This window comes from Oncorhynchus nerka, linkage group LG1, assembly GCF_034236695.1.
Source record: "Oncorhynchus nerka isolate Pitt River linkage group LG1, Oner_Uvic_2.0, whole genome shotgun sequence".
Lineage (NCBI taxonomy): Eukaryota > Metazoa > Chordata > Actinopteri > Salmoniformes > Salmonidae > Oncorhynchus > Oncorhynchus nerka.
This window is the reverse complement of record NC_088396.1, coordinates 36626808-36683881: the sequence shown is the minus strand read 5'-3', so window position 1 is coordinate 36683881 and position 57074 is coordinate 36626808. Positions and strand designations below refer to the sequence as shown.

At 43.1% G+C, this 57074-nt stretch overlaps 1 protein-coding gene across 1 annotated transcript; it reads right to left on the bottom strand.

The window, feature by feature from the left end:
* Positions 1–6734: 6734 nt before the first annotated feature.
* On the bottom strand, positions 6735–37683 carry LOC115131248 (von Willebrand factor C domain-containing protein 2-like). Its single transcript, XM_065021170.1, has 4 exons — positions 37231–37683; positions 25767–25880; positions 16875–17004; positions 6735–7734 (listed from the first exon to the last, which is right to left on the bottom strand). The coding sequence occupies exons 1-4, from the start codon at positions 37681–37683 to the stop codon at positions 7583–7585; spliced, it is 849 nt and encodes a 282-aa protein (XP_064877242.1). The 3' UTR covers positions 6735–7582.
* Positions 37684–57074: the final 19391 nt, after the last annotated feature.

Genomic DNA, 57074 nt, shown 5'->3' with positions numbered 1-57074 from the left:
TCTGGGATATGATTATTCCTGATCAATCAGGAAGTCCCACTTCTTTGACATTTATATCTTCTATCTGTACATCATTAAAGTTGACCTACCCCTGAAACCAGTATCCTCCCTTTCCTGGTTTTCTATAGTGGTAGGCTATGGCCCAGGCACTATTCCCAAAATAGTTATTTTTCTGATCTCTGCATGGTTTGTTTGACTGGTGTTCTCGCTCCCAGCTACACCGGGATGGGAAGAAGCATGATGCTTCAGGTGTAAGTCATATGAAATACTGTTGGTGTCAATGGTGAAGAATTGGAAGTAAAATGTTAACATACCACCATATTTATCTCATTTGTGGTGCAGTGAATTACAAGTTTCATGCAGAGGTTATATTGTGAATAAGGAGTGACCTTTCCTACAATAAAGTGGTGAAGAGTTGCACGCATGTAGGATTGTGTTTCTGCCTGGACAATAGAAGTGGAAATGAAATAAATTGACACACACACCCTTGCTGTATAATAACACTTATTTTTCACTCTATTTAACAAAATAGTTTGTCTCCATAAATAATAACTCTGATTTTCAGAATACACATACGTTTTGAAGGGATTTACAACTTACTATACACCATAATTGGCACCAAGGGTGTTATTTCAATTGGAACAAAAATCGGGAGTGTTTGGTTAGACGTATGTACCCACTATGTGTTATAAGCTATGTATGGTCTCTAGACTCTAGAGGTCAGTGTGTCTTGGTATTTCCAACCAAACCATCTCTTTGTTTTTATTATGAACATTTCTGGCTCTAATTCAATATAACATTAATTGATAACAGAAGGAGTTAATATTAATAGAATCTTTAGGAGTAAACCCCCCTGAGCCTGTATAATAATGCAATTTGATTGTTTTAAGTGTTTTTCTCTCAATACTAGATAGTACTCTTGTTTTTTCAGGCACACTTTATGTAACAGGTTTTTTTTTGTAAAAAAAAAGAAAGAAAAAGAAGCAATAGAACAATCTTTCATAGCTTCCAGCTACAGTAAGTCGGTGCAAATAGACATTGAATGGTATATCTTTACAGCAAATGAGCAGTGTCAAGTTGAATGGGTTGGAGAGTGCTTTGTGAGTAGTAGGCTAGACTTTCATGGCCAGACACACAAAAGACCAGACTATTTCACGAGCAGAAAATTAACAGGGATATCGACTGCTCCCTCAGACTATCTTTTGATACATTTTGAAACTCTATTACTCAGTCAATAATTCTTCACTGCAGCTGGGGTCTCACAGTTGGATTCAAAATCTACTGCAAATTCACTGAACAGTTTGAGTACATTGAAAGCTCCCTGCAGTAACCCATGTTCAGGATGCTAGGCGGTAGCTGGTGGTGAAAACAATTATGACTGCCTTCTTAACCTTTTGTACTTGAATCATTTCCCTCTGTATTATTCAAATAAGACTTTCCGTCCTTTCATTGTACAACTGTTCATGAAACAAATACCTGGAATATGATTGTCAATAAAGAGAGGGGTTAGCAATATTAATGGGAGAGGGGTTATTTCAATATTATGCTCCCTACATAGAATTAGGAATTACAATACTAGAATGGAGTAGAACCTTCTTATTATGGGATAAAGGTGAGCCATTTTGGTCAGGGAGTTGGTCAACCATTGTTTGCCATTGCTGTGATAAGATATTGTGTAAAATAATGAATTTTAATAATTGATCTGCACTGTACGCTTGTTAGCTAGCTGTCCAGACAGTTTTAGAGGAATGATTCCATAAATATTTCTAACTGCCAATAGGCCAACATTCCATTCAAACAATGCAGTCAATACACTGGCTGAAATCAGTTGATGATAGGACTTACACAAGTTGTAAATGCAACAAGTGCTGATATTGTCTCATATAATAGCACTCACAGCTTTCCAAGAAAACAAATGTGTTGATATTTATGGTCTTTGCATATATTGTAGAGGCTATTTTACAGAAAATTGGTATAAAACCTTTTTAAGTTGTGTTGAAGATATTACCACATCTTGCTTTTTTCCCCCTGCATGATTAAATGCCTCTATTGCCATTAATTCCAATTAGACTGGTTTGGGTGTCTCCCTGACCAACATGACTGCTATTTTCACCCTATTCTGGAACATTGAGGGTTTATGACATAGCCCCTCTATTTTATTTTTATTTAACTAGGCAAGTCAGTTAAGAACAAATTCTTATTTTCAATGACGGCCTAGGAACAGTGGGTTAACTGCCTGTTCAGGGGCAGAACGACAGATATGTACCTTGTCAGCTCGGGGATTTGAACTTGCAACCTTCCGGTTACTAGGCCAACGCTCTAACCATTACATTTACATTTACATTTAAGTCATTTAGCAGACGCTCTTATCCAGAGCGACTTACAAATTGGTGCGTTCACCTTAAGACATCCAGTGGAACAGCCACTTTACAATAGTGCATCTAAATCTTTTAAGGGGGGTGAGAAGGATTACTTTATCCTATCCTAGGTATTCCTGAAAGAGGTGGGGTTTCAGGTGTCTCCGGAAGGTGGTGATTGACTCCGCTGTCCTGGCGTCGTGAGGGAGTTTGTTCCACCATTGGGGGCCAGAGCAGCGAACAGTTTTGACTGGGCTGCGCGGGAACTGTACTTCCTCAGTGGTAGGGAGGCGAGCAGGCCAGAGGTGGATGAACGCAGTGCCCTTGTTTGGGTGTAGGGCCTGATCAGAGCCTGGAGGTACTGAGGTGCCGTTCCCCTCACAGCTCCGTAGGCAAGCACCATGGTCTTGTAGCGGATGCGAGCTTCAACTGGAAGCCAGTGGAGAGAGCGGAGGAGCGGGGTGACGTGAGAGAACTTGGGAAGGTTGAACACCAGACGGGCTGCGGCGTTCTGGATGAGTTGTAGGGGTTTAATGGCACAGGCAGGGAGCCCAGCCAACAGCGAGTTGCAGTAATCCAGACGGGAGATGACAAGTGCCTGGATTAGGACCTGCGCTGCTTCCTGTGTGAGGCAGGGTCGTACTCTGCGGATGTTGTAGAGCATGAACCTACAAGAACGGGCCACCGCCTTGATGTTAGTTGAGAACGACAGGGTGTTGTCCAGGATCACGCCAAGGTTCTTAGCGCTCTGGGAGGAGGACACAATGGAGTTGTCAACCGTGATGGCGAGATCATGGAACTAACCACTAGGCTACCCTAATCTCTATGGCTCTCTACTTGTCAGTGTTCTAAATGGGACATTATTTAGCCTTTTTACCTCAACATGCAAACACCACCAGAAAAATTCATAGCAAGCAGTGCACTGGAATGAAATTCACTTTCATGGGATGGGTGGCCAAAAACAACTAACTGAAAGCCACATCCCAACAAAGCCATGAATATGACTGCATTGATGGATATGTCACTGTGCTTCTATGGCTATATGCACCATGCCACTGCCTACATCATTTGTTCGTTCTTCAAGCAAGACAGCTCATAATCCAGTTCCTTTATCACAGTCAACACACCTATATTTGAGCTTGAATTACTTGAGCTTGAATTACAGCAACATTTTCTCTCTGCACCATGGCAAAATGTGTAGAATTGCAGGAAGTTAGCAATTCCCGAGGGAGAGGTTAACCACCTATCCAGAACAGGTTAGTCTGAGTTCAGCTGTACTGCTACCCACACAATCCCTGGAGGACCCCTTCCCTATCCCCAGCGCTATATACTGTATATGCACTGTTATACATTATATATGGCTCTTCCTTATCCCACTGTACACTGAACCCAGCTGGCCACTGGTCACAGAGGAGCTATGCAGGTTCGAGGTGACTCCACTAGCTCTTGGCTGTGCTGTATGTATGGGGAGCTACATATCCACTACCTCTTGGCTATGCATGTAGAGTATGTTTAACTAAATTGAGGCAGATAATGGATATACATAGCACTTGAGGAGGTCTCAGCTGGTTGGTTTGCAGCTGCGGACCATGGACGGTTCCTATAAGGGTTCCAGAGCAACTTCTGTCTTGTTCATCTGGAATACTGTCTTTTTCTGTCTCCCTCTCTCTCCACCTCTCTTTCTGTCTCTCGATTATTACCATGGTAGCAAGAGATAATCTATATCCAGTACTAAAAATCTATAACACACTAAAGAGAAAATCTCAGATATCAGGACTATGATAGACCTAATTAAAAGAGATGAGTGATAAAGGTGTCATGGAGTCTCATACAATGTATGGACCTGTAGAGTGATGTATATCTTAGGGTGCATGTGCCTTCATGCATCTTAATATGTGTCGTTTTTTAATTATATGTCTGTCGTTATGTGTCCTTGTGAGTTATTGATGATGTATGCTGTGATAAAACAACTTCCCAAGTTGAGATTAATAAAGTAAAACTCTACTCTCTTCTCTAGGTACTGTACGAGTAAGTATTCTGGCTTGACAAATTGCGTCTCTCTTCTCATTACAAATGACTAATTCATCACGAGACAAGGTAATGATAAAAATGACCTGAGCAACTTTGACCATAATGATGCACCCAGGTTTGAAGTCCCCTTACCTCATTTGTTCATCTTCTGAATTCCTGAATCAATAATGATACAACTACAGGCAGCTGAGTATAACAGAATGAGCTAGTCTACAGTACAGTGGCTGCAGACAGACATAGATGGGTTTGGGAGGAGAGGCTTATTAGGTCATGTATATTTTTGGGAATGTCCCAAATGGGACCCTGCTCCATATATAGTGCACTACTTTTATCCAGAGCCCTTTGGGCCCTGGTCAAATGTAGTGCACTCACTACATTGTGAATAGGGGTGCCATTTGGGACACAGTCTATGTCATTTTCTATTCTTCCACCTCTTTAGTCAGGGGTCTCACTCCTGTGTTCATTTCCGTCTCATTACCAGAAGCTGGAAGCCGTTATTAAGTAGTTAATCTATCACACAGGATGAATAGCTTCTAAAAGGTGAACAGGAATGGATTCTCACTGAAACACACAAATATAAAGTATCAGTGATGAATTGCATGGGCTTAGCAGGAAATCTGCCTTTGAATTATTGAATAGTTTTTATAATTTCAAAAAGAAAAGGAGGTTGGGTGGGGTTGGTTGCTTGGAGTGTGACCCTGAAACCTATAGGAAGGAATCTATAGGCTAAGCAATGCATTAAATCAAGCTAAGTTATAACCCTGGCCATACTGTGGGGTGCTGTAGCGGAGCTATGCAGATATATGGAGGAGGCTAGAAAACAGAAAATCTATTGTGTAATCTATAGGGGAGGGGAGGGGAGGAGAGGAGATGTGTATCTCAGTGAGAGCTTTATTGGCTTAAGTGCTTCTTCTTGGGGTGCAGTGGATCAACATTTTTTAAGCTGAAAATGAATTGTGAAAGCTGTAGGTATGGGCCTTAGAGGATGAAAGGGTGTGCGTACAAGTGTGTGTGTGCCCGCACATGCTTGTGTGTAGGCACATGCATACGTGTTCACCTGTGTGTTTGTTTGCTTATGCAGATATCCCATTTGTCTCTCTCTGAGTTCTTGCCGAGTGTACTTGGTGCTTGGCTGATGCTTGCAGACGGCAGCCAGGTGGCGTAGTGTTGAGCGCAGAGAGGCCCGGCCAGATGATTTATCACAGAATACCCTTTGCTTAATGGAAATTAAAGCAGGCCACTGCTTGGCTCGCTAATTTCTTAGATAACAAGTTCAAGCTGTTCACACTGAGGCCAATTTTTGTTGGTTTGCGCTATGGGGAAAAACAACAAAGGGAATTAAGCCAAGAGGAATGGCCCCGGTAGTGTATGAATGCTGGAGCATATTTATTTTTTACCCCTTCTGTTATGGGTTACATGGCTTCTAACTTAAGTAGTTGTTTCAACTACTAAAATAAGTAAAGTTGGTTCCTTTTTCTACTGTTTCCAGTAACTTATCACTTACTAATGTATCGGTTGGCTATACAGTACCAGAGTCAAAGGTTTTCTACATTGTAGAATAATAGTGAAGACATCAAAACTATGAAAAAACACGTGGAATCATGCTTTAACCAAAAAAGTGTTAAACAAATCAAAACATATTTTATACTTGAGATTATTCAAAGTAGCCTCCCTTGGCGTCGATGACAACTTTGCACACTCTTGGTATTCTCTCAACCAGCTTCATGAGGTAGTTACCTGGAATGCATTTCAATTAACAGGTGTGCCTTGTTAAAAGTCCATTTGTGGAATTAATTTCCTAGACCAGGTCCTTATTATGGCCAGAATATTGTAGCTCAAATAAGCAAAGACAAATGACAGTCCGTCATTACTTTAAGACATGAAGGCCAGTCAATCTGGAAAATTTCAAGAACTTTAAAAGTTTCTTCAAGTGCCGTCGCAAAAACCATCAAGCGCTATGATGAAACTGCCTGTCATGAGGACTGCGAAAGGAAAGGAAGACCCAGTTACCTCTGCAGGCTTTGTAAGGGCTATTTGACCAAGAAGGAGAGTGCGAGAGTGCTGCATCAGATGACCTGGCCTCCACCCAATTGAGATGGTTGGGGATGAGTTGGACTGCAGAGTGAAGGAAAAGCAATAAACAAGTGCTCAGCATATATGGGAACTTCTTCAAGAAAATCATTCCAGGTGAAGCTGGTTGAGAGAATGCCAAAAGTGTGTAAAGATGTCATAAAGGCAAAGGGTGTCTACTTTGAATAATCTCAAATCTAAAATAAATTTAGATTAGTTTAACACTTTTTAAATTACTACATGAGTCCATGTGTTATTTCATAGTTTTTTTACAATGTAGAAAATAATCCAAATAAAGAAAAACCCTTGAATGAGTAGATGTGTCCAAACTTTTGACAGGTACTGTATATTAGATAAAACTGGCCTCCAATCTCTCCATGCAGAGAAGAGCACCTCGAACACAGTCTCATCAAACATATTGTGTGTAGTAAAAACAGTAACTGAGGGGGATCTGTTTGTGGCCATGCATCTTTTGTCAGTCCAGATGAGTGTAACTAACAGCACATCAGAATGCTGAAATTTTATGTCAATAAATAATTTCATTGACCCCAACACCAGAAGTGAACTCTTGCTATTGACTCATAGAAGGATTGTGCATTTAGTGGGAAGCCAACAGCGGTGAGTGATATGTTTTTGTGACCATTGTAATTCCCATAGCGAAGCGGTGAGGTGAAGACATCTCAGAGAGAGAGAGAGCTACAGTAAGCAGATGACAGAACACATCTGACCATGTTTAACAGTGCTAATGGTTAGGTGGAAATGACTTCATGAAATATATAAACATGTTTATAAGCAGCATAAGCAGTAAGTAGTTATCAGAAAATATAAATAGTCACACAGTCAAAACAGAAGACAAAAAAACAGTCTCAAGAAAAGTTCCTCCTGCTCTCTCCGCTCCTCTGTGGTTAAAGTTGTGGTAGTGGTGGTGTGTAGATACGGTGTACGAGAGCTTTTCATTTCAGCTTGTTATGCAGTCTCCTAGTCAATGTTGCCAAGGAATTGTGCTCCTCTCCTGTCCATCCTATCAATCATACAAGATGAGCGTTTTGTTTGTTTGTTTGCCTTTGCAGCAGGCAGGACCGCTCCCTGGCTGCACGTCACCGACACCGTCCCCGCCGGGGTTTCTATGACAACGTCTGGCCATTGAGGCACTCCCGGCGCAGGCACTGTGCTGGCTTCCACCAGTCCCCATTGTGACAGCGGCAAATGGTGCAGTCATCTACCTTCACTTCAATACCGGCTGGGATGATCGTCGTTCCGGCAAAGCAATTTGGACCTGCCTCATGGGAGCAGAGGAAGAGAGTGAAGAGAGAAAGACAGAAGGAAGAGAGACGGAAGGGAAGGAGGGAGGGGAGAGAAAAGGAGAAATGAGTGTGGTGGTTGTTTTCTCGGGAGGTTCTGTAAGAAGAGGATGGCAGAGTGATGCCTGCTTGGGGAGTTTCGAAGTCAGGACAGACACACAGATCCTTTCACGGGCATGCACAGATGGGCTTGTTTTTGCAACATTAAAGCGCTTTTCTTAGCCTGGCTCTCCCTCGACATAGAATGCATTGCATTTCATTGTGCCGCAAGCAGAGAGGAGGAAGGAGAGGGCTTGACAGCACAGAGAGGGCTGGAATACAAACACACGCAAATGCACACATGTACTCCTGCACACACAAAAACAAATGCACACCAACACACAGAGAGAGAGAAAGTCACTCCTTGATTCCTAGTCTGCATGGAAAGGCCTCCTCAGCCTCTGTGGAAAGTTTATTTGGTCGATCATTGCGCTAGCAATGGGCAAGATAGTGGCTTTGATTCCCATGACCAACCATATGTGAAATGCACACAGGACAGTAAGTCGCTTTGAATAATGTATTACATTATCTTCCTACAAGACTTAACAATGAATGTTTCCCAGCATGCACGTGAGATTTGGTTCTGGGTGCTGACATTAGGAAAGCCTAGTAGCCTATTTAATTTCTTTGGAAAAGATAATCATGTCCAGATTGTGTCCCTTCTCCCTGGCTGCATATGATCTTGATTCAAAAGTAATGTAAAGTAAGTAGCTAGCCTTGTCTGAACTGGAATGGCCCATAGGGCAGGAGCCTATCTCCTGTTTCTGAAGCGTGAGGTAGCTTGCTGTGCAAGTACACGTCCTGGACAGGACACAAGTCTATTGCATGGCCTAAATTATACTTCAGTAAGTAGTAAATAAAAGTAAATGCTCTACATCAAACAGGCAAAGCATCAATATAAGATCAATATTGAATCCTACTACACCGGCTCTGACGCTTGTAGGATGTGGCAGGGTTTGCAAACTATCACAAATTACAAAGGGAAAACCAGCCACGAGCTTTCCAGTGATGTAAGCCTACCAAACGAGATAAATACCTTCTATGCACCCTTCGAGTCTAGCAACATTGAACTATGCATGAGAGCATCAGCTGTTCTGGACGACTGTGTGATCACGCTCTCCATAGCCGATGTGAGTAAGACCTTTTAACTAGGTTAACATTCACAAGGCGGATTACCATAAAGCGTACTGAGAGCATACGTTGACCAGCTGGTAAGTGTCTTCACTGACATTTTCAACCTCTCCCTGACCCAGTCTGTAATACCTAAATGTTTCAAGCAGACCACCATAGTCCCTGTGCCTACAAATACCAAGGTAACCTGTCTAACTGACTACCGCCTCGTAGCACTAATATCTGTAGCCATGAAATGCTTTGAAAGGTTGATCATGGCTCACGTCAACACCATCATCAGACACCCTGGACCCACTCCAATTTGCATACCGCCCCAAAATATTCAGAGATGACGCAATCTATATTGCAATCTACTCTGCCCTTTTCCACCTAGACAAAAGGAACACCTATGTGAGAATGCTGTTCATTGACTACAGCTCAGCGTTCAACACCATTGTGCCCTCCAAGCTCATCACTAAACTAAGGACCCTGGGGTTAAACACCTCCCTCTCACTGGATCCTGGAGTTGGTGACGGTCTGTCCCCAGGTGATGAGAGTAGGCAACAACACATCTTCCATGCTGACCCTCAACATACAGTAGGGTCCCCTTAGTGGTGCGTGCTTAGTCCCCTCCTGTACTCCCTGTTCACCCACGATTGTGCGGCCATGCACGACTCCAACAAGATCATTAAGTTTGCTAATGACACAACGGTGGTAGGACTGATCACCGACGATGATTAGACAGCCTACAGCAGGGGTGTCAAACTCATTCCACGGAGGGTCTAGTGTCTGCATGTTTTTGCTTTTCTCTTTCAATTAAGCCCTCGACAACCAGCTGAGGGGAATTCCTTACTAATTAGTGACCTTAATTAATCAATTATGTACAAAAACCCGCAGACACTTGGCACTCCGTGGAACGAGTTTGACACCTGTAGCCCTCCGTGGAATGAGTTTGACACCTGCCAGGTCAGAGACCAGTGTGGTACCAAGAACACAACCCCTCCCTCAATGTCAGCAAGACAAAGGAGCTGATTGTGGATTACAGGAAACGCGGGCCGAGCACGCCCCAATCCACATCGACAGGGAACAGGTGGAGAGCTTGTCCACATCACTAAGGAACTATCATGGTTCACACACATCAGCACGTCGTGAAAAGGGCATGACAATGCCTCTTCCCCCTCAGGAGGCTGAAAAGATTTGGCATGGGCCCTCAGATCCTCAAAAGGTTCTTCAGCTGCACCATTGAGAGCATCTTGACTGACTGCATCACTGCTTGGTTATTTTTACACTTTCTAAAAATGTTCCTCTCTGAATTGTTGGGAAGGGCCTGTAAGTAAGCATTTCACTGTTAGTCTACACCTGGTGTTGGGAAGGGCCTGTAAGTAAGCATTTCACTGTTAGTCTACACCTGTTGTTTATGAAGCATGTGACAAATAACAATGGATTAATATTAAGAAAACCAGACGGCATGATTTTCTTGTTTATTTTATTTACTGACTGACAGGGTCCGACTCCAACACTCAGACATAATTTACAAACACAGCACTTGCGTTTAGTAAGTGCTTCAGATCAGAGGCATTAGGGATGACAACATGGTTGTAAGGTTCTGTATTTATTTTCTTAGTCAACCTTGTGTTCTGTTTCGTTGTGTTCTTGTACGTAGCCCTGTTTCTCTGTGTTCTTGTACGTAGCCCTGTTTCTCTGTGTTCTTGTACGTAGCCCTGTTTCTCTGTGTTCTTGAACGTAGCCCTGTCTTTCATTTATGTTCATTGATTTAACCTGTTAGTTACTCATCTGGTCTCATCTGCTCCTTATTTACTTCAGTTCATTTTGACTCTACCAAACCTTTTCCCAGCTCATTTGTGAGAACCAGTTACAGCCTTCAGTGCTAGTTTTGATTCACCTGCCTGTTTGCCTACCTGTGTATGACCACTGCCTGCCTGTGACCACGATTCCTGCCTTCTAAGAAGGTGAAATTAACACCTGCCGCGGCTCTGCGCATGAATCTACACCTTTTTCTCCCTGAGTATTCATTACAGCGGTATATTAATAGATGCTTGAATTGGACCATAATTATGTCCTGCCTGAGCATTCGAAGTGTAACTTTTTGGTGTCAGGGAAAATGTATGGGAGTAAAAGTACATATTTTCTTTAGGATTGTAGTTACAATTATATAGGGAATAGGGTGCCATTTCAGACGCATATTTAACTCACCCTTGTCTGTTTAACCCACATAGGGGAATATCATGTCAGGAATAATCATATGTAAAAACATCTCTAACTATAGTAATAATAGACCACTAGCTACACCTCATAATAATAAGACACTGCCCACATCCCCACAGCAGAATCTAAAATATGCAATCACTATCAGTTTTCTTTCTGATTTTATTGCATTAAAATAGCTTGTCTCAAAGCCTACTGTAAGCAGTCCTCAATGATCTGCAGTACTGTCTCTTACTCCTCTTCCTCAAGGTATACTACTGACTCCATCCAGGAGTTTAGTGTTTTAACAGACACCCAGGCATTTGGAAACACCCCTCAGCTGCTCTGGAACAAACTTCAGTTTCCGTATTTCTTGCTAATAGCTGAGTGAACACACTAGCAGTGTAGCAGTGCAAGACTGTTCTGAACCAAATAGATCTAATGGCATCAAGTATACCTTATAATACATCAAACACTATCTAGCCTAGCACTACCTCCTTCCGGCACCTTGGGCTACCCATACCCCTCTCTTCCGTGCCCGGGTCGATTCTCCTCTCGTAGTCTACTAAGATATGATAAAAGCCCATCAATCAACCTGTACCTCAATGGAGAAATCGTGAGTGGCCTGATGCCAAGTCCTAATTCTCATTGATCCACCACCCACCTTCAGTACAGCTTCAGTACATCTGGCACAAGTCATAGACAAACTGGGCAGAGGTTGATAAGAAAAGTGGGCATCAAGCAGCCCTGCCAAGTGTGGGTGTTTACGATGGGAAGTCACATCAGGAGAAAGGCACAATACGGGTCCCAAATGGCACCCTATTCCCTTTGCAGTGCAGTACCTTTTCTCCCCAATTTCGATCTTGTCTCATCACTGCAACTCCCCAACAGGCTCGGGAGGCGAAGGTGGAGTCATGCGTCCTCCGAAACATGACCCGCCAAACCGCACTTCTTAACACCCGCCCACTTAACCGAGACGCCAGCCACTCCAATGTGTCGGAGAAAACACCATTCAACTGACGACCGAGTCATGCGTCCTCCTGAACATGACCCGCCAAACCACACTTCTTAACACCAGCCCGCTTAACCGAGACGCCAGCCACTCCAATGTGTCGGAGAAAACACATTACATTTACATTTTACATTTAAGTCATTTAGCAGACGCTCTTATCCAGAGCGACTTACAAATTATACAGTGTTAATCAAATCAAACAATTACACCCCCCCCCCAAATTGCATCTGTTATAATAACATGTAACAATCATCAGTCCATCAAACACCATTCAACTGCCACAAGGATTCGCTAGAGCAAAGCCCTCCCTGGCCAAACTGCCACCTAACCCGCACTACGCTGGGCCAATTGTGCGACGCCCTATGGGGCTCCCGATAACGGCACTGTAAAGAGAATACGGTGCCATTTGTGATGCAGTCACATGCAAGGACACAGTATCCACTGCCTGTCACCACTGCCTGTCACTACTGCCTGTCACTGCAGAAAATGGAAAAGACAAGGCTCCGAGACCTTGGGACATTGCTCCATTCAAAGCCAGTGCTTGTCTGTTAGTACTGTCAACAGGGATACATGTTACCTGTTTCTCTGTGTTGTCACATGACTGTCTATCAGGAATACAGTGACTGACAGGTCAGATGAAAAGGAATAGATAAGACGCTGAAAAGACTAGTTCCCATGTGTATTTTCCCTGCAAAACTGTAAAATAACTTTATGTAAGCTACATTTACTTGTGAATAATTTAAATGTATCTTACATAAAGTAAATTCATATTTAAATCAAATTCATAAGTTAATTTATATCCCTTTAGGATAGAGCTAGGTTGTTACATTTGCATAGTCCTTAGGGATCCTCAGCTTAATTTGCCTAAGGAAACCTTGAAGAAAGCCGGATGAAGCCCTCTGCAAGTCAGAGTACTTTAGTCAAAGTATGTGTATCTGCTGATGCTATGTGAGTGTCCCATATGTCACCCGATGGGCCCTGCAATGTTAGCCGTTTTTGTCATTTTAGTAGTAATTTACTGTATTAATCAACAGTAGGATACTGTGTAAACTGAATATAGTAAATTACCGTAGGATGCACAGTAAAATACTGAACATTTATTTTACAGTACACCGTCATTTCAACAGTAAAACACTGAAATGCATGGTAAAATAACCTAAATGTGTTTTACTGTATTAATTATGGTGCATTTTGAGAAAATGGTGTGGGTGGGGAAAGAGTCTCTGACTCATTAACATATTTTAAGGTATGGCTTGTAAGAGACTATATTTGTTGCACCCGTGAGTGAGAATGCTGTACCTCCACAGAATACGGTAATATAAGCTACTCCAATGGTGCAACAGTCTACGGCTAAATCACCCCGGGTACATTCCTGGGCTGTGACATTGTCGGCCTTGGCCGTGAGAGATATTGAATGGTTCACAATTGGCCCAGCACCGTCTGGGTTAGGGGAGGGTTTAGCTGGTGGGGCTTTACTTGGCTCATTGTGCTTGAACGACCCCTTGTGGGCCGGGTGCCTGATGGACTGATGATTGTTACATGTTATTATAACAGATGCAATTTGGGGGTGTAATTGTTTGATTTGATTAATGTAAGCTGAATTGATTATTTATTGTTTGAATTGTTTATTATTTTTGGAATTGAACAAAATTTGTTTAGAAATTTTAGCATGTATTGAATTTTAGAATAACCATTTAAATGGACCTTTAATGGTTACGTGGCTAGCCATGTGCTTTTGATCCGTTTCTGTCAGTTTAGAAGCCTTTGTTAAGGCCTAAAGTGCAACTGATATAAAACACCTAGTATTTACATTTATGCTGTAATATGTAAATACATAGAGCCAACCTGCTTGGTCTAATCCCTTGTAATTACAGTAAAATACTGTAGAAATAATTTTCTTACAGTTTAATAGTCACTTTTACTGTGTTTAATTTCTCTGGCATCAAATTACCTTGAATATCTCAGTATTGGCACTATCCAGATATGGTCAGAGCTACACTACCATTCAAAAGTTTGGGGTCACTTAGAAATATCATTGTTTTTGAAAGAAAGGCAATTTTTTTTGCTCATTAAAATAACATCAAATTGATCAGAAATACAGTGTAGATATTGTTAATGTTGTAAATGACTATTGTAGCTGGAAACAGCAGATTTTTTTATGGAATATCTACATAGGCGTACAGAGGCCCGTTAATAGCATCCATCACTCCTGTGTTCCAATGGCACGTTTTAAGTTTATCATTTTCAAAGTCTAATTGATCATTAGAAGAAATTACGTTAGCACAGCTGAAAACTGTGGTGCTGATTAATTAAGCAATAAAACTGGCCTTCTTTAGACTAGTTGAGTATCTGGAGCATCAGCATTTGTGGCCTTGATTACAGGCTCAAAATGGCTAGAAACAAAGAATTTCCTTCTGAAACTCGTCCATCTATTCTTGTTCTGAGAAATGAAAGCTATTCCATGCGAGAAATTGCCAAGAAACTGAAGATCTCATGCAACGCTGTGTACTACTCCCTTCACAGAACAGCGCAAACTGGCCCTAACCAGAATAGAAAGAGGAGTGGCTCTAACCAGAATAGAAAGAGGGGTGGGAGGTCCCGGTGCACAACTGAGCAAGAGGACAAGTACATTAGTGTCTAGTTTGAGAAACAGACGCCTCACAAGTCCTCAACTGGCAGCTTCATTAAATAGTACCCGCAAAAACCAGTCTCAATGTCAACAGTGAAGAGGCAACTCTGGGATGCTGGCCTTCTAGGCAGTTGCAAAGAAAAAGCACACACAAAATCAAACGCACACATGCACACACACACACACACACACACACACACACACACACACACACACACACACACACACACACACACACACACACACACACACACACACACACACACACACACACACACACACACACACACACACACACACACACACACACACACACTCTCTCACTGAATCTTGCCAGAGCTGGCTTTGGTTCCCTATGGGGCTGGAGATGGCAGGCAGGCTCCCTGAAATGCCACCACCACGAGGGTGTCACTGTATCCTGTCTGTGTGGATTAGTGCTTCCTCCAGCTGCAGGCCCAACATGTGTGTGCGCGCACGCCTGCGGAAGTGTGTGTCTGTGTGTACAAGCATCTTCCTTGTACACCTTACAGCTCCAGTACCCTCTTTCACAGAGCTTAGCCTATATAGGACAAACTGCGCTACAAACGAAGATACAGTCATTTTAGTGAACATAGGAATTTGATTGAAGTCTAAATTGGGACATTTATTTATTCTTTATTCCTTATATATACTGCTATGAGCCATATCCCAAGTGGATGCTCTTGTCCTTTTCCTTAAGGATGCACTGAAATGTCCTTTCCTGTCTCTTGCATGTGAGAAGCCCTTCATTAGTTTGTTCTTCTTTGTTTACGTGGAGCTAGTTTAATCAACAGTTAGTTTAGTCCCTTTTGCATTTTCCATTGAGAGAGTTAGCCTATACAACGGCAAAATCATCATCATGACGTCTGACCTGCAAGACTATACCCGCATAGTGGCTATTTGGCCCAGGTATGGATGCCCTGAGCTACAAGGCAAATTCTTCAGTGTAAATGTTTTAATCTATTAAACACTGAAAATGTTGAGCCTGACACAGGACTTAGTAGAGTTACCACCCATGACTGTATTTGTTAGTGACAGAGACAATGTTGTTGCATTCATCCATTTTCCGTCATATGTTATAATTAAAATGTTTTATTATTTAACACAATACCATTAGTGATGGGGAAACTGAGCTTCCTGAAGCATTGATGTTGCCTAGCCAATTGCATCGAAAATAGGTTCATTACTTGACGCTTTGATCAACACAGTGTACATTGGTGGCCCCTGCTGGTCAAAATAATCTAGAGCTGCCAAATTATTATAGACGACGTCCCACACCCCATATCGCGTTTGCAGTGTAGCCTTTTTGTTTCCTACCAAAAAAATACCAAACCAATCAGATGGTTGTTTGACAAAACAAAGCTTCAGACATCATTGATCATGTGCTTCTGATAAAGTGATACAGACATAGACACACTGCTTAGCGATTTCGACACATGCCTTGGAGTTCCTGTATCAAACGTAACATCACTAAATATCATACATATTTCATTAAGCCTTGTTTTGAGGGCCTAGTTTTACACAAATACATGGGCCTGAGACTCATACACATTTGCAGTGTTAATGCTGCTTAGTGTGTTGTATTTAATTAAAGCAGTTTGTTGTGTCCTCATTAGCGCTCGGGCAACCCCCTCAAAGTAACAATTTAATATACGGTAAAACATAAAAGATGCACGTCCTCAATTAAAGAATCATGAAAATATAGACGTAGAGAAAGATAATATTTTGGTTGGTTTCGATGTGATAAAAGTGTAATTATTTTGTAGTGGGTTTGTGGGTTGAGGTTCAAACAGTTACGTTTCAAGTTTATTTGTGTAACGAATTTGTAATGACTACTTTAGAAATGTAACTCTCCAGTGTGCTCACAATAAAATCACAAGATCAGCAAGAAATATACAAACATACTAGCCTGGTTAACCAGACAAATAGCTATGTTCATCATTCTGTTTTGTGAAACAATGGTGAGCACAGCGTCAGTCTGGCTCACCAGGGTACATGTACACAACAACCAGCAATGCAATCGTAAGGTTGATATACATAAAGTATTTCAGTAAAACCTATGTGCGTGCGTGTCAGAAACACACGACAGTAAGTGCCCTTACCGTTTTTACAGACGGGACAGCACTGTTCTGGCTCGTAGACTGGGTTGACACACTCTGGGACGGCACAGTCAGAGACCACACAGTGCACCTCGTTATTTGGTTCACAGCGACACCACTCACAAGGCGAAGGCTGAAGGGAGAGAGGGGGAGGGAGAAAATGGAAAGAGAGAGAGTGAGGGAGAAAGCGAGACCGAGGGGAGGGAGGGAGAAAGAGAGACAGAGAGAGGGGGGAAGATTTTAATTGCATTTGAATACCAATCATATAACTATTGTAACAACATGGTGGCAAGATTACTGTTAATATCAAGTTATAAGCCTTGAAAAAATACAAGGGTTAATTTGACTGAACATTTAAAAGATCAACTCATGGTCACAGTAGGATGTCTGCACACAAAAAGGTTCCAAAAGAGTTCTTTGGCTGTCCCCATAGGATAATCTTTATTGGTTCCACTTAGAAACCTTTGGGGTTTGAGGTAGAATCCCATGTAGAAAGGGTTCTACATTGAATCCAAAAAGGTTATATCTGAAACCAAAGGGTTCTGCTATGGAGACAGCTGAAGAACCCTTTTAGGTTCTAGATAACACATTTTTTCTAAGTGTGTAGGGTTACTCTTTACAACACATTAGGAAATCCACTGAAACTTCACTTGTAAACTGACAACTATGATATGATTTAGCAGTGTTCCTAAGCAACAGTGCTTAGCCTACTCATCCTTGGGGGCCATGCTGGAAACAGAGTGATTGAATTGGAACATCTCAATCACGCCACATCAACCTGGGTATGTTTCCGTCTGTCCCTCTACCTACTGAGATCCAACTGGTACCTAATGTCATGGGCAGGTCTCCTATTGGAAAAAAGTTACTGTATGTCCATGGGACTTAGAGTAAGTCCAAGGTAAAATAAAAGAGAAAAACATCTGTCTGTAGCAAAAGGTAAATATTAAGCTCACGTAAAGAATATACTGCGTGGGAGAACTCAACCCAATTGAAACAGAATGAACTCCAACAGTTGTTGTCATGCCATGGCTGCATAAGCAGAAAACTTTAGTTTACCCAATGACCACATTTCGATTATAGTTTGTACACTCGTTAAAAAAAGGGTTATTTTGCTGTCCCCATAGGAAAACCCTTTTTGGTTCCAGGTAGAACCCCCTGTGGAAAGGATTCTAAAAGGAATCCAAAATGATTCTACCTGGAACCAAAAGGGTTCAACCGGCAACCAAAAAGGATTATTCAAAGTGTAATCATATGGGGACCGCCAAAGAACCATTTAAGGTTCTAGATAGCATTTATTTTTCCTAAGAGTGTACTACATGCCTTTTGTAGTATACAATGTATGCCATCATGTTGTAAGCTACAGTGAAAGCAAGTCACTGCCTCTAGAGAATGACAAAACCACTATCTTTCATTTTCACATTCACCCACTGCAAAGGCTATCCTTTTAGCAATGTTAAAAGTCCCTGCAGCCCCAATGGCCTTTTCTCTGCCCCAACTTAACAATGTCACCCTATTTCCTATATAGTCTTCTACTTTTGACCAGAGGCATATGGGCCCCGGTCAAAAATAATGCACTATAAAGTGAGTGGGGAGCCATTTGAGACAAAGCCAGAGAGATGTTGACTCATACATTTGGAGCGGTGCCTCCGCCTGGCTGGTGTGTGTGTGTGTGTGTGTGTGTGTGTGTGTGTGTGTGTGTGTGTGTGTGTGTGTGTGTGTGTGTGTGTGTGTGTGTGTGTGCGCACGAGCGAATAGGGTGATGAGAGACAGAGGAGAAGCCTGAGCCCTCTCAGTAGCCAAGGTGTTTAAACTTTGTACATAGGTAATTGCCAGACTGAGACAGATCCCCTGTCTATGCCTTAAATAACACTGTTTGGCCTCAGAGCCAAGGGCTCTTATCCATGGAAACGCTCCCTAATTGTACTGAGCTCAATGGTAAACAAGAACAAACAAACAAGTTTGTGCCTGAGGGTGAAATGGCAGTCTTTTCGACTGAAACTGCATGACTTTTACTGTGAAGCCTCACAGTTAGTGATACAGTTGAAGTTGGAAGTTTACATACACTTAGGTTGGAGTTATTAAAACTCGTTTTTCAACCACTCCACAAATGTCTTGTTAACAAACTATAGTTTTGGCAAGTTGGTTAGGACATCTAGTTTGTGCATGACACAAGTCATTTTTCCAACAATTGTTTACAGACAGATTATTTCACTAATAATTCACTGTATCACAATTCCAGTGGGTCAGAAGTTTACATACACTAAGTTGACTGTGGCTTTAAACAGCTTGGAAAATTCCAGAAAATTATGTCATGGCTTTAGAAGCTTCTGATAGGCTAATTGACATTATTTGAGTCAATTTGAGGTGCACCTGTGGATGTATTTCAAGGCCTACCTTCAAACTCAGTGCCTCTTTGCTTGACATGGGAAAATCAAAAGAAATCAGCCAAGACCTCAGAAAAACAATTGTAGACCTCCACAAGTCTGGTTCATCCTTGGGAGCAATTTCCAAATGCCTGAAGGTACCACGTTCATCTGTACAAACAATTGTACGCAAGTATAAACACCATGGGACCACGCAGCCGTCATACCACTCAGGAAAGAGACACATTCTGTCTCCTAGAGATGGACATACTTTGGTGCGAAAAGTGCAAATCAATCCCAGAACAACAGCAAAGGACCTTGTGAAGATGCTGGAGGAAACGGGTACAAAATTATCTATATCCACAGTAAAATGCGTCCTATATCAACATAACCTGAAAGGCTGCTCAGCAAGGAAGAAGCCACTGCTCCAAAACCGCCATAAAAAAGCCAAACTACGGTTTGTAACTGCACATGGGGACAAAGATCATACTTTTTGGAGAAATGTCCTCTGGTCTGATGAAACAAAAATAGAACTGTTTGGCCATAATGACCATCATTATGTTTGGAGGAGAAAGGGGGATGCTTGCAAGCCGAAGAACACCATCCCAACCGTGAAGCACAGGGGTGGCAGCATCATGTTGTGGGGGTGCTTTGCTGCAGGAGTGACTGTTTCTCTTCACAAAATAGATGGCCTTATGAGGACGGAAAGTTATGTGGATATATTGATACAATATCTCAAGACATCAGTCAGGAAGTTACAGCTTGGTCGCAAATGGATCTTCTAAATGGACAATGACCCCAAGCATAATTTCAAAGTTGTGGCAAAATGGCTTAATTAAGGACAACAAGGTCAAGGTATTGGAGTGACCATCACAAAACCCTGACCTCAATCCTATAATTACACCATCTCTGTCAGGAGGAATGGGCCAGAATTCACCCAACTTGTTGTGGGAAGCTTGTGGAAGGCTACCCGAAACGTTTGACCCAAGATAACAATTTAAAGGCAATGCTACCAAATACTAATTGAGTATCTGTAAACTTCTGACCCAATGGGAATGTGATAAAGGAAATAAAAGCTGACATTTCATATTCTTAAAATAAAGTGGTGATCCTAACGGATGTAAGATGGAATTTTTACTCTGATTAAATGTTGGGAATTGTGAAAAATGGAGTTTAAATGTATTTAACTAAGGTGTACGTAAACTTCCATCTTCAACTGTACATACTCAGAAAAAAAGGGTTAAAAGTGGGTTCTTTGTAAGGCAAAGGGTTCTACCTAGAACGTTAACATCTTAAGAACTATTTTTGGAACAAAGGCTTATTTGATTATTCTTTGGAAGGCAAGAAGGATTCTTTGGAAGGCAAGAAGGGTTCTACATAGAACCATATATAATATTTCCTAGCATGTCTGTTATTTTGCATTTGCATTATTTGGTTGATTCATTTTATGCAACACAAAAATAAAGAACATACAGTTTTCTAAACTAATCCAATCTATTGGATGTATTGCACCCGTTACTGAAATGGTTGTTCCAGTTTGGATGACTGACAGTCTCAGTATTCAAGTTGCCTTACTCTGCCAGTCAGTCTGAATGCAGGTGATTAACAATGCCACTTGTTGGATATCCTAACTCTGGCTGGATTCCAATAGGAGTTACACGTCACTTTGTAAACCAGCATGTGACTTGCAGGCTTGATGTGACCTGTAAAACAGGAGATTCTTAACACTGTGTTAGGGTATAATTAGTGATAGTGAAACAAAACGTGATGAAGCATTGTGGTTTTCCAATAGTCTTGAAAACAGGTTCATTACTCGAGGCATTGATTAACACAGTGTACATTAGTGGCACCTGCTGGTAAAAATAGTTTACAGCTGCCAAATTATTATAGATGACCTCCCACACCCCGTATCTTGTGCGCAACAGCCTTTTTGTCTTCTACCAAACCAATTCCAAACCAATCAGGTGGTTGTTCGATGAAACTAAACTTCAGACATCATTGATCACATGCTTCTGATAAAGTGATACAGGCATCAGCACACTGCTTTGAAGTATACTGCGTAGAGATTTTGATGCATGCCTCAGAGCTCCAGTATCAAACATCACTAGACATAACTAGGCCCCCAAAGAAATGCCTTATCATATATGTAATTTATTGTCATAAATAATTTTTAAAAACACTTTATTATACACAGACTGGCAGTAACATTTGTATGAAGGCATTTAAAGGTCTATGGAATCGTTATAAAACTGCAGCTCTGGGATAATTGAACCTTTAGTAAAAGTGAACTCAAATCAAATCAAATCAAATTTATTTATATAGCCCTTCGTACATCAGCTGATATCTCCAAGTGCTGTACAGAAACCCAGCCTAAAACCCCAAACAGCAAGCAATGCAGGTGTAAAAGCACGGTGGCTAGGAAAAACTCCCTAGAAAGGCCAAAACCTAGGAAGAAACCTAGAGAGGAACCAGGCTATGTGGTGTGGTAGAGATTATAACAGAACATGGCCAAGATGTTCAAACTGTCAGACAACTCAAGCATCCTCAGCTTGTAACTAGTAACATGCAATTTCATGATACAGACTTTCATGAAACCTGTCATTTTCAGAGCTTCCTCTGTTTTTCAGACAACACAAAACTCCTCAAACTGTGATATCTACTTGATATCAATCTATCTAATTGACATATTTTCCTGCAACTGATCTTCCAACATACCTGTAACTTTCTCTATCCCCTTTCATTTGGAATATTTTTTACCAGCACTCAATTGTCATTAAAATACCTTAATTAGTAAGAGACCTTGAACAAATATTTTCAGCACTAGATTACTGCCTCCAGTTTTCTTGTAGATGTAAATGGACGGATATATCTCGCTGAATTTGCTTGATCTGGTGCCACTGCCAAATCTATGGGGAAGGTGATGAAGTTAAAACACTGACAAGCCTTTACTGCACTCTATATTTTCCATCATATAGCAAACATTTGCTTCTTCATGGCATAGATAGAAGATGAAACAAAATAAGAAATTGCACACTACTCATCGAGGGATACATTAGATATGGATGGTTGAATTCAACTGAAGCCATTATTTATTTCCTTTGTATAAGTTGTGTTATGTCCCTACGGTACATGTTCATGTGCTGTCACAGTGTCTCTTACAAAGAGTGTAAGATTAATTTATTTGACATGATCACCGGAATAATTACATATTTCTCTGTAATCATGACAAGAAAAACACATTGAATGCAATTTCTTGACTGGATGCATTGTTATACATTTGATACATCTGAAATTAAAGTATATTTAAAATGAACGGGAAGTATCCACTGTATAATGTACTTCCTGCATCTCAATAATACATTGCAGTCTAGTGCATGCGTCCATCAATGTATTTACTGTAACAGTGCTAGAGTGCTTTGAATGCAACCTTTTGTGTGAGATTTACCGTTCGATGAAGTGGATTAATCATGCCACGGTCTGTAAGTACGACAGTAACTCACAAAAAAAAGAAAAACACCAAGACCATGTTTTGCCATGCCGAGGGGTGTGTTAGTGAGTATGTGGATCAAACTATATGGTGATTTGTGAGCCCATTCAGGTTCACATAAGAGTGAACTGACTGTCGAAGCTGCATTAGAGACTGTAGTGGTTGTAATCTGAGACTATTCTACGTTATTCTAAGTTACGTCAAAACAACATCTTATATTACCAGAACGAAGGAGAGGTAGAGTGGAGTGTAGATGGGAGATGAAGGGATGGAAGAGGAGAGGTGGAGTGGAAATGGGAGATGAAGGATTGGGAGAGGAGAGGTGGATTGGAGATGGGAGATGAAGGGATGGGAGAGGTGGAGAGGAGAGGTGGAGAGGGGAGAGGAGAGGTGGAGATGGGAGTTGGATGGGAGAGGTGAGGTAGAGATGAAATATGGGAGATGAGGGATGGGAGATGAAGGAATCAGAGAGGAGAGGTGGAGATGGGAAAGGAGAGTTGGAGATGGGAGATGAAGGTATGGGAGAGGGGAGGTGGATGGGAGAGATGAAAGATGGGAGATGAAGGAATGGGAGAGGAGAGGTGGAGATGGGAGATGAACAGATGGGAGAGGAGATTTGGAGATGAAGGGATGGGAGAGGAGAGGTAGAGATGGGAGATGAACAGATGGGAAAGGAGAGTTGGAGATGGGAGAGGGGAGGTGGATGGGAGAGATGAAAGATGGGAGATGAAGGAATGGGAGAGATGAAAGATGGGAGATGAAGGGATGGGAGAGGAGAGGTAGAGATGAAGGGATGGGAGAGGAGAGGTAGAGATGGGAGATGAAGGGATGGGAGAGGAGAGGTAGAGATGGGAGATGAAGGGATGGGAGAGGAGAGGTAGAGATGGGAGATGAAGGGATGGGAGAGGAGAGGTAGAGATGGGAGAGGAGAGGTAGAGATGTGAGATGAAGGGATGGGAGAGGGGAGGTGGATGGGAGAGATGAAAGATGGGAGATGAAGGGATGGGAGAGGAGAGGTAGAGATTAAGGGATGGGAGAGGAGAGGTAGAGATGGTAGATGAAGGGATGGGAGAGGAGAGGTAGAGATGGGAGATGAAGGAATCAGAGAGGAGAGGTGGAGATGGGAAAGGAGAGTTGGAGATGGGAGATGAAGGTATGGGAGAGGGGAGGTGGATGGGAGAGATGAAAGATGGGAGATGAAGGAATGGGAGAGGAGAGGTGGAGATGGGAGATGAACAGATGGGAGAGGAGAGGTAGAGATGGGAGATGAAGGGATGGGAGAGGAGATGAACAGATGGGAGAGGAGAGGTAGAGATGGGAGATGAAGGGATGGGAGAGGAGAGGTAGAGATGGGAGAGGAGAGGTAGAGATGTGAGATGAAGGGATGGGAGAGGAGGGGTAGAGATGGGAGATGAAGGGATGGGGGGTATAAGGGGTATCCAAAGTCAGATAAAGACACAAGGCAATCTTTTTTAGCTTTCATTTACCTCACTCAGTTGACTCATTTAACGTAAGTTATGCGGGGAACTTGCTCAAACTAGTTCAACGCTCCAGTTATCTCTGACCTACTTGTTTGCTTCTCTTAATCAGCTTTTCAAATTAAAACAATGCTTTTTTCTTCAGGCAAATTGGATAGGAAGTTTATTTTTGTGTGTATGTATGCACACGTGTGTGTAAAAGTGTGTGTTCTGTCCTCCATTCTATCATTTTCTGCTGTGCAAAGGGTGATATATTGGTTCATGACTTTGTAAATTGGTTTTCCTGTACTATTTGTGATTGTGATCTTGAAAGGCATTGCATTTTGTTGCAGAACTTTTACTGCAGTCAGACACTACTCTTGTGAGCCTGATCAGTGTTTAAAAAGCTGCTGCAATGTCAGACTGGGCAGTTGAGAGAGCTGAGAGTTATAAAACCCTCAGAATTTAACCTGAACTTTGACATTTTGTCTGATGAGTGCTTTACTATTCAGTACATTCAGAGCTGGATCCCTTGGGTTCCCGTGTTATTAAACTGTGTCCAATCTGTCTCTTGTAAAAATGTGGGTAATAGAGCTCGCCAGCTTGTATTCCTAAAAAACGGAAATGAGCCCCCTCTGGTTTGTTCAGCCATTCCTATGGGAAAAATAGTGGGGAAAGAATAGGGTTTTGGGATGAATGGCAAAAATATGGTCTGAGGTTAACACAGGTTTAGGAGATCTAATACGTTTTGTTCTATGAGATGATATCAGTCATTTAACATTAAGAATAAAGCCTTGATGTGCTTTTTTTATTACATAAATGCTTAAAAATTCACGAGAAGTGATGTTAGCTGATGAGTTGTACCCACCCCCACCCCTTTGCCCTTAGAAAAGCCTTAATTCATCGGGTCATGGACTCTACAAGGTGACGAAAGCATTCCACAGGGATGCTGGCCCATGTTGACTCCAATGCTTCCCATAGTTGTGTCAAGTTGGCTGGATGTCCTTTTGGTGATGGTCCATTCTTGATACAGACGGAAAATTGTTGAGCGTCAAAAACCCAACAGCGTTGCAGTCCTTGACACAAACTGGCCCACCTGTCGCCTACTAACATACCCTACTAATCTTGTGTCTTGCCCATTCACCCTCTTTAACCTGTCTCGTTTAACCTGCCTCCCTTTTATCTACATGGATTGAAGTGGATTTAACAATTTACATCAATAAGGTTTCACCTGGATTTAGCTGGTCAGTCTGTCATGGAAAGAGCAGGTGTTCATAATGTTTTTTACACTCAGAATATATTTAAGAGGATTAACGTTATGTAAAATCAAAATAAATCAGTGTAGCTTGTAAGACTACAGTTGCTTTTTGTGTCATTTTTGAATGGATGGGGACCCAACAACAAATGTATTTAAGGTCCTTCTCAGCCCATCTCTCACCCCTCTCCCCTAGAGATCTCAGTCAGGAGCACGGATGGGATGGGGATTGATCGGATTTCAGCCCTACAGCCTGTCGAGTCCTGTTCTTCTCACCTGGGACATAGATATAGAACAGTTGTTTTATATCTGTGGCCTGGGATCTGAACTCACCCTATATTTCCTGGTTCTTGATTGGAGCTGCACTGCAGAGGCTGGGGGTAGGACCGGGGGTAGTACGGGCGCGACGGCGGGCGGACTGGTCCCTTCCTCGTCGGACGGGGAACCCTGTAGGTGAAACACCTACCGAGGTTGAGTGGCACAACTCTCTCATACTGTCTTATATACATACTGTATACTATCTCTTTATCTTATAAATATACTGTATATATATATATATATATGTGTTATATTCTACATTACATGCATCTGAAATGAAACTATACTAAGTGTGCTATAGTACTGAATACAACACAGCAGCAAAGACCCACCCATAGTTATGTGATTCTATTTCTACAGACTAACTCACAAATATGACTATTTTTCTATGGAACTACTATTGTTTTCACTCTACCGTCCCCATCACCAAACCACATAACTGTCCATCAGGCTAAGAAAGTAGCTCCACATCAACTACATTACATCCATATTAAAAATGGACCACTGCCCAATAGAGACTGACTCAGCATTCTGTGGATGGAAAGATTCACTTTCTGATGAATGAGGTCTTTAAGGCTGGATCATATTTCTTAACAGATTACAGGGCATCGTCCGTGATCAATCAATGGTTAGAGAGTCCTTACTTATCAAAGGGTTTTATTACTGACAAGGTATCTACAGATGTAGTATCTTAATTTGAGCCAGTTTTCTCCAGCAGGAAAATAATACAGCAACTGTAAATGTGAATTATTATGTGGATTATAATTAATGGAAATTTTTTGTAGGAGTTGATACATTTTACGTTAGGGCAAATTAAGTATGACATTTTAAAGTGGAAATTACAAACTTTAAAAGCCTTTTTAAACCTTGAATACACTACAGATTTACATTTCCTGCTGCTTTACATTTCCTGCTGCTTTACATTTCCTGCTGCTTTACATTTCCTGCTGCTTTACATTTCCTGCTGCTTTACATTTCCTGCTGCTTTACATTTCCTGCTGCTTTACATTTCCTGCTGCTTTACATTTCCTGCTGCTTTACATTTCCTGCTGTGCACATGAACAAAATAGTGATCAAATGAAGATCCTACATCTATACAGAATGTAACCCTGAGACACTTGCACAAAAGATTGATCACATTCCCTATTCCATGATCAGTGAATTAGTTACTATGAGACACAAAATGTTGGACAAGGTGGTGATACAGTCTGATCTGTGAGATTAAAACTTTAGTGTTTCTCTCTTGGCCTGTGATTAGGAGAAATATAATACCCTTTTCACATCCTGGCTCCTATACATCCTTCCTACATTGTCCTTTCCAGCACGGTTCCAGCAACTATGTTGAATCCCTAACCAAGCCAGTGCATCATGGCTCAGCTCGGCCTGGCACTTGGCACAGTAGTGTGAATCAACCCTCAGAGATATCTCCAACCTTGTTGGTCTTAGATACACTGCTTGTGTTCCAAAACCCCAGTGTTTCTCTCATGGTCCCTATGTCTGCATGCCTCTTTGTTTAGAAGAGATATCAGAGAGATCTCCAACCTTAAAGAGATTGAACCTGCCTTGTGGGTCTTAAAGATATAGATCTCTGTTGGACTCCTTCCCCGCCTGCTGTGTTCAGTAAATGCGGAGCTATGCATAAAGAGCCAGGACGACGGCCAAGGAAATGCCACCGCAGCCCACGCCAAAGGTTAACCAGCCAGCCCTGTCAGCATCCTCTTAATTGGGGCTTTGATCAGAAGCTACCAACACCCTTCAATTTTTTGTTTACTCCGCTGGACACTATGCAGTCATCGTTTTACACAGTAATTCAAAGAGAAATTATACTTTCATGTCTTTAATACTTTCATAAATAGGCACTTTCATTCTGGCACAAGCATGGTGATTATGACTTTAGCTTCCTCAAGTCATCAGATGCCTGTCACGGATCAACAACCCCACAACAGTGATCTGACCAAAGCTTCAAAGCTGTGGTCAATGGGTATTCTTTGCTATATCAATTATTTATCTAAACTATCTGAAAATGGCGATTTTCATTGACCATCCACAGTTTCCCATCTGTGTTCTGCCTCCCCCTGTCATTTCTCTGTTCAGGTGAGAAAATCGATAGGAACAAATGAATGGTTTTTCAAGAGGTGTGAAATGTCCTTCCCTCTCGCCCGGCCCTGCCACTCAAGGTTAGTGGGGATGTGAGGGTGAGCTGCACTATTGATGGACTTGATCTCACATCAAACCAGCAGGCTTTACTTACAGGCCTCTCTCTCTCCCTGAGGGGAGCATGGATCTGCATCCCAATACAGGCCTAAGAGGCTTCGTCCCCTCAACACCGATCCAGCCAGGCTGAGTTCCAAATGTCACCCCATTCCCTTTATAGTGCACTACCCTAAGGGCCCTGGTCAAAAGTAATGCACTATAAAGGGAATAAGGTGCCATGGGACGCGCCCCCAGTCACTGATCACAATGGATTAAGTACACGGGTTTAAAGGGCTGATCTCTCACAACCTTATTAGCAACACACTGCTTTACTCAAGTCCCCCATACTAATTAGCTAATGCCATGCTCTTTTTGGAGATCTAAAAGCCTTGTAAATGATATGGAGTCTAAAATTAGTGGCAGGTGTTTCACTGGGGTGAGCAGTCACATTGTGATTGAAATGAATTGAGTTAAAGAATGTGATACCAGTGGTATAGGGTCTGATATACCACGGCTGTCAGCCAGTCAGCATTCAGGGCTCAAACCACCCAGTTTATAATAACAAATATGAACCCTGTAAATAGTGTATATTGTTTTTTATTGACAGGGAGAGAAAAACAATGCTCTAACAGCAGATTAGGGAGGCACCATGGGATTAAGCTGCTCATCTAGCTAGCCTACTGTTTCTAATATAACATTTCCTATTTAACATCAGTAAAAAAGGTATTACAGTCTCAATATGCATTACTATTTAGGGCATATCTCTGAATGATTTAGTTTATGTTTGTCATGTCAGAGCTACTGTACTGTATTCAGCTCATTGTGTATCCCCCCAGGTGTTCCTCCTGTCACAGGTCTAAGATATGTTCTCAGATAAAAGTTGGTACAATTCCTTCTCATGCTTAGAATGATTGCTGCATTATCCGGCAGAGTTCTATTAAACACTGTTGGGGGATATAGGCAACAGTGTGTGGGTGAAAAATGGGTCTATCTATGCAAGTGAAAATCGACTTATTCTTTACTCAATCCTACTCTTCCAATCTGTCGGTTCAACTGACTCTCTCATAGCTAAATTAAATGAGCAGCGCTGTAGTATACCGTAGGTAATGTTTACAAGCCACTGATAAGAATCACTATTGGTCAGTATAGACAAGACATGTCCATACCAACACTATAATAATAATAATTATAATAATTTATCACATTTCTACAGCACTTTTCATAACAATCTTAATACGATTCAAAAGCAGAAAAAAACAAGTAATACATCATCATGAGTAGTTTAGCTATAGTTAGGTAACCAATAGGCCATGTCTTTGAGTCCATGCATCATCCAAAGATAGAGATGGGAAGTTCATGGCTTGATCAGAGGTAGTATGGTCAGGGAGATGGTTGATGAAGAGTCTGGTGACAATCATGTAGAAGGCTACTCTGGGAACCAGCATGAGTCGTGTAGCTACTGGACTTATCCTCCTTCACAATGTATGGCATCCAGTTGGGTGACGCATCAGCAGCTCTTGGTGCCAGAAAGCTCACCACACACAGTTCAGAGTACTAGCCAGTCGTCCCCAACCACAAGCCCTCTGCCTCAGCACTGCATTCATTTACTGCATCTCCCATTCTTCTCAGGCTTCAGGTGACTCTTAAATTGATGTTTTCAAAAGATCAGGAACCAGCAGCCAGGTGAAACAAAAAAGCTGGTACAGTGTCCAGATGCATCGTTCAAACAAAAACAATTGGCTAGCTAACAAGCCAAAAATAGTTGACCTGCCAGTCTATCTGCAAATCTGTGGGTAAAAAACACCAGAAATATGCACTAAAACTCAATGTTATCAAAAACAAAACAGCTGATAAAAAAACAAATAACAAATAATTAAATATGTACACATTTACAGGAGTTCTCTGTTTAAGCTCTCTGTTTAGGCTGGTGCCATGGCAACTACAGAACAATAAATATATGACTCTGCCATCTTCTCTTGCTCTCACCCTACTGACACATAGCCCTCCAACACTGACAATGTGCTTCAGCCTCTTCCATCATGTAATGTCCAACCAACACGACTAATTGCCATGATTAATCATCATATAAATATATCAGGCCAGTTCAGGCCGTAGGGTAGGCCTGGGTATGCGTAGATTTGATCCAGTATAATAGGACAGTATAGTAGGCCAGTTCAGGCCTTAGGGTAGGCCTGGGTATGCGTAGATTTGATCCAGTATAATAGGACAGTATAGTAGGCCAGTTCAGGCCTTAGGGTAGGCCTGGACAGTATAGTAGGCGTTCAGATTTGATCCAGTATAATAGGACAGTATAGTAGGCCAGTTCAGGCCTTAGGGTAGGCCTGGGTATGCGTTCAGATTTGATCCAGTATAATAGGACAGTATAGTAGGCCAGTTCAGGCCTTAGGGTAGGCCTGGGTATGCGTAGATTTGATCCAGTATAATAGGACAGTATAGTAGGCCAGTTCAGGCCTTAGGGTAGGCCTGGGTATGCGTAGATTTGATCCAGTATAATAGGACAGTATAGTAGGCCAGTTCAGGCCTTAGGGTAGGCCTGGGTATGCGTAGATTTGATCCAGTATAATAGGACAGTATAGTAGGCCAGTTCAGGCCTTAGGGTAGGCCTGGGTATGCGTAGATTTGATCCAGTATAATAGGACAGTATAGTAGGCCAGTTCAGGCCTTAGGGTAGGCCTGGGTATGCGTAGATTTGATCCAGTATAATAGGACAGTATAGTAGGCCAGTTCAGGCCTTAGGGTAGGCCTGGGTTCAGGCCTTAGGGTGCCTGGGTAGATTTGATCCAGTATAATAGGACAGTATAGTAGGCCAGTTCAGGCCTTAGGGTAGGCCTGGGTATGCGAGATTTGATCCAGTATAATAGGGCAGTATAGTAGGCCAGTTCAGGCCTTAGGGTAGGCCTGGGTATGCGTAGATTTGATCCAGTATAATAGGACAGTATAGTAGGCCAGTTCAGGCCTTAGGGTAGGCCTGGGTATGCGTAGATTTGATCCAGTATAATAGGACAGTATAGTAGGCCAGTTCAGGCCTTAGGGTAGGCCTGGGTATGCGAGATTTGATCCAGTATAATAGGACAGTATAGTAGGCCAGTTCAGGCCTTAGGGTAGGCCTGGGTATGCGTAGATTTGATCCAGTATAATAGGACAGTATAGTAGGCCAGTTCAGGCCTTAGGGTAGGCCTGGGTATGCGTAGATTTGATCCAGTATAATAGGACAGTATAGTAGCCAGTTCAGGCCTTAGGGTAGTTCAGGCCTTAGGGTAGGCCTGGGTATGCGTAGATTTGATCCAGTATAATAGGACAGTATAGTAGGCCAGTTCAGGCCTTAGGGTAGGCCTGGGTATGCGTAGATTTGATCCAGTATAATAGGACAGTATAGTAGGCCAGTTCAGGCCTTAGGGGGTAGGCCTGGGTATGGCCTTAGTAGATTTGATCCAGTATAATAGGACAGTATAGTAGGCCAGTTCAGGCCTTAGGGTAGGCCTGGGTATGCGTAGATTTGATCCAGTATAATAGGACAGTATAGTAGGCCAGTTCAGGCCTTAGGGTAGGCCTGGGTATGCGTAGATTTGATCCAGTATAATAGGACAGTATAGTAGGCCAGTTCAGGCCTTAGGGTAGGCCTGGGTATGCGTAGATTTGATCCAGTATAATAGGACAGTATAGTAGGCCAGTTCAGGCCTTAGGGTAGGCCTGGGTATGCGTAGATTTGATCCAGTATAATAGGACAGTATAGTAGGCCAGTTCAGGCCTTAGGGTAGGCCTGGGTATGAGGTAGATTTGATCCAGTATAATAGGACAGTATAGTAGGCCAGTTCAGGCCTTAGGGTAGGCCTGGGTATGCGTAGATTTGATCCAGTATAATAGGACAGTATAGTAGGCCAGTTCAGGCCTTAGGGTAGGCCTGGGTATGCGTAGATTTGATCCAGTATAATAGGACAGTATAGTAGGCCAGTTCAGGCCTTAGGGTAGGCCTGGGTATGCGTAGATTTGATCCAGTATAATAGGACAGTATAGTAGGCCAGTTCAGGCCTTAGGGTAGGCCTGGGTATGCGTAGATTTGATCCAGTATAATAGGACAGTATAGTAGGCCAGTTCAGGCCTCAGGGTAGGCCTGGGTATGCGTAGATTTTATCCAGTATAATAGGACAGTATAGTAGGCCAGTTCAGGCCTTAGGGTAGGCCTGGGTATGCATAGATTTGATCCAGTATAATAGGACAGTATAGTAGGCCAGTTCAGGCCTCAGGCCTTAGGCCTCAGGTAGGCCTGGGTATGCGTAGATTTGATCCAGTATAATAGGACAGTATAGTAGGCCAGTTCAGGCCTTAGGGTAGGCCTGGGTATGCATATATTTGATCCAGTATAATAGGACAGTATAGTAGGCCAGTTCAGGCCTTAGGGTAGGCCTGGGTATGCGTAGATTTGATCCAGTATAATAGGACAGTATAGTAGGCCAGTTCAGGCCTTAGGGTAGGCCTGTGTATGCGTAGATTTGATCCAGTATAATAGGACAGTATAGTAGGCCAGTTCAGGCCTTAGGGTAGGCCTGGGTATGCGTAGATTTTATCCAGTATAATAGGACAGTATAGTAGGCCAGCCTACCTCAAGCGTGGTACAGCTCCAACCATGGCTCAAAGCATTCAGTTTGCCATTGATGAATGTGCTTGGGGAATCTCCAAGCCCATTGATAAAGTGTGAGGTGCCTGTAGTTGTGCAGCAGTGTCATTACTAATCAGCCATATCCGTTACGCCCCCCACTGTCACAGCAAAAATGCTTGAGACGCTTGAGAATCTTAGCCTGGAGGATGGATAAATACATAGGCTAGACGCCGACCAGATTATCTAATATAATCAAATTTTGTCCATTTCTAATCCACAGAGTAGGCGTAGGCCTGAATACAAGATACCATGATTTGCTGTGTCATAAGATGTGCACATTTACAACTTTCTCTCTGCCACCAGGTTCAGGCCCAGCCCAGCCTCTCCTCTAACCTTAACCTCCCCTCTGCAGATTCAACACCAGTTCCAGCACCAGACCCAGTTCCAGCACCAGACCGAGTCACAGCACCAGAATACTGGAAGAGGTGCAGAGGAGGGACCCAACATCTAACCTTCACCCGGAGCGAGCAGACCAGGGGAGTGCCACCATCGATATCCGTGTCTAGGGCTCCCTTGTGTGTCCTCAGGTTATTCTTTCTCCCCTCTGCAGGTCCAGATACAGACTCATCTCAGTACCCGGCTTCCAGCACCAGTCCCAGCACCAGACCACCAGACGAAGTGCAGAGGAGGGACCAAAGATCAAACCTTCACCTGGTGATCAGGCCACAGGAAAGTAACACCATGGGCCTGTGGGTCTAAGGCACCTTTGTGTGTTTGCTTGCTCGTCAGGCTGTCCTTCCTCCCCTCTACAGACCCAGATACCAATCCAGCACCTGAACCAGCCCCAGTTCCTTGTTCCCGGTTCCTGTTTTTTCCTGGTCTCCAGTTTTCCACCCTGGTCCCAGCACCAACAAGACTTCAGTCCTGGCCCCAACACCAGCAACAACCCTGGACACAGCACTGACCAACCACAACTGCCACCTCCCCCAGCAACTGCCAGCCCAGACCCCACCCACAACACAAAGACACATTGTGGACTGACTGATGGACAGATTGCTTTTGTTTTTGCTTTTCCTTGATTAGATGACCATTTGGTTTGCCTAATTTGACTTGATAGCTTATTGTTATAATTATTTATCATTTTGAAAAAAACCAAATTAAAGGACCATAACCTTTTCAGGGTTCTTACCTAACCTTAACATTTCAAGGTTCTTGCTAGGTAAAGAGTTTGGGGATATTATGGCATCATTTTGAGTGGAAAATAAATTTTAACGTCAAAATCTGGTGTATTAGGTAAATAGGACAGATGTCAAATAATGCAATACGTTAATGAGTTCATGTTGCACTATGACTATCAAATCAAAATGTATTTGTCACATGCACCGAATACAACAGGTGTAGACCTTACAGTGAAATGCTTACTTACAAGTCCTTAACCAACAATGCAGAATTCAATTTTTTTTTTACTAAATAAACTAAAGTAGAATAAAAATAAAAAGTAAGACAAGAAAATTACATAACAATAACAAGGTTATATACAGGGGGTATTGGTACCGAGTCAACGTGCAGGGGTACAAGTTAGTTGAGGTAATTGTAATTGTAAAGTGACTATGCATAAATAATAGACAGCGAGTAGCAGCAGTGTAAAAACAAACAGGGTGGTCAATGGAAATTGTCCGGGTGGCTATTTCTAATTGTTCAGCAGTCTTATGGCTTGGGGGCAGAAGCTGTTAAGGAGCCTTTTGGTCCTAGACTTGGCACTCCGGTATCGCTTGCCATGCGGTAGAGGAGAGAACAATCTATGACTTGGGTGACTGGAGTCTTTGACAATTTTGGGGGTCTTCCTCTGACAACACCTAGTATACACCTAGTATTGCCAACAAAGGGTATTTAACAAAGTATTGAGATAAACTTTTGTTATTGACCAAATACTTATTTTCCACCATAATTTGCAAATTCATTAAAAATCATACAATGTGATTTTCTGGATTTTTTTTCTCATTTTGTCTGTCATAGTTGAAGTGTACCTATGATGAAAATTACAGGCCTCTCTCATCTTTTAAGTGGGAGAACATGCATAATTGATGGCTGACTAAATACTTTTTTGCCCCACTGTAGGTCCTGGATGTCAGGAAGCTTGGCCCCAGTGATGTCCTAGGCCGTACGCACTACCCTCTTTAGCGCCATACGGCCAGATGCCGAGCAGTTGCTATACCAGGCGGTGATGCAACCGGTCAGGATGCTCTCGATGGTGCAGCTGCAGAACATTTTGAGGATCTGGGGACCCATGTTAAATCTTTTCAGACTTCTGAAGGGGAATAGGTTCTGTCGTGCCCTCTTCACGACTGTCTTGGTGTGTTTGGACCATGAAAGTTTGTTGGTGATGTGGACACAGTCAATTAACAGCAACACTATGGTGTTGAATGCTGTAGTCAATGAATAGCATTCTCACGTAGGTGTTCCTTTTGTCCAGGTGGGAAAGGGCAGTGTGGAGTGCGATTGTGTCATCTGTGGATCTGTTGGGGCGGTATGCGAATTGGAGTAGGTCTAGGGTTTCCGGCAGGAGGGTGTTGATGTGAGCCATGACAAGCCTTTCAAAGCATTTCATGGCTACCGACGTCAGTGTTATGGGGCGGTAATCATTTAGGCAGGTTACTTTCGCTTTCTTGGGCACATGTTTGAAACATGTAGGTATTACAGACTCGGTCAGGGACAGGTTGAAAATGTCAATGAAGACACTTGCCAGTTGGTCTCTGTTTGTTGCCAGTTCGTCTTGTTCGTTCAAGCTTACCAGCGTTTTTCCTGTCAGCTCCTATTGTTTCCCAGCCTCTCTTTGCTAGTCCTCCCGGTTTTTACCTTTGCCTGTTATGACCCTGTACTCGCCCGCCTGACCTCTCTGCCTGTCCCTGATTCTGAGTCCGCCGGCAGTCCTGTACCTTTGCCTTACCCTGGATTTTCGATCCCTGCCTGCCTTGACTTGTCTTTGCCTGCCCCTGTTGCTACAATAAACAGTGTTACTTTGACAGTCTGCATCTGGGTCTTACCTTGATCTCTGATAGTCCTGGTAATCCATCTGGCCCTGCGGCTTTGTGAATGTTGAACTGTTTAAAGGTCTTACTCACATCCGCTACGGGGTGCGTGATCACACGGTCAGCCGGAACAGCCGGTGCTCTCATGCATGCTTCAGTGTTGATTGCCTCGAAGCGAGCATAAAAAGCATTTAGCAAGTCTGGTAGGCTTGTTTCACTGGGCAGCTCGTGTCTGGGTTTCCCTTTGTAGTGCGTAATATTTTTCAAGTCCTGCCACATCTGACAAGCATCAGAGCCAGTGTAGTAGGATTCAATCTTAGTCCTGTATTGACGCTTTGCCTGTTTGATGGTTCGCTCCTTTAGCTCAGTGAGGATGTTGCCTGTAATCCATGGCTTCTGGTTGGGAAATGTACATACGGCCACTGTGGGGACGATGTCGCCAATGCACTTATTGATGAAGCCGGTGACTGAGGTGGTATACTCCACAATGCCATTGGATGAATCCCGGAACATATTCCAGTCTGTGCTAGCAAAACAGTCCTTTAGCATCCGCATCATCTGACCACTTCCATATTGCGTGAGTCACTGGTACTTCCTGCTTTAGTATTTGCTTGTAAGCAGTAATCAGGATGATATAATTATTATAATGATTAATTATCAGATTTGCAAAAATGAAGGGTGAGGGAGAGCTTTGTATGCTTTGTATGTGTGTGGAGTAAAGGTGGGATTTGGGCCTTGTCTTGACAAAGCAGCATATATTTTGCATCGGACTCATTAAAGAAAAACTCTTTGTCCAGTTCTAGGTGAGTAATTGCTTTTTTAGGTCATAAGAGATGGTAGCAGCAACATTATGTACAAAATGAGTTACAAACAATGCAAAACAAAATAGCACAGTTGTTTAGGTGCCCGTAAAACGGCAGCCATCCCCTCCGGCGCCATTATTATCAGTATTATACACTGTAAAAATTGTAACTTGTTTTTAAGGCAACTTATGTTACTGTAAATTCCAATAAACCTTGGTTTAACTCTACATTACTGTAAAGAAGGCACTTATTTACAGTAATGTACAGTAACATGCTGTACTTCTTTTTACAGTAACTTACAGGTAACTGTTTGTCAGTAATTTACCATTAAAACAAATTGTGTTTTTTACAGTGTAATATAATGAATTAAGACTAAGAGTGTTGAATCAACAATTAAAATGTTGAGTCTCTGTGGACCCATGTTTACACCGAAACAGTGTTAAATGTTAACTCTGCTTAGTGTACAGTCTTATTTAAATATTTCCCAGGTCCACAGACTCAATCCTTTCATGGTTGATTGAACACTGTTAATTTAGACTTTCTTTAACAATGGAGAATTTGCTGTGTCGATTCTCTACGAGCAGAGAACATTGGGGGAAAACAAAATCATGATGTTTTGAGTGGAATGGCTATCCAGTCAACACTGCTGCATTGTTTTGATCACATACAATTGTCACACAGCTCATTCGGCCTACCTAAATAAGCAACACTGCTTATAGTGTGTACTGTGGTACAAATGCAATTGCATCCAAATGAGAATTGAACATTTAAAATGATTACAAACGACTGATCAATAGACCATGCAAATCAAAACAATAAACACCAAACATCCCTACCTTAAATTCCTCCAGGATCTTGTAAGTTTTCCCCCTGTATTCACAAAAGTTTTTAACCTCCTTGCATTCAGGACAGCATCCATTGTGCTCCACTTTTGTGCACTTAGGGTGTATCTTGGGGCATTCCGGCTGGTCGCACACTGGCCCATCCTCAGTGCACACGCATGGGCAGTTCGAGTGTCCTGGGAAGAAACGCTCCCCCAGTTTGTAAACAAAGCCACTGTCGTCCACGCAAACTTTTCCCCGGTAATCGTCGAAAATTATGTTGTCGCTGTTGGCAGTTCGCTCTGCCTCGTCCGCGGCGTAATCCTCGGGACTGAGGGAGGCTGGTGACAAGGTGGCGTGGAGGACGAGGAGGACAATGCAGGGTGTTGGAAAGAGAGGGCCCATCCTTCGCCGCGGTATTCCTATTGCAGTCAAGGAAAGGGTCGAAGTTGCATTTACTTTGCCCATTCCATTCCCAGTCTGTGCAGCACGAAGGCCAAATTAACATGCTGAAGATATCATGCAAATAGAATGGTATATATTCAATTAGAAGTATCCACAGCAACGGACACAATCCCAGAAAAGATTTACAATCTAACACAGCAAATTCTCAAGTGTTAATTCAACACTTAGTGTTAAATTTAACACGGGTCCAGTGTGTTGATCCAGGTGTTAATTTAACACTAACATAATTAATTTAACACTCACTGATGTAAAATAACCCCAGTGTTGGTGTTAATAACCAGTGTTAAATTAAAACCATGCTCATCTTTATCATATTTCCCAGTATGCTCTATTGCAGGTGACTTTTTAGAATTGTTTGTTTCAATATCTATGTTTGTGCATGTACATTGATTGGTTAATTAATATTATGCTACTCAAAAATAAATAACAAACATTTTTCGGATCTAATCCAATCCGGGAGCTGGATTTATTGCACTATAGGGCCGGATTACCGCATTTGGGGCTCCAGGGGCCCACCCACCGTTTTTTGGGGGAAATAAGCTAATTTACTGCATTTCAATACATTTTGCCATGGTGCAGAGAGAAAAATGTGCATTTCTACACTTTTTGTCATGAGGCTAAGAGAAAATGTTGAAGTTTTAAAGCTAATTTCCTGCAATTCCACAGTTTTTGCCATGGGGCTGAGAAAAAATATGTTACCCGTTACTGAAATGGTTGTTCCAGTTTAAATGGTTTAGCTCAGGGGTATCAAATACATTTTTCCCTGGGTGCTGCATTTGATCTTCAATGAGGTCCAGAGGGCCCCACTGAAACTGTATGAATGTAGGTCCATTATACTTTATACACAGTTTTGATTTGAGTCATTTTAAATTGGCCGGATTGGACCGTATGTTTGACACCCATGGTGTGGTCTCCTATCTTAGTCTTCCCAACCCTGGCAGTCTTTCTAAATGCAGGTTGTGGGTGAATAAAGATTCAAAATGTTGAATATCCCCACTCTGGCTGTATTCCAATAGGAATTACACATCACTTTCCAAGCCAGCATAATGTGATTTGCAGGCCTGATGTAGCATGAAAGCCATGAATTTCAGGCCACTGTATTAGGTAAAAATGCAGCCCTCAAAATAAGATCTTATTATAGAAGTGTTTCAGTGTGTTAATTACATCTTATGATAACATGTTTGCATAGGATCTCATTTGATGGCCAGGAAATGTTATTTGATGAATGCAACAATCATGTCTCTGTCATTAACAAATACAGTTAAGGTTTGTAGCTTTACAATTCACTGAAAGGCAAGGCACTCTGGGAAAAATGCAAATAATGCTTAACACACTTAATTTAACACTGAAAAGTGTGGACCCATATAGACAATGGACTAGTGTTGATTTAACACTGAATAATGTTCTGTCTATTATTACATTTCTTACATACATTGCAGAATGTCAGTATTTTAAGTAAGATAACCCCCCCCCCCTCCAATAAAAACAAGATGTGTTTACAATGAAAAAAAGACATGAGGTTTTAGGATGAGTTTTACAGTGAATGGGAAGGTGGAGACATTGGGCATTATAGACTCACCGCGTTGAAATGTTCGGTTCCACTAGTTGGAGTCGGGATCAACAGAGATCCAAACCCAGTAGAATGGATTAAACACAGGATCCAATAACTTCCAGATTGACCATTGGATTAAACCAACAGGCTCCAGATAAAAATATAATCCCCCTTCAATTGCTATTGTTGCGCGTAAAAGCAGTTAGAAACGAGACCATTTTCGGTACGGATGACTTCGGAGCAGTGCGAGCGATGTGATATGCACACACAAATCAATCTGATACATGACTCAGAGGATCCCGTATTTCCCATAGATAAAGATAACAATAGGTACTGATGTGTGAAAAAGAAGCCTTGAAAAAAAAATGGTACGAAATTATATTGCCTTCTATTTTTGCCAATAGGCTACTCATAGTCGTCCACGGCAGTGAGAGTCATTTCAATCAACTTCCAAATGCTGCAGGTAGATCAAAAACATAATTATGCATTGTAACATACATCCAGCAGCGAACAATAGACCCAAACTCTGGAAGATACACCTTTAAGAAGAGAAAAATTAACTAAAAGAAAATAAGTTTAAACCCAGCATCTCCAGTAAAAGTTGTTTAGCCTACTAAAGATATTTTATTTGTCCACACTTTTCCGTGCGCACTCTCCGGGAAGAAGCAGTGAATATGGTAGCCTACCAATCATAGCTTGATTCTCGAAAAAGCCCCGATTCAAGTCCTCCGCCTATACCGCCAATTTTGTGAAGAGGAGCGTGCAGAACAGCGGCGCTTTACATCGCCCTTGTGAGTAAGAGGGGACGCATTTGACTTCAGGACCACGGACAGTGGCAGAGGGCACAGCGGCAGACAGCGCTATCTTCAGCACTGTCGCTGTTCAGTCGAGCGTCCCGCTGAGCACGCGGAGATTGGAGAGCTTTCCCATCTTGTGTTGCTCCCCAGACCAGCAAGGAAAAAGCGAATGGTTTGGCGCAGCTAGATCACCCTTCAAAGAACTTGAAGTGGCATTTTATTATATCGATATCCGTCCAAAATGCACTGAATCAATCGAAATAGATGGATGGGGTTTGCTCTCTTAAATATCACGTGGAGCACTTTTTATTGAAAGCTTCATAAACAGATAGCACAGTTTCTCTGTACGCAGACGTTATTTATGCTACTGTAGCCTATGAGCTAGATCACACACACTTCAGCAAATAACTGAAATAGACTTAGAGAAAAGATGATGTACAATGTGGCGTTATGTTCATTTCAGAATAGACTACACAGTCATTTCCCAGGATTGAAGATTAACACAATTCCACATTATACCGTATCTGCTCTACAGAGAACCTACAGAGGTGCAACATTTTCGAGTGGAGGGGAGAAATAAGAAACTACAGAGCTCAGCTCCCAAGGCATTTGCTTGTACAGTACAGGGGTATGGTTCATGTCTATAATGGATATAACTAAAGCTCTCTTCTCAGGCTGTCCCTGGGGATCTCTGGCTAACATGGTGTAAAATGTGGATTCATCTCTGAGTGAAAACATACTCATAATACCTCACTTGACAAGTAGCCTTGCAGAGACATGTAGCATGTACACTACTGTAGAATGTTGTGTGTATGTGTGTGTGCGTGTGCATGTGTGTGTGTGTGAGAGTACCATGCATCGGTGTGTGTCTGTGTGTGAGAAAGTATGTGAGTAAGTCCATGTGTGTGTATGTGTGTGAAAGTACCATGCATCGGTGTGTGTGTGTGAGAGAGAGAGTACGTGAGTAAGTCCATCTGTGTGTGTGCGTATGCTTGCTTGCGTGTGGTATAATGTCTCTGTGTGTGCTTAGCCTTGTCTCCGTCCTCTCTGTCAGAGTCAGTGCTATGCTTCTTTAAATGGAGCATAAACAACACCTATCAGAGATAATCAGGATGAATTGTGTCAGAGCCCTGGATGACGTCTTACAGTGATGATTCATTCACGAACAAACAGCTCTTTTTGACCAGATATCTTTTGGAGAACATAGGGAACCGGATCGAGAGAGAGAGAGAGAGAGCCGTTCAATTGAGTACCTGATTTGTATACTACTGCTACTGATTTTTGAGCACCAGAAAATGATGATCTATAGAAACATTATAAAAACATTATCTGGAGATGGTAATTCCTCACTGCAGGAACAATAGGTAGTGGGGAGAGAGCCACATTCTGGTCCACGCAAAATTTTGTCAGGCGAAATGTAGTATTTGAACTCAAATTTCATGATCTGACATAATGGTAGGCAACCCTTTAGGCTTTACATTAGAAATGTGCTATTTTTCATTGCTTTTCATCACATTTTACGCACCACTGGACCAAGAGCCGTTTGGGAGCCAAATGAACGCCTCATTTAGGTGAGCCGAAAAGACTCGGAATACCCATCACTAATGTCATATCCCTGCTCCTTAGTAATTGAAGCATGATTTCTCACATTTTTAATAGCAACGTGTTAGCTGTCTGTACTGGAGTATCATAGGCACAGCATGTTCCATAAGACGATCAGCAGCCTCAGAGGATCACACACACACACACACACACACACACACACACACACACACACACACTCTGAGCTAAGGCGCTACTGCTGAAATTCTACATGGGTAATTTCTCGTATTGAATGATTAGTGAGATCCAGATGCAGTCCAATGAGAAGCTGTGGCCGCTTGGTGAAGTGGGTGTTTGACGCCATCGTGTGTGATGTGACATGCATCTATATTATATTACAGTTTCAGCTGAAACGTTAACAAGCAAGGACAAGGTTGCACTTGCACGGATGATAAGAACAATTATCTATCCTGAATGTACAGTATGAAATGTGCTGACCCTGTCTCTCACTAAAATACATTGTTGGCAATATTATCATATTCTTCTGCATGCATATTGATGCTATCCCTCATGTCTTCATATTCGTCTACACCCGCAAAGTTTATGGACCTGTGTACCGGACACAGTTTATTAAGCCTAATTCTGATCATAAAAAGTTGAATGGATAATCTCTACTGAAAATCCCTCTTTAGTCCACTGGGAAACCTGCCCTAAGTGTACTTATCAGGGAGTTACCTTACCTTACTTACCTTCCTCGTGGCTTTTTGAGTCTGTAAGCCTCTGAAGATGTTAACGAGACCGGCTCGTGTGACTTCTGAATGAGAGCTCGCTCCTCATGACCATGGGCAGGGGCTAGATGTGCAGCCACAGTCACAGGCTGTGCCATGCTTAGTTCTTAGCTCTGAATCACATCATCTCCCATCTAACACTACAGTATATGCTTGTCTGTGACCTGGTTGTATGATTGTCACTGATGGTTTCATTCTGGAGAAAAACAATTCAGCTCCATAGTAGCCAAGTCACTTTCCTTTTTATTTTTGTAATGTATTTTTTCACACCAAATACAAACATACACATACGAACAACAACTTACAGACACACACAAACTACACATCTCCTCTGACCAGATCCGCATGCTCACACCTCCATCCCTAGAGCCTGCATTATTGTTTGCCACATGGCCTTAAATTGTACAAATAAAATTCCCCAGTCGCCATGCTAATTCAATATTTCAATAACAATTCATTATATTTTTCCATTTTGTTATTGATGGCAGATTAATTGATTTCCAAGTTTTAGTATACGTTTTTTTCAAGATGAGTGATGAGAAGAGAATCATCCAGTCAGTTGGGTATCTCACTACACCCCCATATGCCATGTCTTGAAATATGCAGACAGACAAATGTAAAGTAAGTTGTAGTAATACTTCTGACAGCCAACGTTCTAGCTCTGCCCATAACTTTGGGACTTTGTAGCATTCCCAGACAGCATGGATTATTGAATCATTGTTAGTTTTGCACTTAAAACATGACTCTGCTGTTGTACTGTAGAATTTGTGAATTGTATAATAAATTATATATATATTAGTTTATACTGGATTAAGCTTACATTTCTGTTCATTCATTAGTTATGCTCCAACTTTCCTTCCATCTTGTGCCAACATCAGTTCTTTTTAGTCTCGGTTCCAATAGTTTATATTTTCTTCTAAGAGATTGTCAGTTGGATATGCTCTTTGCTTGCAAGGTTTTGTATATCTTACCTATCACTTTCCTTTTTAAATGACCATTGAACAGATTCCCAGATTTCACATTTAAGGCAGGACTCCAATTGGGACGGCGTCATGGCATCAAGCCAGATCAAGCCTGGATCAATTATTTAGTGACATTGCTGCACACTGGTCCTTATAGGGTTATAAGGTCGGCTAGGTACAGACAACTAACCACTACTACAGCAAGCCTTGGTCCATTAGCCCTTCACTTTGGCTTGTAGAAACCATGCAACGGATCATACTGTTGTTTACAGCCGAGCAGAAACAAGTGAAATAGTACCTAAAATAGCTACATCTCACAGGTTAGCATTTATTTTCTCACTGCTGACTTTTCCTTTCTCTAGCTACTTCCAAAAGTGTAATTATTTACTGCTCCTAAAGCTGCACTTGCTTGACATACTGTGAAAAACAAAAGATGAGAAAATCACAGACGTCAGTATACTGATGTAGGGGTTGATCATTATTTGTTATGGCATATCAAGCCTGCAATTTTGAAGTGGAAATTACAAACTTTAGAAGCCTTTTTAAACCTTGAATACAGTAACGTTTGCATTTGCTACTGTGCATAAAAATTCTCAGCAACAAAAGAGTGATCAAATTAAGAGATCTGTAGGAGCGATTCAAATTCAATTAGCTAATGGAAGAAGCAGCATGCATCCTCCTCCTCCTTTTCCATTCCCAGGGCTTCATTCACAAACTGCAACCAGGCAGGGACTGTAACAATGTTATAATGGTTTAGCCATTAGAGTTACATTTATAGACTACTATCAGATTTTCTCAGTATTATATTTGGTCACGGCTGTTCACGCTGGCCTAGTAAACTCAATGCCAGAGTGGCAGTAAAGGCCCGAGGTGAGTTTTGCCTCTACAGCCTTGAGGTATCTATTATGTCAGTCACTGTACAAAGATGTTCCCTTGTATGACATGACAGACAAAGAGCTGTATGTACAGTTGAAGTCGGAAGTTTACATACACTTAGGTTGGAGTCATTACAACTCATTTTTCAACCACTTCACAAATTTCTTGTAAACAAACTATAGTTTTGGCAAGTCGGTTAAGACATCTACCTTGTGCATGACACAAGTCATTGTTCCAACAATTGTTTACAGACAGATTATTTCACTAATAATTCGCTGTATCACAATTCCAGTGGGTCAGAAGTTTACATGCACCAAGTTGACTGTGCCTTTAAACAGCTTGGAAAATTCCAGAATAGGCTAATTGACATAATTTGAGTCAATTTGAGGTGTACCTGTGGATGTATTTCAAGGCCTACCTTCAAACTCAGTGCCTCTTTGCTTGACATCATGGGGAAATCAAAAGAAATCAACCGAGACCTCATAAAAAAATTGTAGACCTCCACAAGTCTGGTTCATCCTTGGGTGCAATTTCCAAATGCCTGAAGGTACCACGTTCATCTGTACAGACAGTAGTACACAAGTATAAACACCATGGTACCACACAGCCGTCATACCGCTCAGGAGGGAGGCGCGTTCTTTGTCCTAGAGATGAACGTGTAAAAAATGCAAATCAATCCCAGAAACACAGCGAAGGACCTTGTGAAGATGACGGAGGAAACAGGTACAAAAGTATCAATATCCACAGTAAAACGAGTCCTATATCGACATAACCTGAAAGGCCGCTCAGCAAGGAAGAAGCCACTGCTCCAAACCCGCCATAAAAAAGCCAGACTCCGCTTTGCAACTGCACATGGGGACAAAGACCTTACTTTTTGGAGAAATGTCCTCTTGTCTGATGAAACAAAAATAGAACTGTTTGGCCACCATGACCATCGTTATGTTTGGAGGAAAAAGGGGGAGGCTTGCAAGCCGAAGAACACCATCCCAACCGTAAGGCACAGGGGTGGCAGCATCATGTTGTGGAGGTGCTTTGCTGCAGGAGGGACTGGTGCACTTCACAAAATAGATGGCATCATGAGGCAGGGAAAGTTATGTGGATATATTGAAGCAACATCTCAAGACATCAGTCAGGAAGTTAAAGCTTGGTCACAAATGGGTCTTCCAAATGGACAATTTGGAAGCATACTTCCAAAGTTGTGGCAAAATCCAAGTATTGGAGAGGCCATCACAAAGCCCTGACCTCAATCCTATAGAACAGTTGTGGGCAGAACTGAAGAAGCGTGTGCGAGCAAGGAGGCCTATAAACCTGACTCAGTTACACCAGCTCTGTCAGGACGAATGGGGCAAAATTCACCAAACTTATTGTGGGAAGCTTGAGGAAGGCCACCAAAAATGTTTGCCCCAAAACAATTTAAAGGCAATGCTACCAAATACTAATTGAGTGTATGTAAACTTCTGACCCACCGGGAATGTGATGAAATACATAAAAAGCTTAAATAAATCATCGTCTCTACTATTATTCTGACATTTCACATTCTTAAAATAAAGTGGTGATCCTAACTGACCTAAGACAGGGAATTTTTACTCCGATTAAATGTCAGGAATTGTGAAAAACTGAGTTTAAATGTATTTGGCTAAGGTACATGTATATGTTAACTTCCGACTTCAACTGTAAGTCTTTCTTGCGGACAGGTGTACTTTACACAGCAAAATCAATGGACTACTTTTAACTCTAAAAGTGTTAAATGTACATTATTTTTAGTGAACATATGATTCCCACAGAATTGGTGCTAAAATAACTTAAATCAAGTGTTAAAGATTTAACTCTGTTGCAGTGTTCCCCATTCAACTCTTAAAGTGTTCAAAAGAACTTGATTGTTGTGTTTGCATAGCTCTGCTCTGGAGTAATATGCAACACCTACAGTGTAAAACACAACACTTGATTTAGAGTGAATTTAGAGTGAACTGGATTTAATTTGCTTAGTGCTTCACGGAAATATGGCTCACTGGAGAGACGCTATCGGAGTCGGTGCAGCCAGCTGGTTTCTCCACGCATCGCGCCGACAGAAACAAACATCTTTCTGGTAAGAAGAGGGGCGGGGGCGTATGCTTCATGGTTAACGTGACGTGGTGTGGCCACAACAACATACAGGAACTCAAGTCCTTCTGTTCACCTGATTTAGAATTCCTCACAATCAAATGTCGACCGCATTATCTACCAAGGGAATTCTCTTCGATTATAATCACAGCTGTATATATTCCCCCCCAAGCAGACACATCGATGGCTCTGAACGAACTTTATTTGACTCTTTGCAAACTGGAATCGATATATATCCGGAGGCTGCATTCATTGTAGCTGGGAATTTTAACAAGGCTAATCTGAAAACAAGACTCCCTAAATTGTATCAGCATATCGATTGCGCAACCAGGGCTGGAAAAACCTTGGATCATTGCTATTCTAACTTCCGTGACGCATATAAGGCCCTGCCCCGCTCTCCTTTCGGAAAAGCTGACCACGACTCCATTTTGTTGATCCCTGCCTACAGACAGAAACTAAAACAAGAAGCTCCCGCGCTGAGGTCTGTTCAACGCTGGTCCGACCAATCTGATTCCACACTCCAAGACTGCTTCCATCACATGGACTGGGATATGTTTTGTATTGCGTCAGACAACAACATTGACGAATACGCTGATTCGGTGAGCGAGTTCATTAGAATGTGCGTTGAAGATGTCGTTCCCATAGCAACGATTAAAACATTCCCAAACCAGAAACCATGGATTGATGGCAGCATTCGCGTGAAACTGAAAGCCCGAACCACTGCTTTTAATCAGGGCAAGGTGACCGGAAACATGACCAAATACAAACAGTGTAGCTATTCCCTCCGCAAGGCAATCAAACAAGCTAAGCGTCAGTATAAAGACAAAGTAGAATCTCAATTCAACGGCTCAGACACAAGAGGTATGTGGCAGGGTCTACAGTCAATCACGGATTACAAAAAGAAAACCAGCCCCGTCACAGACCAGGATGTCTTGCTCCCAGGCAGACGAAATAACTTTTTTGCCCGCTTTGAGGACAATACAGTGCCACTGACATGGCCCGCAACTAAAACATGCGGACTCTCCTTCACTGCAGCCGACGTGAGGAAAACATTTAAACGTGTCAACCCTCGCAAGGCTGCAGGCCCAGACGGCATCCCCAGCCGCGCCCTCAGAGCATGTGCAGACCAGCTGGCTGGTGTGTTTACGGACATATTCAATCAATCCCTATCCCAGTCTGTTGTTCCCACATGCTTCAAGAGGGCCACCATTGTTCCTGTTCCCAAGAAAGCTAAGGTAACTGAGCTAAACGACTACCGCCCCGTAGCACTCACTTCCGTCATCATGAAGTGCTTTGAGAGACTAGTCAAGGACCATATCACCTCCACCCTACCTGACACCCTAGACCCACTCCAATTTGCTTACCGCCCAAATAGGTCCACAGACGATGCAATCTCAACCACAATGCACACTGCCATAACCCATCTGGACACGAGGAATACCTATGTGAGAATGCTGTTCATCGACTACAGCTCGGCATTTAACACCATAGTGCCCTCCAAGCTCGTCATCAAGCTCGAGACCCTGGGTCTCGACCCCACCCTGTGCAACTGGGTACTGGACTTCCTGACGGGCCGCCCCCAGGTGGTGAGGTAAGGCAACAACTTCTCCACCCCGCTGATCCTCAACACTGAGGCCCCACAAGGGTGCGTCTGAGCCCTCTCCTGTACTCCCTGTTCACCCACGACTGCGTGGCCACGCACGCCTCCAACTCAATCATCAAGTTTGCGGACGACACAACAGTGGTAGGCTTGATTACCAACAACGATGAGACGGCCTACAGGGAGGAGGTGAGGGCCCTCGGAGTGTGGTGTCAGGAAAATAACCTCACACTCAACGTCAACAAAACTAAGGAGATGATTGTGGACTTCAGGAAACAGCAGAGGGAACACCCCCCTATCCACATCGATGGAACAGTAGTGGAGAGGGTAGTAAGTTTTAAGTTCCCCGGCGTACACATCACAGACAAACTGAATTGGTCCACCCACACAGACAGCATCGTGAAGAAGGCGCAGCAGCGCCTCTTCAACCTCAGGAGGCTGAAGAAATTTGGCTTGTCACCAAAAGCACTCACAAACTTCTACAGATGCACAATCGAGAGGATCCTGTCGGGCTGTATCACCGCCTGGTACGGCAACTGCTCCGCCCACAACCGTAAGGCTCTCCAGAGGGTAGTGAGGTCTGCACAACGCATCACCGGGGGCAAACTACCTGCCCTCCAGGACACCTACACCACCCGATGTCACAGGAAGGCCATAAAGATCATCAAGGACAACAACCACCCGAGCCACTGCCTGTTCACCCCGCTATCACCCAGAAGGCGAGGTCAGTACAGGTGCATCAAAGCTGGGACCGAGAGACTGAAAAACAGCTTCTATCTCAAGGCCATCAGACTGTTAAACAGCCACCACTAACATTGAGTGGCTGCTGCCAACACACTGACTCAACTCCAGCCACTTTAATAATGGGAATTGATGAGAAATTATGTAAAATATTTCACTAGCCACTTTAAACAATGCTACCTACATTTACATATACATTTACATTTAAGTCATTTAGCAGACGCTCTTATCCAGAGCGACTTACAAATTGGTGCTTTCACCTTATGACATCCAGTGGAACAGCCACTTTACAATAGTGCATCTAGGTCTTTTAAGGGGGTGAGAAGGATTACTTTATCCTATCCTAGGTATTCCTTAAAGAGGTGGGGTTTCAGGTGTCTCCGGAAGGTGGTGATTGACTCCGCTGTCCTGGCGTCGTGAGGGAGTTTGTTCCACCATTGGGGGCCAGAGCAGCGAACAGTTTTGACTGGGCTGAGCGGGAACTGTACTTCCTCAGTGGTAGGGAGGCGAGCAGGCCAGAGGTGGATGAACGAGTGCCCTTGTTTGGGTGTAGGGCCTGATCAGAGCCTGGAGGTACTGAGGTGCCGTTCCCCTCACAGTCCGTAGGCAAGCACCATGGTCTTGTAGCGGATGCGAGCTTCAACTGGAAGCCAGTGGAGAGAGCGGAGGAGCCGTGAGAGAACTTGGGAAGGTTGAACACCAGACTGCGGCGTTCTGGATGAGTTGTAGGGTTTAATGGCACAGGCAGGGAGCCCAGCCAACAGCGAGTTGCAGTAATCCAGACGGGAGATGACAAGTGCCTGGATTAGGACCTGCGCCTCTTCCTGTGTGAGGCAGGGTCGTACTCTGCGGATGTTGTAGAGCATGAACCTACAGGAACGGGCCACCGCCTTGATGTTATTTGAGAACGACAGGGTGTTGTCCAGGATCACGCCAAGGTTCTTAGCGCTCTGGGACGAGGACACAATGGAGTTGTCAACCGTGATGGCGAGATCATGGAACGGGCAGTCCTTCCCCGGGAGGAAGAGCAGCTCCGTCTTGCCGAGGTTCAGCTTGAGGTGATGATCCGTCATCCACACTGATATGTCTGCCAGACATGCAGAGATGCGATTTGCCACCTGGTCGTCAGAAGGGGAAAGGAGAAGATTAATTGTGTGTCGTCTGCATAGCAATGATAGGAGAGACCATGTGAGGTTATGACAGAGCCAAGTGACTTGGTGTATAGCGAGAATAGGAGAGGGCCTAGAACAGAGCCCTGGGGGACACCAGTGGTGAGAGCACGTGGTGAGGAGACGGATTCTCGCCACGCCACCTGGTAGGAGCGACCTGTCAGGTAGGACGCAATCCAAGCGTGGGCCGCGCAGATGCCCAACTCTGAGAGGGTGGAGAGGAGGATCTGATGGTTCACAGTATCGAAGGCAGCCGATAGGTCTAGAAGGATGAGAGCAGAGGAGAGAGAGTTAGCTTTAGCAGTGCGGAGCGCCTCCGTGATACAGAGAAGAGCAGTCTCAGTTGAATGACTAGTCTTGAAACCTGACTGATTTGGATCAAGAAGGTCATTCTGAGAGAGATAGCGGGAGAGCTGGCCAAGGACGGCACGTTCAAGAGTTTTGGAGAGAAAAGAAAGAAGGGATACTGGTCTGTAGTTGTTGACATCGGAGGGATCGAGTGTAGGTTTTTTTTTCAGAAGGGTGCAACTCTCGCTCTCTTGAAGACGGGAGGGGCGTAGCCAGCGGTCAGGGATGAGTTGATGAGCGAGGTGAGGTAAGGGAGAAGGTCACCGGAGATGGTCTGGAGAAGAGAGGAGGGGATAGGGTCAAGCGGGCAGGTTGTTGGGCGGCCGGCCGTCACAAGACGCGAGATGTCATCTGGAGAGAGAGGGAGAAAGAGGTCAGAGCACAGGGTAGGGCAGTGTGAGCAGAACCAGCGGTGTCGTTTGACTTAGCAAACGAGGATCGGATGTCGTCGACCTTCTTTTCAAAATGGTTGACGAAGTCATCTGCAGAGAGGGGAGGAGGGGGAGGGGGAGGAGGATTCAAGAGGGAGGAGAAGGTGGCAAAGAGCTTCCTAGGGTTAGAGGCAGATGCTTGGAATTTAGAGTGGTAGAAAGTGGCTTTAGCAGCAGAGACAGAGGAGGAAAATGTAGAGAGGAGGGAGTGAAAGGATGCCAGGTCCGCAGGGAGGCGAGTTTTCCTCCATTTCCGCTCGGCTGCCCGGAGCCCTGTTCTGTGAGCTCGCAATGAGTCGTCGAGCCACGGAGCGGGAGGGGAGGACCGAGCCGACCTGGAGGATAGGGGACATAGAGAGTCAAAGGATGCAGAAAGGGAGGAGAGGAGGGTTGAAGAGGCAGAATCAGGAGATAGGTTGGAAAAGGTTTGAGCAGAGGAAGAGATGATAGGATGGAAGAGGAGAGAGGAAGAGTAGCGGGGGAGAGAGAGCGAAGGTTGGGACGGGCGATACCATCCGAGTAGGGGCAGTGTGGGAAGTGTTGGATGAGAGCGAGAGGGAAAAGGATACAAGGTAGTGGTCGGAGACTTGGAGGAGTTGCAATGAGGTTAGTGGAGGAACAGCATCTAGTAAAGATGAGGTCAGCGTATTGCCTGCCTTGTGAGTAGGGGGAAGGTGAGAGGGTGAGGTCAAAAAGAGGAGAGGAGTGGAAAGAAGGAGGCAGAGAGGAATGAGTCAAAGGTAGACGTGGGGAGGTTAAAGTCGCCCAGAACTGTGAGAGGTGAGCCGTCCTCAGGAAAGGAGCTTATCAAGGCATTAAGCTCATTGATGAACTCTCCGAGGGAACCTGGAGGGCGATAAATGATAAGGATGTTAAGCTTGAAAGGGCTGGTAACTGTGACAGCATGGAATTCAAAGGAGGCGATAGACAGATGGGTAAGGGGAGAAAGAGAGAATGACCACTTGGGAGAGATGAGGATCCCGGTGCCACCACCCCTGACCAGAAGCTCTCGGGGTGTGCGAGAGCACGTGGGCGGACGAAGAGAGAGCAGTAGGAGTAGCGGTGTTGTCTGTGGTGATCCATGTTTCCGTCAGAGCCAAGAAGTCGAGGGACTGGAGGGGAGGCATAGGCTGAGATGAACTCTGCCTTGTTGGCCGCAGATCGGCAGTTCCAGAGGCTACCGGAGACCTGGAACTCCACGTGGGTTGTGCTTCGCTGGGACCACCAGATTAGGGTGGCCGCGGCCATGCGGTGTGGAGCGTTTGTATGGTCTGTGCAGAGAGGAGAGAACAGGGATAGACAGACACATAGTTGACAGGCTAGAGAAGAGGCTACGCTAATGCAGAGGAGATTGGAATGACAAGTGGACTACACGTCTCGAATGTTCAGAAAGTTAAGCTTACGTAGAAAGAATCTAATTGACTAAAATGATTAAAATGATACAGTACTGCTGAGGTAGGCTACTGCGTTGTTGACACTACCCTAATCAAGTCGTTCCGTTGAAAGTTTCTACAATGCTGCTTTTCGGGGCTAGCTGGCTAGCTAGCAGTGTTGGTTACGACGTTGCGTTAGGAGAACACAATAGCTGGCTAGCTAACCTAGAAAATCGCTCTAGACTACACAATTATCTTTGAAACAAAGACGGCTATGTAGCTAGCTATGTAGCTAGCTACGATCAAACAAATCACACCGTTGGGACTGTAATGAAATGAAATGAAAATATGATACTACCTGTGGAGCGAGCGGAATGCGAAATGCGAAAGTTCTATTCAGTAGACGTTGGCTGGCTATTGGCTAGCTAGGAGTGTCTCACGTTAAGGACGACAAAATAGCTGGCTAGACCTCGGTAAATTAAGATAATCACTCTAAGAGACTATGTAGCTAGCTAATACTACACTAATCAAGTCGTTCAGTTGAGTGTGATAGTTACTCAGTGCTACGGTAGCCGGTGAGCCTAGCTGGCTAGCTGCTAGGCAGATAGGAGGACGACGAAATTAATAAGCAATTATCACTCTAAGACTCCACACTACACAGTTATCTTGGATACGAAGACAGCAAAGACAACTATGTAGCTAGCTAACACTACACTAATCAAGTCGTTCAGTTGAGTGTGATAGTTACTACAGTGCTACGGTACGGTGAACGTGTTGGGCAGATGGGACGACGATGAGAAATTACGCAATTATCTTTGATAATGTAGCTAGCTAAGAAGAAATTGCTAAGATTAGACAAATCAGACCGTTGTACTATAATGAAATGTAATGAAAAAGTTATACAACCTGCAGACCGAAGCGCGGATGCGACCGGCTCGCTCCAACCCGGAAGCTGGGTTGGAGCTACCTAATATAATGTTTACATACCCTACATTATTCATCTACTGCATCAGTATATCAGTATATACTGTACTCTATATCATCTACTGCATCTTTATGTAATACATGTATCACTAGCCACTTTAACTATGCCACTTTGTTTACATACTCATCTCATATGTATATACTGCACTCAATACCATCTACTGTATCTTGCCTATGCCGCTCTGTACCATCACTCATTCATATATCTTTATGTACATATTCTTTATCCCCTTACACTTGTGTCTATAAGGTAGTAGTTTTGGAATTGTTAGCTAGATTACTTGTTGGTTATTACTGCATTGTCGGAACTAGAAGCACAAGCATTTCGCTACACTCGCATTAGCATCTGCTAACCATGTGTATGTAAAAAATAACATTTGATTTGATTTGAAACTCTTACACTTTCTCAGTGTAAGAAATGAACACCTGTATTATTACAGTAGATCCTTTGTGTGCGTTGTGCAAAGCCAAATGTGCATATTTCCCATGGTGCCTTCTCTTTTTGAGTGAATTGTAGAGTTACCACCCATGACTCTATTTGTTAGTGACAGACACATAGTTATTGAAATCTATAATATATAGACTTGTGGCCAAGTGAACACTTAGTTCAATACCATCATAAAAATGTAATGCTAAGATAATACAATACAGATCTCAAAAGGTCTTACTTTGTTTATCTAGTTTTACTCAATCACAGTGGTTTTAGGAACCTCTTGGTTTTCAGGACTGCAAGTCACATTATGCTGGCTTGCAAAGTGATGTCTAATTCCTATTGGGTTCCCAGCCAGGTCACCCGTGATACAAGTCAGTACGTGATTGGCTGTTACAGACCCCCCTCTGCTCTCGGTGATGCATTTTCTTCTTTGATGAACCTTATGTTTAAACTTCTTTACAGTGAAATGATCTTGATTGGTGATCTCAACTGGTGTTGGTTAAAGCCGGTGTGTGAAAGATTTTAAAATGTATTGTAATTCTATGAATCTTACCCAGTTGATTAACTCACCCACCCGCCCATCTCTCAAATGTCCAGAGAAATCTACCTTGATTAATTTGATATTGACACGTTCCACACAAATATTCTGTGGTTGGTGTTTTCTGTAATGATTTAAGTGACCATTGTGCTGTTGTTGCTGGTAGAAATACTAAGATTCCTAAGACAAACCCACGCTTTATTCGTAAGAGAAATGTTGAGTTTTAATGAGCAGGCTTTCTTTCATGATTTGTTTTATTTTGACTGGAGCAAGACTGAGCTTATTCCTGATGTGGAAACTGCCTGGAAATGATTTCATTATGTTTTTTCCCCCAAAAAGTCAACACTGATAACCTGAATGACCCTAGACAGTTTTGGAAGAAGATTAAGTCTATGTCTGGTAAAAGTAATGTTAATGAATTACCGTTATGTGTATTGAAGGACTGTTGCTGTATATGACAAAACTGAAATGCTGAATTGTTTTAATGAGCACTTTGCATCATCTGGTAGGCTGTTTGATTCAGTATCCTCTGTCTCTGTACAACCCTGTGTGGATGAACTGCTGAGAGCTGGTCAAACTTTTAGCTTTTTGATATTCTCAGTGCAGGAGGTATATAAAGCCCTGACATCCTTAGATCAGAGAAAGCCTGCAGGTTCTGATCTTCTTGATCCCTGCTTTTTAAACTAGCAGCTGATTTCATAGCTGAACCACTTACATATCTGTTCAATCAATCCCTGGAATGTAATGAAATTCCAAAGATCTAGAAATCAGCATTTGTCCTACCACTATTAAAAGGGGAGATCCAACTCTTTTAAATAATTATAGGCCAATCTCAAAGCTGTCACCCCTTGCAAAAATACTTGAACCCTTTGCTAGTAAAAATCTACAATAGTTTTTATATACTAACTATTTTATCTATATACAAATCGGGCTTTCAGGAAGAAGCATAGTACAATTACAGCAGCTATGAATGTTTTAAATGATATCACTGAAGCGCTTGACAAAAACAGCAGTGTCTCACTTTTTATTGGTCTCTCTAAGGCTTTTGATACAGTTGATCAGCCTATACTGAGGCAGAGATTGTTGAGCGTAGGTCTTTTGGAGCTTGCAGTTGCATGGTTTGCTAACTATCTATCTGATAGCACTCAATTTGATGTGCTCATGTCTGCTAAATTGTCTATCTGTAATGGTGTGCCCCAGGACTCTGTTCTTGGTCCCCTTATTTAGTGTTTATAAAAATAATTTTGACAAAAATGTGCAAAATGCGCAACTTCACTTTTATGCTGATGATACTGTTATTTATTGTTGTGCCTCGTCTCACAAAAGCTTTCCAGAACTTGCAAACTGCTTTTTATACTGTTCAACATACCTTGTGTCAATTGAAGCTTATCCTCAATGCTGACAAAACTACACTAATTGTGTTTTCTAAAGCAAGAAATAGACCTCTGAACCTTTCACCTATTATTACCTGTCAGGGTAATGAGATTGAGGTTGTAACCGCACATAAACATTTTAATTGATGACAGCCTCTCTTTAAAATTGCATATACAAAAAAATGGAAGCTGAAGATTTTATTTTAGGAATTTTTCTTTTGAAGCCAGAAGGAGGCTAGTATCAGCTACATTGATACCTATACTAGACTATGGTGACATTTGATATATGAATGCTTCTGCTCAGTGTTTAAGATCAATTGACACCCTTTACCATGGAGCATTGAGATTTATTTTAAACTGCAAAACCCTTACGCACCACTGCACTTTATATACCAGGGTTGGCTGACCTTCTCTAGTCACTCGCAAGCTCAGTCACTGGTATACTTTGATTTACAAAGCCAATTTTGTCACGTTCTGACCTTAGTTCCTTTGTTTTGTCTTTTGTTTTAGTATGGTCAGGACGTGAGTTGGGGGGGTTGTCTATGTTAGTTTGTCTACGATTTTCTATATCTGTGTTTGGCCTGCTATGGTTCTCAATCAGAGGCAGCTGTCAATCGTTGTCCCTGATTGAGAACCATATTTAGGTAGCCTGTTTTCCATTGTGTTTTGTGGGTGGTTGTTTCCTGTTTAGTGTTTTTGTTTCACCTTTCAGAACTGTTTGTCGTGTTTGTTGTTTTGTCTAGTGTTGTATATTTCATTAAATAATATGAACACTTACCACGCTGCATCTTGGTCCTCCTCTCCTTCCCCAGACGACAAGCGTTACAGAACCACCCAACTCGAAAGGACCAAGCGGTGTGGTAACGGACAGCAGCAGCGGCCGGAATCGCAGGACTCCTGGACATGGGAGGAGATTCGGGACAGCAAGGGACCATGGGCAAAGTCTGGAGAATATCACCGCCCCAAGGCTGAGCTGAAGGCAGCGAAAGCTGAGAGGTGGTGGTATGAGGAGGCAGCACGGCGGCGCGGTTGGAAGCCCGAGAGGCAGCCCCAAAAATGTCTTGGGGGGTGGCTAAGTCAGGTAGGAGACCTGAGCCAACTCCCCATGCTTACCGGAGAGCGAGAGGGACCGGGCAGGCACTGTGTTATGCCTCGGTGCGGTACATTGCAGCGCCTCGTATCGGCCGGGCTAGAGTGGGCATCGAGCCAGGTGCCATGAAGCCAGCTCAGTGCATCTGGTCTCCAGTGCGTCTCCTCGGGCCGGAGTACATGGTACCAGCCTTACGCATGGTGTCCCCGGTTCGCCAGCACAGCCCAGTGCGGGCTATTCCACCTCCACCACTGGCCTGAGCGCCTCCATGGTCCGGTCTATCCGGTGCCACCTCCATGCACCAGCCCTCCGGTGGCAGCCTCCCGCACCAGGCTGTCTCTCCGTCTTCTCCTTACAGGTGCTCCCGCCTGTCCAGCGCTGCCAGAGCCTTCCTTCTACCCAGTGCTGCCAGAGTCTCCTGTCTGTCCTGAGCTGCCAGAGTCTTCTGTGTTTGGCCTGGTATGGTTCTCAATCAGAGGCAGCTGTCAATCGTTGTCCCTGATTGAGAACCATATTTAGGTAGCTTGTTTTCCATTGTGTTTTGTGGGTGGTTGTTTCCTGTTTAGTGTTTTTGTTTCACCTTTCAGGACTGTTTGTTTGTCGTGTTTGTTGTTTTGTCTAGTGTTGTATATTTCATTAAATAATATGAACACTTACCACCCTGCATCTTGGTCCTCCTCTCCTTCCCCAGATGACA

What these genes read in the sequence shown, in the direction of transcription:
- LOC115131248 (XM_065021170.1), bottom strand. Translation starts at nt 37,683, where the DNA reads ATGGGCAAAGTAAATGCAACTTCGACCCTTTCCTTGACTGCAATAGGA. An exon ending in CAAGAACCAGGAAATATAGG is followed by an intron (nt 17,005 to 25,766) that starts GTGAGTTCAGAT and finishes CTCTCCCTTCAG; the next exon opens with CCTTCGCCTTGTGAGTGGTG. An exon ending in CTGTCCCGTCTGTAAAAACG is followed by an intron (nt 7,735 to 16,874) that starts GTAAGGGCACTT and finishes CCCATGAGGCAG; the next exon opens with GTCCAAATTGCTTTGCCGGA.